The sequence below is a fragment of the Entelurus aequoreus genome, linkage group LG01 (assembly GCF_033978785.1).
Source record: "Entelurus aequoreus isolate RoL-2023_Sb linkage group LG01, RoL_Eaeq_v1.1, whole genome shotgun sequence".
Classification (NCBI taxonomy): Eukaryota; Metazoa; Chordata; class Actinopteri; order Syngnathiformes; family Syngnathidae; genus Entelurus; species Entelurus aequoreus.
In genome coordinates this window covers 67,292,321-67,364,409 of record NC_084731.1, presented here as the reverse complement: position 1 = coordinate 67,364,409, position 72,089 = coordinate 67,292,321, and the positions used below count along the sequence as shown (strand labels likewise).

At 40.2% G+C, this 72,089-nt stretch overlaps 3 protein-coding genes across 4 annotated transcripts in view; 1 reads left to right on the top strand and 2 right to left on the bottom strand.

The window, feature by feature from the left end:
* mapk14b (mitogen-activated protein kinase 14b) overlaps positions 1–10,117 on the bottom strand; it is a 53,263-nt gene extending 43,146 nt beyond the window's left edge. The window contains exons 1-2 of the mRNA XM_062056836.1: positions 9,785–10,117; positions 364–493 (exon numbers count right to left, since the gene is read on the bottom strand). Of these exons, the coding sequence (XP_061912820.1) occupies positions 364–493; positions 9,785–9,903 (249 nt within the window). The 5' untranslated portion in view covers positions 9,904–10,117. The remainder of the gene's footprint in view (positions 1–363; positions 494–9,784) is intronic.
* Positions 10,118–36,255: 26,138 nt separating this feature from the next.
* tmem167b (transmembrane protein 167B) lies at positions 36,256–50,799 on the bottom strand. Its single transcript, XM_062056992.1, has 3 exons — positions 50,622–50,799; positions 39,039–39,170; positions 36,256–36,929 (listed from the first exon to the last, which is right to left on the bottom strand). Exons 1-3 carry the CDS (start codon positions 50,629–50,631, stop codon positions 36,847–36,849), a joined length of 225 nt encoding a protein of 74 aa, XP_061912976.1. The 5' UTR covers positions 50,632–50,799; the 3' UTR covers positions 36,256–36,846.
* A 270-nt stretch (positions 50,800–51,069) lies between these two features.
* LOC133656042 (axonemal dynein light intermediate polypeptide 1-like) lies at positions 51,070–66,899 on the top strand. Of its 2 annotated transcripts, none has more exons than XM_062056822.1 (6): positions 51,070–51,323; positions 54,339–54,478; positions 54,539–54,708; positions 54,777–54,955; positions 65,997–66,161; positions 66,235–66,899. In XM_062056822.1, exons 1-6 carry the CDS (start codon positions 51,243–51,245, stop codon positions 66,268–66,270), a joined length of 771 nt encoding a protein of 256 aa, XP_061912806.1. In that variant the 5' UTR covers positions 51,070–51,242; the 3' UTR covers positions 66,271–66,899. The 2 variants fall into 2 exon arrangements, with proteins under 2 accessions (XP_061912806.1, XP_061912797.1); XM_062056813.1 differs by lacking the exons at positions 65,997–66,161; positions 66,235–66,899 and adding exons at positions 58,821–58,993; positions 59,418–60,821.
* Positions 66,900–72,089: the final 5,190 nt, after the last annotated feature.

The following is a 72,089-nucleotide window of genomic DNA, read 5'->3' as shown; positions in this document are numbered from 1 at the left end:
CGTCCTCCAGTTGTCCATAGCGTTTTTACTCGTATGGATATATGCTAACACGACTATGAGTGTCTGGGTTAGTATTATTGACTTACAACACATTTTTTTGTATTGTTTCAGTTTGGTAAATTCACCAAAACGTCACTGTGGAGTTATTGAGTCTGTTCATCTGATTGGAGAGCCAGCTTGCGCAGCTAGTGGTTCCATGACCATGACTTCTGTTTTGTTTAAACAGCCGTTTTACTGCCGTGTTACAAGCACGGTTTGTAAACAATTAAGGTATGTAAACAAACATTTACAGCATCTTTCTGTGTAAATAACTCCTTTCACAACGTGTTTTGTTGTAACACGAAAGTCATGACATTCACTTACATTCTCATGCTTCATGTGTTTCAGCAGCCGCAGCTCTCTGTAGGTCCTCTTGGCGTGGATGACAGACTGGAAGGGTCTGGACAACTTCTTCACTGCCACCTTCAGGCCCGTCTTCACGTCAAAGGCTGAACTGCACACAAAAGGTGTTCAAGGTGATTGTCTCCAACATTTCCTTTTTGAAAAAACCTTTTCTTACTTAGCTGTGGAATCAAACATCTACAAATGATAAAAGACAACAACCAATCCTTTGTAGTACACATTTTGGCAAGGTTTTTATTTCCACCAAGGTTTCATCACCATCTGTTTGTTCACAAGAACAAGTGCTTTGAACTGAGGAATAAAATAGACACTTTTGGAAGAGTGAACAGACAATCATCTCCACTCAAATACATGTCTTTAAAGAAAATCATATTACAAAATGCCCCAATTAAAAAATGTGTATAAAAGGCATATATTATGTTATACAAACCAAGCAAAGAGGACTGAATAAAATCTTCACAAAAACAAAAACTTGGCGAGTGCACTTTTGCTTTGTATATCGTTAAAAATCAACTACATCTCCCAGAATCCTTTGCGCAGCACAAGCCCCCAGTGTGGAGAAAGAGGAATCAAGAAATGAAGTATGTGCTTTTTGTAATATATCTTTTATAGAATATAATAAGTCAAAACAAATGTTAGCCCGGTGATGTCTAAACCTTCACGTCACCTTTCCAGCAAGCAGCCGAGCTACGCACATAACTTTCTGGATAAGAAAAGGGTCAAAAATACCAGCTGATTGACAATGGATGTGGCCAGGCTGGGGAATTAGACAAGAAGGAAATGGAAGTAAAATAAAGAAACACCAACCAGACGTGAATGTGACACAATCATCATTGATGTACAGTTTGTCCCCTGCCCGTGGACTTGCTTCGCTACGTAGCTTCCATTCCATTCGTCATCATTTTGAATGGAAAACCCTACTTCTTACCACTGGATGATCAAAAACCGTACTTATTCGGGGGAAACCCTAGTTGTATGGCAAAGAGACGGATAAAGATTTTAACACACATTGTTGGTCGGAAAAAATTTAAAATATTTTTATATATTTTTACAGAGATAAAAAAAGATTATAGAGGGAAAATCACACGCCTGTAACTGTTTCTTATTAAGTTGCAAGTGATAAAGAAAAAAAATGTCAAACTGCATGAATGATGGATGTTTGTAACTATCCAAATATGATGAGTCGGCGAGCTTGTTTCGGCGCCCCGTATAGTCCCTGTCCTGCAACTCAGGACCAGCGAGTACCAGCGTTCAACACATTTTCTTTGGATCCTACTTTTTTCATTTTGTAGTGACTTTACATCATTCACCCATGGAACTTTTGTTATTGTTGGAGCGTTCCAATCGGACAGCTTTTCCCGGGACACATATATAGATACTGCAGATAAGAAGTCTGATTGTCAATAAAACTATTTGCTCAATCTTTTGACACTCCTCCTCCGACTCCTGCAACAATATTTATTTTTCAAAAAGCGTAAGTGATATTTTGACACAAGCCTATAGTTTAGTCGCCTTAATATGTACAATAAATATCAGCGTAAAAATATTTCTAATTATGCACGATACAGTAAGTGATGTAGTAAGTGGCTTGGAATAAGCAAATCAAGCCTTTTGGCTGTAAACAACCTAATCTGACTGTAAACAAACATGGCGTCAATCATCTTTTGGCTGTAAACAACCTAATCTGGCCGTAAACAATTATATGACGACGACAGTTTTACATTTTAAGAATGCAATACAGTTCATTGCACCTGTCATATGTATGTGTATACACACATATATATATATATATATATATATATATATATATATATATATATATATATATATATATATATATATATATATATATATATTCTTAGTTGGGCCCTTTTGGATCGCTAAGAATTTTAGTGGGATTTTGTTTAACCTGTCATTGCTCAAAAAATTATAATAAATCCCCTTGTTCACTCCCAAGGGGTGAACAAGGGGATGGGTCAAATGCAGAGGCTAATTTCACCACACCTAGTGTGTGTGTGACTATCATTGGTACTTTAACAATATTTATGAATTACTGACCTATTTAAGGCTCTATTAGTTCACATCAAATATTCTATTTTGAAATATTTGTGTTGCATATTTTGTTTTTGCCATTAAAAACAAGAGTTTTCTTTAACCAAAAATGTGTCAAATATATAAAAAATTGTATTAAAACTTTATATCAACTTTATGTCACTGCTCCAAAAAACAATGAATCAAAAAGAATGTTTATGAATTATTGACCTATTTATGGCTTTTACTTCACATCAAATATTCCACTTTGAAATATTTTTGTTACATGTTTTGTGTTTTTGCCATTTAAATCAGGGTTTTCTTTAACCAAAAATGTGTAAAATATATTTAAAAAACTAATAAAATGTTAAATCAACTTTGTCACTGCTCAAAAAATAATAATGAATTAAAATCAATGTTTATGAATTATTGACCTATTTATGGCTCTTACGTCACATCAAATAATCCCCTTTGAAATATTTTTGTTGCATATTTTGTGTTTTTGCCATTAAAAAACAGGATTTTCTTTAACTAATAATTGTAAAATATAAAAAAAACAAATTAAAATGTTATATTAACTTTATCACTGCTCAAAAAAATAATGAATCAGAATGAATGTTTATGAATTATTGACCTATTTAAGGCTCTTACTTCAAATCAAATAATCCACTTGGAAATATTTTTGTTGTATATTTTGTGTTTTTGCAATGCTTAAAATATTAAAAAGAAAAAAATGTAAAACTCTATATCGACTGATAGATCTGAAGTTGATCTACAGACCCATGGTCTACGGACAGTTATGCAAATTAGACAATGACATCATCAACAATCAACTGTGCAAATAGCCAAATCATATGTTAGCTTTCTATTTACTGTAATGTTTGTGCCATCCAACTCAAATGAGTCTAACTTATCTCAGACACCATGGAAATTACTTTATTATTGATAATGGCAATTTCATCTACTTATGACAGGAACTAACACAGCTGGTAGAACAGCACACAAGATAATTAAACAAGAAGCAGAACAAGTTGTTCCGCACTAAATGAAAGACAATTACTGGCCTGCGTCACCTGGTTGCTTTTTTGCACCACGCCAACGTGATTAGGTTTGGTATCCACCGCAACTTCTTCATATAAAACTAGCAAGGCCAGGCAAAATGACAAAAGTCAGTGATTGATGATTTCATGGCAAATGTAGAGTGAGTTCTTCATGATACCGTTGACCTCCAATGTAAAGACAAAGTGAGTGTGTCTGCATGAAGCCAAATAAGTCAATTTGTTCTAATGTGTGGCAGCTTGAGACAAGAATGTGTTGAAAATGTCTTCCTTCACTCCTTATTTACACACTTTTATGCATTTGCACATGTAAAATATTGCAGTTTTAGAGATAAATATTGCAATGAGGATGTGTCTCCAAATCATGGAGCCCTAATAGGACCCCTTTAAAGGGGAGCTGCACTTTTTGGGGGAATTTTGCCTGCCGTTCACAATCGTTATGAAAGACATGACCACGGAAGAATTTTCTTCAAAACGCATTCCAAATATGAAATCAATTCAATAACAAGTCTGCTTACAGCAGAGCCAATAGGAGGTCCTCTATTTCGCCAATAAAAAAACATTCAAGAAGCACCAACAATACTCCATACACATTTGGTGACTTGAATATTAACAAGTATTAGTGATGTTGTTATTATAATGCAGACAAAATATTGATAGCGGCGCCCCGATCACAAGTTTGTGTCCCTATGTTTGCATCATGGAGTGGTTTTGCTGCTTCCTTCCAACTTTAAATCATGCATCTCACCTGGACACAAGAAGTCTGAGTAGGTATTCCGACAAGTTGGTACACTTTAATAGCCATTTAGGACCCGAATCTGGCCAGACGCTTGGTCCTAGAGTTGGGCGATTATATGATCGTGATGGTGATTCATTTGAGTTGGATCATGGTGATCAGCTGCTAGCATATTTCCTCCATTAAACATGGCGTAAAATGTCTGTTAGAAGTGACCTCAGCAGTAAACAGTAGAGAAGCAACAATGCACGGAACAATTCACCTTCATTGGCCGTGACCCTGTGTGTGTCTGTTTGTTTTTGTCAAAGTTTTGTGCGCGACCTCCTGTTCCACTGAGCCAAAATCAGGCTGGTCAAAATGTAATCAATCAACGTGATCAGCAGTGTGCCTCTTTCCCTTACACAGCTGGAAGGGCAGCCCAGAAGAACAAAATAAATAATTATGACTAACACTAGCATATAAGTTGAAACAATTTTAGTGACAGACTTTAGTTTCACTATCTGCTGCAGCTCATCAGTAATCCTGCCCTGAATGCAGACTTGCAGGCACTCACAGGAGTCTTTATTAGTCCCGACTGGGAGAATCAACACACCCACTAATTTAATCGGAATACAGCATATTTATATCTAAATACTTTTAATCAGACATATTAGAGCTGCAGCTATCAAATATTTTAGTAATCGAGTATTCTATCAAATATCCCGATCGATTAATCGAATAAACCATATTTTTACTTAATTAAGGTTTGATTATACATGTTAAGATGTGCCCTCAATTATTGCGTTTGGCCTAATTGTCTTTTATTTCCTAAACGCCTGTTTTCATTATTGAAGGCTGACACGCACAGCTGTAATGCGCCCGTGGTTGATTGTGCCAATTTGTGTGTGCTAATAAAAACAGGTGCGCTCACAGCCCTATGTGCTGTGTGGTGTGACCACATAAATGAAGTTCTAGTCTCTCGTGCGTTTTTGATGATTATTATACGGTGCCGCTTAAATGGTGGTTTCTCCACGCAAATCCGCTGAGCTGTTTTCAACCTGCCAACATTACATAAACAATATAAAAAGACAAACCACTTAAAAATGACAACAACAGTTTTACATTTTAAGAATGCAATGCAGTTCATTGCATTCTTTGCGTGCAAAATAGTAATCAATGTTCATTTTGCCATCATAACATGTTTGAGATGAAAACACACTTCTTTTTCCCCCGTAGAAGAAGAAGCGCTACTTCTTCTACGGTAAGCAGCCGCCAACTTCATTTTCCCCCGTAGAAGAAGTTCTTCTTCTATGGTAAGCAGCCGCCGAGTTCATTTTCCCCCGTAGAAGAGGAAGCGCTTCTAACCCAAAAATGGCTCCTATTAAGAGACACGCTTACGACGCAGAGTTTAAACTTAAAGGCCTACTGAAATTTAATGTTCTTATTTAAACGGGGATAGCAGATCCATTCTATGTGTCATACTTAAATCATTTCGCGATATTGCCATAACTTTTGCTGAGAGGATTTAGTAGAGAACATCGACGATAAAGTTTTGGTCGCTGATAAAAAAGTAAAAAAGTAGCATGACGTCACAGGTTGAACATTTGCACATTGTTTACACCAGCAGCAAGAGCGATTCGGACCGAGAAAGTGACGATTACCCCATTAATTTGAGGCAGGATGAAAGATTTGTGGATGAGGAACGTGAGAGTGAAGGATTAGAGCGCAGTGCAGGACGTATCTTTTTTCGCTCTGACCGTAACTTAGGTACAAGGGATCATTGGATTCCACACTCTCTGCTTTTTCTATTGTGGATCACGGATTTGTATTTTAAACCACCTCCGATACTACAGTATATCCTCTTGAAAATGAGAGTCGAGAACGCGAAATGGACATTCACAGTGACTTTTATCTCCACGACAATACATCGGCGAAACACTTTAGCTACGGAGCTAATGTGATTGCATCGTGCTTAACTGCATATAGAAACAGAAGAAATATGCCCCTGACTGGAAGGATAGACAGAAGATCAACAATACTACCAAACTCTGGACCTGTAACCACACGGTTAATGCTGTACCGCCTGGCGAAGCCTAGCAATGCTGTTCCTAACGACGCCATTGAAGCTAACTTAGCTACGGGACCTCGACAGAGCTATGCTAAAAACATTAGCTCTCCACCTACGCCAGCTCTCATCTGCTCATCACCACCCGTGCTCACCTGCGTTTAGCGATCGACGGCGCGACGAAGGACTTCACCACGATGATCGGTGCGGTTGGCGGCCCGAGACGGAGGAAGTCAAGGTGATGCACTACATGTTATACCTTGCTGTTGTTAAAAGATAAACAAAACACCACGTCACTGACTTTACCTCAGGGAAAATAATAAAATAGCTGTTTATTCATTTTGGGAGTGAACAGAGTTGTCAGAACGCTGGTTTGTAATCTATTATTAAAGTTCGACTGACCTATCTGACTGTTTTGTTGACATTCCCTTTAACGCAGCTCCATCTAATGGATGCATAGGTGCGCCTTATAATCCGGTGCGCCTTATAGTGCAGAAAATACGGTATATAAAATTAGTTAAAAATTAATATTCCCTGAGAAAGTTAAAATAAAACTATATTCTTAGTATCAAAAATAAAACAAGAACAGTTTTCATTATATCAAACATAAAAAGTGGATTAGGTAGTGCCTTTAATACTGCATTTGAAATGTGCAACTTCATATTCAGAACCAATATGGCTGACAGGAACTTGGCACACAAGTGCTACCACTGTGAACAAGGACTTGGAACTCTTACATTCTACAGAGACTATAGTGTGTGCAAGTGCAAGCTATCCAAGTAGCATGTGGTTGCATGACTTGAATAACTTTGCATGACTACTTTCGCGTGGTTACTAATGAAAGGCTAATTGAACACGACAGCTCGGATAGGGTTGTTAGTTTTCAACACCTTTTGACTGCATTTGATGACTTGGCGGGAGTGAAAGAACACATCCTGGTTATCATAATGAATAACATTTATTTTACTAACACAACTTTTGCGTTTACATTTGATAATAGATTACTTACCTCGCCCACGGACGTCCCTCAATCGGATGCTTTCTCGACAGGTGCTACGGCATGGAACTTGTGCTATTGTGGTATGCCAGCTCCACTTTGCAATGTTTGCATACGACTGCGTTTTCCTTCCATTTTAGTGTGAACACCTAAACAGTCCGTGCGAAACATGAGCTTTGACTACTGTTTATTAAACGAGGGAAAAATGTGGTAAAAAAAAACTTAAAGACTCCTCGAGGCAGCAAAGATTCCTCGAATATATTTTGTAATCAAATTACTCGAGGAATCGTTTCAGCTCTAAGACATATTGTTTATGTGTCTGCAAAGATCCAACTCCTTTGATATATAACATGTAGTAAAAGATTCTGCAGACAAATCCATTTTGAGTTTGTGGATAAAAAAACATTTAGTTCCTGAAATAATCATTGCAGCAAGCACTGGTGTATACAAGTCATGAAATAATACAAATAATGATAAATAAAACACTGGTGAGAAGTACTGGTGTATACAAGTCATTAAAGAATACAAATAATTAATAATAAAGCACTGATATATACAAGTCTTTAAAAAATACAAATATGTACGTCATGTATGATGAACACTCTTTTTTATTTATGTGGACAAAAAGTGCAGTTACGTCTTATGGCCATCAGGTGCCATATATATATATACACCGGTATATATTTTTTATCTCTTATGTCCATAAGGTGCTATCTTGCACAATTTCCACATTTATTTTTACTTCGTGATGTTATTTTGTTTCTGCCATATGATTTTGTTTTGAATGTTTTCATGTGCACATTCAAGTCTTACTGGTGTGTTTATGTACAGTAATCTTCTTGTTGAATGTGTTGTTTGTGTTGGTTGCAATAAAACTTCAGTAAGATTTCAATATAAGTGCTTCTTGAGCACACTTCAAAATGAATTTGGTGGCAATAACCGTGATAAGAAATGTTGATAGGTGACATGATAGCATAGGTGACATGATAGCGTGTCATGGCAGGATTTAGTGATGACTAAGGGGAGTGAGTCACGGGTGTACTACAAAGGGTGACATCATTCTAGAGTCCCCACTGTGCATGATGGGGCCTACTTATTGCAAACCACCTGACCTTCTGCTAGTGTGCACCCAGCTGGATCATGTACTGTATACATAAAGCATGCAGAGCTGGATCACGTATATATAAAGCATGCAGAGCACTGAAGTCAAGCAAAGGCACGTCATTAAAAAAGGCAGTCTGGCTGCATGACTGGGAAGGTAAACAGGTATAATAGTGGGGAGGTAAACAGGTATAATAGTGGGAAGGTAAACAGGTATTATACTGGGAAGGTAAACAGGTATTTTACTGGGAAGGTAAACAGGTATTATACTGGGAAGGTAAACAGGTATAATAGTGGGAAGGTAAACAGGTATAATAGTGGGAAGGTAAACAGGTATTATACTGGGAAGGTAAACAGGTATTATACTGGGAAGGTAAACAGGTATTAGACTGGGAAGGAAAACAGGAATTAGATTGGGAAGGTAAACAGGTATAATAGTGGGAAGGTAAACAGGTATTATAGTGGGAAGGTAAACAGGTATTATAGTGGGAAGGTAAACAGTTATTAGACTAGGAAGGTAAACAGGTATTAGACTGGGAAGGTAAACGGGTATTAGACTGGGAAGGTAAACGGGTATTAGACTGGGAAGGTAAACGGGTATTATACTGGGAAGGTAAACTGGTATTATACTGGGAAGGTAAACAGGTATAATAGTGGGAAGGTAAACAGGTATAATAGTGGGAAGGTAAACAGGTATTAGACTGGGAAGGTAAACAGGTATAATACTGGGAAGGTAAACAGGTATAATAGTGGAAAGGTAAACAGGTATAATAGTGGAAAGGTAAACAGGTATAATACTGGAAAGGTAAACAGGTATAATAGAGGGAAGGTAAACAGGTATTATACTGGGAAGGTAAATAGGTATAATAGTGGGAAGGTAAACAGGTATAATAGTGGGAAGGTAAACAGGTATTATACTGGGAAGGTAAACAGGTAATATACTGGGAAGGTAAACAGGGAATATAATGGGAAGGTAAACAGGTATTATACTGGGAAGGTAAACAGGTATAATAGTGGGAAGGTAAACCGGTATAGCTCGGTTGGTAGAGCGGCCGTGCCAGCAACTTGAGGGTTCCAGGTTCGATCCCCGCTTCCACCATCCTAGTCACTGCTGTTGTGTCCTTGGGCAAGACACTTTACCCACCTGCTCCCAGTGCCACCCACACTGGTTTAAATGTAACTTAGATATTGGGTTTCACTATGTAAAAGCGCTTTGAGTCACTAGAGAAAAGCACTATATAAATATAATTCACTTCACTATTATAGTGGGAAGGTAAACAGGTATTATACTGGGAAGGTAAACAGGTAAACAGGTATAGTAGTGGGAAGGTAAACAGGTATAATTCTATTCTATCTATTTCGAGTGGAAAGGTAAACAGGTATCATGGTGTGCTAAGTAGAGAAACAAAGCTTACCAGACGGAACCAAAGGCACCGATGCCGACAGCAGAAAGGTTCTGGTACCGCTCCGGGACCTCCCACAGAGTCTTGCTGAGCTCCTGGCCGTAGAAGGTTCCTCGTTCCTTTTGCGACATTGTCGCGGAGAGAAGGGGGGGCTCGCTCCTGGGCTAAGTCCACAAAAAGGAGGGCCGCGGTGAGAAAGTGTAAATAAAAGGTGGTCAAGGCGCAAGAAGACTTGTGTTGTCAAAGACGCGCCGGGTCGCCTTCCTTCCTTCCTCCTTTCCTTCCTTCCTTCCTTCCTGGGCTCTAATCGGCATGCGGAAACATGAGCGCGTGTTTGTCTCCGTCTCAGCGCGCTCCCGCGGCGGAGATCTCGCGAGACCTTGTTCAGCATGGCGAGTGAAGGGGGCGGGGATTGTCCCTGTCAATCATTAACCAAGCTTTTGACGCTTTGAAATGTATTTATGTTGCTTTTTTGGCTTTCTTTCGACACTTAAGCGCAACTGGAATGAATGTATGAACTCGTGGCGTGGCGAAGTTGGTAGAGTGGCCGTGCCAGCAATCGGAGGGTTGCTGGTTACTGGGGTTCAATCCCCACCTTCTACCATCCTAGTCACGTCCGTTGTGTCCTTGGGCAAGACACTTCACCCTTGCTCCTGATGGCTGCTGGTTAGCGCCTTGCATGGCAGCTCCCGCCATCAGTGTGTGAATGTGTGAATGTGGAAATACTGTCAAAGCGCTTTGAGTACCTTGAAGGTAGAAAAGCGCTATACAAGTATAACCCATTTATCATTTATTACTAAATATAAAAGTAGTGTAGTTGCACGAAGAAGTGTACAATTTACACTGAACAAAAACAAACACAGCATCTTTACTTTTTCCTGCCATTTCATGAGCATGAAGTGAAAAACATAACATAAAAAATAGGTGTGTTAAATAGGGTTTATACTTATCTTAAATGTTGTTCATAAATCCGTGTTTAATCTATGGGGACATTCGATTTGAACGATCTTTAAATCCAAACAGGACAAAAAAGCTTTTGATGGGCATGAAAACATTTTGAATCCTTTTTATTTTCAACTTTTTTTGCTCAAATTTCTCAATAAACTTAAGTCCTAAACAAAAATTATACATCATATTGTTTTTAATATTTAACCTTTTGAAGGCGTTTTTATTAGATACTGTTAAATGTTTAAATTGGTAAAAAAACAAAAAAAACAAACTACAAATAATAAATTATATTATAAACTATTTTGATTTATCTTTAAATCTAAACAGGACATAAAAGTCCTTAAGTTTTTGATCACAATCAATTTGCCAAAATGGTGGTACATGTTAGAGACACTTAATCCCCCAGCTGGCCTCAGAGAGGAAGTGGACATAGTAGCTGCTGCCCCCGCGACCTCACCTGGGATAAGCAGCAGCAGATGGGTGGATGGATGGATGGAATTTGCCAAACTAAACTGGAGTTACAATTGCAGTAGACCCATAATAAATTCATAAAAGAAGCAAACTTCATGAATGTTTTTTGTGACCAACAAGTATGTGCTCCAATCACTATCACAAAAAAGTAAGAGTTGTAGAAATGATTGGAAACTCAAGACAGCCATGACATTATGTTCTTTACAAGTGTATGTAAACTTTTGACCACCACTGTACATACTCATGCATATAATCATGTTTCATCAAACATATTAACATTGTTACCCTAGGGGAAACTGGGCAACACATGGCACACTGACAAAGCTTAACCTATCGAAACTATAACAATCTACAAGGTTAATATAGTTGGTTTCTCTTTCTTCCCCTCCATGTATATACTTTCTTTTGTATTTTACGTTATCCTTACATATATGTATTGTTGCATTTGAAACGATTGTATTGTTGATAATAGAAGTAATTATTGTTATTCATTATCAATAGTGATATTTCCATTCATCCATTTGTAGTGTAAAAATGTTCAATGTCATTTCTGTGTTATTTACTTCACTAACTGCTTCTTTGCTATCAGTTTTCATATCATATTTGTACATACATACTGTTGCGTTTGACCAGATGTTCCTCCAAGTGGGATGTAAAACGCTGGTCAGTCCCAAGTTCCTTAGATGACATATAAACTGAACTCAAATGTACCACCAAGCACAGGATAGGTATTTTGTAATTTATTTTCAAATATTTGAGAATAGAGACCAGCCTCGAACAACACATACAAATGCATAGCCCACGTTGATCTGCCCACCTCCCGTAAAACACTCTCCTCTTCAATATCTCCCCACCCCCGCCCTCACTTGTCTCACCTCAAACACATGCTCATTGTGCTCCTTATCTAGAGTCGGCCTGAAGGGAAGCAAGGAGGATTCCTTCTCTCTGCCTTCCACCCCAAGGCCATCCCAGTGCAAGCACTTTGTCATGAGATGATTAGAAAAGCAAAGAGTACAATATGGAACATTAGCTATATGTAATATGACTATTAAAATTAATAAGTAACACAAAGTATGGATATATGAAGATATATATATATATATATCCTTCAATTCCCCCTTCAAGATCTTTTAAAAAGATCTTTACCTCTAGTACAACACTTCTAAAGCACGCCCCACATTAAAGTAGGTGCTGTGTTTTTTTTTTAGCAAGCTAGCATAAAACAACAGCATAGTTACATGGAAGATAGATGGAGGGAGTCTACGTCAATGTCGTCATAGTCAGGGAAGGAAACCAACAATTCTCGAAAGTCTCCATTTTACTTGACCCCTTTCAAACGAGCCCAGAAACAGGGTGGGGTTGACCTTCTACAGCTCTAACAATGATGCGGGTGCATAGAGACTTAGCACAAGGGGCGATAAAGCAACCGCATGAGGCTATAATGGCCAAGAAAACTCCAATGGAGACCAGGACAGGCTTAATTAGGTCAGTCCACCTGCCAAATGTGCTTTGGAGCCAATCTTTGAAGGGGTCAGAGACCCCTGAAACTTCAGTAAGTTCCTTAGACAGGGCCTGGGGGCTAAGGCCCTCTGAACTGAGCCATCGGGAGCAGTGTTGTTAGGAATGAAGGTACAGCATTGGTCACCAAACATTGCACACACACCTTCCTTGGCTAGGATGCGGTCAAGGGTTATGCGGTTCTGGATGGCCATGAGGGAGGTCGGGGCAAGTTGTTCAGCAAGTCCCTCAACGGCGTCACGAGTCAGGTTGGTCAGTCTCAACAGATTGTAAAAAACATAGTTAATGCGTTCTACATTTTTAGTAGCAGTCACAGGGAAAATAGCACCAATAATAGGAAGGTTTTCGAAACCTGCACAGGATTCACACCACAATTTGTGTTGTGAGGGGACCCCTCTTGGTTGTCCAATTGCATCAAAGTAAACACCATCAGGGTTTCTCATCAGATCAAAGGAGCCCTTTACACTCCTCCGAGATAAAACATGGTGGCGTCGGCAAGAAGTTAGAGAGGCCGCTGAGACAGGAGTTACAAGGGGAGTTAATGTGGTACCCACTAGGGTGAGTGGGGTCACCAGTCTAACCATTGCACAAAGCCCTACGGATAACGTTGGGATTCTAATGTACAATCTGTGCTCCCCACAATACCAGAATAAGTCAGCTCGTGCCCAAGGGCCTATCATTGAGCCATCTATCAGTGTGGTGCACCAGGAAGGGTTAATGTCACCCAATTTGTTGGGGGACGAAGAGGGTCCTTTGAATTGAAAACACATGTAATTCAGCTTTTGGGCCACAAATGGAAGAAGTCGGGTGGAATTGTCAACAGGAGGGTACACACTAGCCAACAAATCGCACCCTAGCGGCGTCGGTTCAGAAAACAAGGAGATAAGACAGTTTGAGCTATTTGTGTCAGTCAACTTAGAAGGGGCGGGATAAGTGTGGGGAAAGGGACATCCAGCGGAACAAGCAACACAGTCACCCAGGTTTTGGCTCTTAGCCACGCTAGTCATCCACCTGAGCCATAAGTTGCCTGCACCCGCTCCTAAGGTCAAAGTTACCAGGCCTTCGGTGGTGATGTCATTAGCACGCACAGATGTGAGAGCCTTTGAAACACCACCGAGGTGGGGTGGTACTTTAGGTGCTACAGAGGGTGTAGAGGTAGTTAACGCCCTCTCAAGGACATTAATTTTAATCATTCCTTTAGAGTCTGTATCAGTCAGGTCAACCCCCAAAACAACATAAAAGGGACGATGGGCACCACTTACCAGAGTATGTTGTCTGCATCCGACACCAATGGTTCAGGGTTGAGTCGTTACAAATATAGAGGTTATTACCACGGTAATAGCTATTGTGTACCCCGTAATTAATCACACTGCACAGGTCAAAAAATAAGTCTTGCTATCCCCTTTGACCCAGTCTATTTAAAGTCCGCTGTATGTTCTAAGACACTTGTCAGTCACTTTCGTCGGGAAGGAAGACCTGAGACACAAAGACAGTAGAACACGCCCAAGCACCAGTCCGTCAGGGAATACTACTGGGTGTAACATCCTGCCTTTTGTCTATCAAAATCAGAGTAATTCAGGTAACGAAACGGGGATAAACATCAAACTTTTCACTTAATGTAACGACATAGATAGTTGTGCTGAAAACAAGCAAGAGAAATTGGATAACTTCGAGTATAAAGGCTGGTCTCAAATAAGGATATACAATATAGAAGTTGAAAAGAGTAATATAGGTAGAAAATCTCTCTCTCAGCGTCGTCTTCTGGGCTGTAGGATTATGTGTGTGTAATTAAAGCCTCGCTCTTCTATGACCTAGAGGGGGAGAGGTTACTAGCACAATCACCCCTTATGTGTGTTACCTCGTTAACACACACACTAAAAATGAGTCGTTTTCTGCTCCCGTTCTTCTTCAGAGGCCTCAGGCTCAAAAGGCACCGCTAGGGGGTCGAGTGGGGCAGATGTAGTGGCGATGTCAGCAATGACATCCGCTGGTAATCTGTCAGGTTCTTCAGCAGGAGTGTAGAGGGAGAGGTGGTACCAGGTGTCCCCTTTACCAGCTAGTCGAAGGGCGTGAGACGTCCGTTCCACGACCTTGAAGGGACCAGTCCACCTGGACTACGTCCACTTGCGTTTGATGACCTAGATCTTGACCCTCTCAGCGGGCGGAAGGGAATCTGGAGTGGCGGGCTGTCATCCTCGTATCTGTACAGAAGAACTGGCACACAAATTCTGCAATTTTTTGTGTAAAATACCATTTTGGTTTTACGCTGAGTCCTCCTTCCATGGCGGCTGCTGGTCCTGGGCTGACCTGTATGCAGCTCATAGGGTGAAAAACTCAAAGGGCGGTAAAACAGTTTTATTCACGGACCTTTGAATGATCATTAACGCTAATTGCAACATGTCAATCCAATTAAATTTGGTCTGTGCACAGATTTTAGCCAATTAGTTTTTAATGTTCTGGTCCATCCTTCCAACCTTACCTTGGGACTCAGGATGGTACCCCAAACCTGTGTTCTAATCCGAAAGCCTTTTCGACCAAGGCTAAGTGAGTATTTTTTAAATGGTTGCCGTTGTCTGACCTAATCTTTTTGGGGAAACCATGTCGGGGTACTAGGTCATTCACAAGTCATTTAATTACTGATATTGCATCCTCTTTTGAGGTTGTTGTTGCTTCCGGCCAACCACTGGGATCGTCAACACAAGTCAGTACGTACCTTTTCCCTTGTACCGTATTGATCATATCAATGAAATCAAAGACTATACCTGGTTTACCCTCACCTCCTCCATATTCTAAATTTGATCTACTAAACTACTATCGATGTATAAAATCGTTATTTTCAAATTAAAATTAGTTATGACTTCTTACCCACGGGAAAAATGTTAAAACTATGGAGTCTGTATCCACCCTCACTCACCCCCTTCTGTTTCTGAAAAAAGGACTGTGTTAGTCATACTATCACTTTCAGAAACATCTAAGAAAAAAAGTCAGCTAATAGTCAAGTAGCAGAGGACAGGTCATGTTTGAGGTCAATGATTGTCTCATTAGCCTCTATGGTCCACTGGGGGGTGTTGTTAGGGTAGGGGACCCCTTAGCAATATCACAAATAACTCAAACTCAACTAAACCCTAACTTTTATGTAACTTATTCAATATGGTGAAAGTAAGAACATATGCTCATATTTATATTGTCACAAATACAAGAAAAATACTACCCTTATGACGGATGCTTTAGCAATAGTATTTTGAAATTTTACCACACCTGGTGCCCCCAATAATTCATTAAGTCAAGCTCATGTTGTAGAAAGTCGAATGATGCGGACACGTTCGTTACTGAATACTTTCTATCAGACTTCTGCCATGGCAACTTTGTGTATGTAATGAGCAACTATAATTATTTTATATGCTTAAATGTGCAATGTGTCGTTTTAGCTCAGCTGTTGTGTAGCTGCTAGCTCCTCGTAGCCTACAGGTGTCTAAAGTGCAGCCCATAGTTATGTGTTTAACACAACTATGTGCTAAACCTAAACAATTGAAAATGTGGTATTTGGGTGTCGGTGTAATGTTTGGCAGCTACGCCGTGTCTTATCATTGCACCTAAGTTCTTTGGTTTTGTAGGCGAGACAGAGAGCAAGGGAACAATGTGGGACACTATTGTGTCCATCTTATACCATGCTAGCTGTTGCAAAGATAGGTCAACATGAGCAGCCACACCTTGAGTTCCAACATATATAAATAATCATAACATATGGCGAGTTGGGTGGCAGAACACACGGAAGCATCTCAGTCAGTCAGGGTTCTCACTGTTAGAGCAGTTGGATGTCAGCCATTCCTGTTGTTTCAGGCTGTGGTATGAGCTCATGGAGGAGCCTTGGTAGTGGTGTCGCAGCTTGGTGGTTGAGCCGTCAGGTAACACCAGGAAAGTTCCTTCTGTGCGATATTGAATGTCAGGGTACAGTCTGTAAAGGAGGTCATTACCAATCTGGCAGGGTGTGTGCAGGTCAATCACGAAGGGGTGCTTTAGTGTGTGTCCCGCAATCTGAACCGGAAGTGGTTTGGTGACAGGTAACCTTCTTGTGACCCCAGCGAAGCCTTCAACCTTTGAAGAGGAAGCACACAGTTTCTTTGGTACCTCTGCATTCAGAATCGAATGGGTGGCGCCAGTGTCAATCACGAACTGATAACATTGTCCGTTGACACTCATGTCCAGCAGGGGGCCAGTCTGTATCTCCTGCTGGGGCTCCTGCGGTGGGCGTCCTTTGCCACGCTTTTGTGTTCGTTTGTTGGCACTACGGAACATTTCCTGTTCGGAAATGTTCGGACAGTCACGACTCCAGTGACCAGGCTGGTCACAGCCGAAACAGTTTCCACCCCGGACTGGCTTTGAAGCACCGTGCTGTCCACCACCCGAGTCCAACCGTCTGGTCGCACGTCTGTTGAGGATTCTTTCCTCCACCGGTTGGAACTCAGAAGCAAGGTCACCCAGTGCTGAATATACCCTAGCTGATTTTTTGCTAATTAGTTCTTTTGACCTTTTATCTTCAGCGATCTGTAAATTAAGGAGTCGTTTCCTTGTTGCTCTGTCATTAGCCCTATTTTGCATGGGATGAATAAAATGTCCTGCCATATATTGTTTTTGGCACCGTGTATATCAGGGTTAACTTTGTCCAAAGTGTTTGGCCAAAGGTTCCCTCCCGGAGGTACAGGTGGGAAAGCAAGGTCAACAATGGCTTGCATGTATGCATCGGCAAGAGACTTATATTGTAGTATGCCCAAAGTGTTAATGTCATGTGTCAAAAATGTCTGCCGGAGAAAATGGTCAGACGTGTACAAGGGGTTAATTTTCGGAGGCAGGATTAATCTTAGAGGGGCCGTGTTAATACCTCCTTCTCTTGTCACTGGAGTAGGGGGCGGTGGCCTAGTCAAAGTCTGGGCGGGTCGTTTGAATTGTCTTGCGCATGCGCGGCAGACAAAAAACCAATCAGTCAATTCTGTCATTAATCATCGGTTCTTTTGCTGCATTTAGTTTTTCCACGTAATCCCCGTTTACTTTTATCATACGCCAAACTCTTAAATTACGCCAAACTCTTAAATTCTCTCCCTGAGTAAGTAACTTCCAGTTACTTTTTTTTTTTTTTAAATGTATTTTATTTTACCAGACGTTTGAGTTCACGACTTTTCGAGTATTATAAACTCCCTCTTAACCCTTTCAAGGAACGTTCTCCTTTATTTTTATTTTTTTCCTCTACCTGCTAGTTTCATTGTCGACAACCGTCCATTCAATTGATCATTACACAGTAATGATTAATCACATTTTCCCCAGCCGCCATCACATTCTTGTCTGTCTCACTCCTTGGCCATTGTGTCCATTTTTTTTTTCAGGGGCCTCGAATCCCTGAGGGCCTTTAACCCCCAAACCATACGGCGGCCTTTAACCGCATACTTTTATCATACAATACGCAGCTAGAGCCTCTAACTCTAACCCGTGCAATTTATCGTACAATACGCAGCTAGAGCCTCTAACTCTAACCCGTGCAATTTATCGTACAATACGCAGCTAGAGCCTCTAACTCTAACCCGTTACTCTTTTAGGCGGCGACCAACTACCCAGGGTGAGCCACACCCGACTATTTGCTTACTCGTCAGTGAAGCAGCCCGTCACGGTAATCTTGACACAATGACGTGAGTGGTATTCACAACTTTTATGCAATGGTGGCTACGGCAAAATGCAACCAATCTATCAAAATGCAATCAATCAATCAAAATGCAATCAATCTATCAAAATCACCACTCTGTGTCTGGGGTACAATTCTGTGTTTGACTTACAGACCTCAGGACAGACTCCTAATGCAGATTTTATCTAAAAAGAAAGGTTCTGCTTACCTTGAATTATGTTTTGGCCATGTGAGTCTGTCCAGAAGATTGCAAGAGAAGGTCCAATTGTCAGGGTGTCATCTCGGACGAAGCCCCCAAATTGTTGCGTTTGACCAGATGTTCCTCCAGGTGGGATGTAAAACGCTGGTCAGTCCCAAGTTCCTTAGATGACATATAAACTGAACTCAAATGTACCACCAAGCACAGGATAGGTATTGTAGTAGAATTTCTGACCTTTGACCTATATTGCATGTCTAATAACAATGTACGCTCATTTAATTTCTCTTCTATTCTGTGCCAGTGGGACAAAAGTGAATATTAAGTCGTGCCAACCTGTCTACAGAATGTGTTGACTGTCTAAAGGATTCGAGTTGTTATGGAACAGATAGGGATAACCAAAAGACATTGACGCATTAGATAACAAACAATGACGCACAAGAGACATATAACAAATGGCAGAAGACCGGAACTCGACAGTGATTTTGGCTTGCGTGTGTCTTGTTTACTCCGGAGTAACATGTGGTCTGTCTGCACGGCCAACTTAATTCAACCTGCTCTTCTGATAATGGGTAAATAAATTTGTTGTACTAAACTACTTTTGTTGCCTGTTTAAGCTTCGGACAATCCACAACACAAATTGGCGTCACGAACAGGATGGTTTAGAAGCTACAGGTCGACAGCCGCTCCCGCTCTCTCAGTCAGGCAGACGGTGTGCTGCACGCGCGCATAACAAGGTAAGCGTTTTGCTTAAAGTGTAAACCTTTTCTGCCTGGAGAGAGCCGGATCGATAAGACTAATTGCTGAATCTATTTTTGATAAAAGATAGGTTTAGTCAGGTTCTCCAAAAACAACCTGGAATGGGGTAAATTATGGTTGGATTGAGTTGTTTTATATGTGATCATTTGTGTGTTTGTTGAAAACTTGTGATTTCTTGTTTTTAACATAAGGGGATTGTTGATAGAATTTTGGTGGTTTGGAGTGTTTTTGAAGCGTAGACTATGTGAGACGAAACATTTCTTTTAACCTCTTCATCCTCTGTCGTTGCTGGCAGAGGATGCTTCTTGCAGCAAGTGCATCAGATTAGTCAGAGTTGGATACAGCTAAATTATAGGCAAGATTTGCTAACTGGTGTGACATTTGGCCCATATAAATTGATGACGTCTATGAAGGTGCGACATATCTGTTTATGTGGAAACTGCAGCGGTGGGAAAAGCCTCTTATAGGTGACCGCTCATTGACTCCGGTAAAGGAGATCAACTGAGCGTATAGCTGTCACGGCGAATTTGGAAATTTGCTGCAAATAGACAGGTATTGATCGGGCTGCATATGGTAGAGCTTTGGTGAAACTTGGTGAAACTGTATGGACTGACCAGACACGAGTCTGTAGGATTGCGGGGTGATTCCCCGTGGTCCTACTGGGCGTTAGGCCAGGTTTTTCCGTGTTGGTCAGGGATAACGCAGGTGCTGCTCCAATGAAACGGGTTAATCGCCGTTTTATGAGAAATGATGGAACCTGGTTTTTGTGATATGAGACGGCCGATTCCACAAAAGCACGCGTGCATTAGTTGTTTATATTGGTCCGGACCAGGGGGGCGTGGTTTGTGGGATAAAAATGTGTGTTTTTTAAATTTATATATATATTTATCTGCGTATTGTAATAACATTTGTGTAGCACCTGGTTTCTTATCTGTTTTAATTCCCCTCTGAAAAAATCACCTTTTTCCCCCCCTCTCTCGCAACCTCCCTTCACGCTTTTTCTCACAGCCCCGCTATCTGTAAAAGTTGGGAAATTGTCTAAAATGTGTGTGCGTGTGAGAAAGTAGACAAAGTTTATGTACAGAAAACATATGAGTGAATGATCTATCCATTTAATTATCTTATTCCGCTCTCGGAGGTTGGATCGCGGGGGCAGCAGCCTAAGCAGGGAAGCTCCCCCTCTTTGGCGCTGCGAGCGAATTCCAGTCATTTGAATTTGTATTAAACTATACTGGTGATTGTGACTGTGCGATATTACAGTTGTTTTACACACTGAGATTTTGAGTACGGGAAAAAAGGCTCTTGCTCGCTGGTAAATTCTCTGTGTGAGTGACTGTGTGACGCATATAAAGAAAAAAAAAAAAAAGAAAAAAAAAGGAGTCTCAGCTGGGAGACATTTTGAGATAAGAGTGTGTGCGTGTGACGAGGCTTTGTGAGTGACAGCTGTACGAGGCATTGGGCCGAAGAGGTGTGACACTGTTAGCATAGCATTGAGCTAGGATAGCATTAAGCTAGGTTTAAAGAATACAAAAATAAATAAATAAATAAAAAATATATAAATATATATAGTGGACAGCTGTACTCAAATCTGAAGAGAAGGCTGACAGGTTGGTTTTGATAATAGGAAAAATAAAATATACTGTATATGAATAAATAAACATTTAAATATCAATACATACATTTGGACTGGGACATTGAAGCATTGTTAAATTCATTAGTCATTAATTATGTGTGTAATATATTGTATTGAACAGCCTTGCTGCTTATCTGATCCATCCAGTTCCTGTGTGGAAGTTGAGACAAACACAGATTAGGACACAGTGTAACTTTGAATTAATAGTTATACAACAAATAAATTAATAATATTGAATTTAAATTTGATAAAGATAAATTGATCATACATTGACATTTTAATTTTTTTAGGAATAAACACAATAAAATAAAAGTTAAATTTATATTCTAAAAACATCTAAGGGCATCTGTGCAAACTGTGAAACAGAGTCTGAAGAAGTACAGATAAGCGTCGCCAACACTCAGCGCCATTGTCAAAACAAAACGTAGAGAAGCGTTAAACAAATTCTAATCAGAAGGAAGACAGACCAAAATATGAGAACTTAAGTAAACAGACAGCAAGTAAACCAGAAATAATAATGTAAATAACAAAGAAGGCAAATTTCTATGTGACATTGGTGCATGTAGAATTACATGTAGAGAATAAAACTAAATGGAAATAACTGTCTGCAAGATGAGCATGACGTCATGAATTGTGCTCGGGTTTAGTAATAGATAGATAAATAGACAGATAAAACGTTATTGATTCCTTCAGGAGAGTTCCCTCAGGAAGAAGAAGTAAAAAGTAAACAGTAACTAATAAGGGTATAAATGGAAACAAAATAGAAAAATATTACAAGGAGAATAAAAATAGAACAGTAAAATAAGAGAAACTAGGCATTAACGACCATGATATAAAAAAGTATTGCACTGTTATTGTTTTGCATTCCCTGTCATCCTAGCCCCCCCCAAAGAGGAGTTGTACAGTCTAATGATGTATGAGACAAAGAATTTTGTATAGGCTAAACCAGTAGTTCTCAAAGGAGGATATGGTGTTTCCGCCCGGACAAAAAAGGGGGGTACTTGAAGGTATGCCAAGGGGTACCTGAGATTTTAAATATTTTAAAATAGGGACAATTCAAAATCCTTTATAAATATAATTATAGAAGAATAATTCTTCAACAAAATAAATATTTAGAATTAAGTTCATGAGCCCAGATGGATCTCTATTGCAATATCCAAAGAAGGTTGATGATTGATTATATTTATAGAAATCTTTATTATAATGTAATCATTTGTTTAATTTTTAAAACGTTTTAGTTATTCTTATATTTTTGTGTCCAAATAAGTCAAGTAAGACCACAACAAATGAGCAATATGGTGCACTGTTATACAATTTAATAAATCAGAAAATGATGACATTATGCTGTATTTTTATTTTTATTTTACAGGGAAAAAAGGTTGAAAACCACTGCCCTAAATCATATCTAAAGCTAAAATTATTTTATAAGACTGATTATTTTGGATTATTGTGTTTGTATTGTGAGAGAAGGAGAGAAAGTGAGAGAGAGAGGAAGAGAGAGCAGGTGAAAAAACAGATTGAGGGTGAAGAGGATGGTTTGAGAAAATATGGGAAAAGGATGTTTATAACCTTACGTTATGTGAATGGTTTCTAGGAGAACAGAAAATAGAAACATTGGGTGAAGTGTAAGGAAGAGATGGATACAGGATGTTGTTTGTAAAGGAAAACGAAAGTGAAGAAAAGATGAGAAAGTGACAAATGAAGGTATTCGTAAATGGTATGCTGTTGATTGTGGTTAGCTGCAAGTTTGTTTATTTGTTTGTTTGTTTAGTTGTTTGAGTGAAATGGGAAGAAATCAATAGGAATAATTACATGCAAAATGGAATAAAACTATGAGTGCGATAGATAATGAATGAATAAATGAAATAGGTTTATTTTGGTCATATAATCAACCATCAACCAATTTGTGTGAGCAGTTTAACAGTAAATTAGACATATTAACAATCATACACATTTACACACAGAACAAAAAAGAAAAAGAATGACCGGAAAAAAAAAGAATAGGCGGAAGCCAAAGCTTATATTGGTCTATGATATACAATTACCGAACATTAAATTACCTGGAACATCAACGTTAAAAGATGAAAGTAATTGTTACTATATTTTATAATGTTGAGAAAACTTTACTTTTCAAGGGTCTCCAAAACCATAACAAAAAACTACATGTGTTCAGCTCATCACTGAGGATGGTACATCATTTAACTCCTACAACTGAAATACATTTGTGTTTTTATTTTATTTTACTTGACCTATTTCAAAAATCAATATCCCCCGTAAATGATAGTTTTCTCCTCATAATGTAAACAAGCTAAGAATACAAACTGGAAGGCTGTTGTTCTTTACTCGGAAACATAATTGCCATTGTTTTAAAATTAAATTATCTGAACATTTAACACATTATGACTTATAAAAAATACATTGGTATGATCATAACAATAATGCTTTGTGTAATATTGAAATGAGCCTTTTAAGTTTAAGTATTGGGTCTATATTTCTTCTATAAACATTTCCCCAAACTTCAAAACAATATTACATATGGAAAAATAAATGAATAATATAACATGTGCAGACATTTCTTATTCAGCATGTGTTTTACTTTATACCGAATAGCAATGGATTTGGATATTTTTCTTTAATATGTTCAATATGCGGCTTCCAACATATTAATGATCAATTACTATTCTCAAGAATGTAGTTCATATACTCTTGTCAATTTCCACTTGATTCAACTTTAATTTTTGTTTCACAATTTGACTTTGCACCCTGGACAGGTCGCCACCTCATCACAGGGCCAACACAGATAGATAGACAGACAACATTCACACACTAGGGCAAATTTAGTCTTATTAATTTCTACATATTGAGATCTATTACTTAAAATAACTACTTAACCACTGTTGTGAAACACCTTTCTAATTTATGGGAGTATTGGGATAGGATTGAGGAAGATGTCTGCTGTGGTGGTGGTTAGTTTGGAAATCAATTTAATAAAAGTAAGTTTAAGTCAGGTAACTTTAAAGTGCAGTCTGACATTTTAGTTTGGAGTAATTTATAGTTTTATTTAGACATTGCAGTACACCATACCATACGCCCGGGAATCGTTTTTGGTGATTTGGCTCCCAAAATTTTTTGTAGTCTTTGGTATGACTCGGCCGAACTTGCGACCTGCCGATCTCAGGGCGGACACTCTAACCACTAGGCCACTGAGATGAAGGAGGCAAACCAAATCTCAACAGCTTTCAGTTAGCTACAGATTTTGAGAGTATAATGCGAATAACTATAACTTTACAACTGTTTGCTGTGAATAGTGTTGAATAATAATTACAAATAACAGCCTACATTAATAATTAGAATAAGAGCCGATATGTAAAGTGTTAAAAAGAGGAGAAGTGTGATTAGGTCTGGCGCTTAGAGCATGGCCTTGTGTGTTTGTTGTGACTAGGTTGGATAACCAGTCGGAGACAGGCAAGGCAAGGCGGGGCAGCTTTGTTTGTGTGGCGTTTTTCCAGGAAAGGGCAGACTCAAAGTGCTTCACAGACAACAAAGTGAAATGAAAGAAAATAAAAGCAAAATTAAAATGCAGACAATAAAAATAAAAACAGTGCGGACGTTAGAAGTTAAAAGATTAAAAGATTTAGCTGAAAGATAAGGAGAAACGTGAATAAATACATTCTTTTGTTTTGGAGAATATCACGCACAGCGGGAGGTCAGAGTGCAAGCATGACAGCTTGCTCGCGCCTACTGATAGACAAATGATAGTTTAAATTAACTTATAGATAATCTTTAAGTGAATTAAAAGGGTACTTAAATACACACGATGAAGTAGTACGTATAATCTTTGAATTAAGGTTATTGATTAGCAATTAATGGGATAGTTAAGACTGTAATTTTAAAACGTGATATGCAAAATTGAACTAACCGAGAGGATATGAAAACGATGGGTGTACATGTTTTGAGTTCCAAATTCTGGAGGAAAAAAACCTCAACAAAACGTAAAACCATACAGACGGACTTGGGTGGTAGCCACGGTTGTGCTAGGTCAAGCGAGGGTGGAAAGGATGTGCAGCCGGGGGACTGCCAATCTGAACAAGACAAGCTCCAAAGTTGTAGCCAGAACATGCTCACAAAAAATACAGGTGTGACAGCAGGACGAACAGCAGGATACAAACAGACCCCTGCTGGACATAAGTGTCAACGGACAATGTTCAACACAATCTTTGAAGCATTCCTTTGTGGTCAACCTGCACACACCTTGTAATGACCTGCTTACGAACTGTGCCCTGACAATTCAATACCGCACAGAAGGAACTTCCTGATGTTGCCTGACAGCACGACATCAGCTGACAACTACTGGGGACGCCTCCCAGGAACGAGTGGAAGACGGGGACTGCTCCAACTGTCCTAGCACTGGCTGACTGAGGTGCGTCCGTGTGTCCTGCCACCCAAACCGCCAAAGTGTACGATCACCAATTAGACGACTCATAATAGGAGCCTTTTGACTCTTATATATGGTGGGACTCAAGGTATGGCCGCTCATGTGAACTATCCTTACAACAATTAGAATGGTATAAGATGGACAACTAATGACCCACATTGTTCCTTTGCTCTCTGTCCTGCCTACGAAACCAAAAATGTAGGTCAAATGATAAAACAGGGCGTAGCTGCCGCTGATTGAACCGATACGCAAATACCACATTTTCAATTATTTCAGTTGTCTGTTAAAAACATAGCTATTGGTTGCAATTTGGACATTTCTGCTGTAGGCTACAAAGAGCTAGCAGCTACACAACAGCTGAGCTAAAACAAAATTTAAGCATATCAAATAATTGTAGTTGCTTACTACTATACACAAAGTCGCAGAGAGACAGAAGTCTGTAGAATGTATTCAGTAACAAACGTGTCCGCATTATTAAACTTTCTACCACAGGAAATATACTGAACAAATACAGCAGTTACTGTCAGACTCTAATCCGGATTACCTTGTCTATCAGAGACATGGTTAAAACCCACAACACCTTTCGTTCTAATTAATGTCCCGGGGGACAAGATTACAGAAGAGACAGATCGAGTGACAAAGGGGGGAGGAATTATGATTTATGAAAGGGAAAACATTAAAAGTAGATCAATTTGAGTATGTTGAAATTAAAATCACATTTTCCTCAGAAATGTATTTCAAGGTAATTGTAGTATACCGACCGACCACAGCTAAAGACATTTTTCTTGATTCATTTTCAGACATCCTCAAACAGCATAGTATGAAAGAAGTAACGTCATGGGGGACATTAATCTGGACTGGTTAAATAAAACACGTAGAAAGAAACTCAAGGATATTATAAACGGCTTCTACATGATACAAATGATAAGCAGCCCTACTAGAATTACAATTGGATGACAAAAATCAAAGAGAACATCTGTAAATACACGAATACAAAACCAGAAAGAAGAGTGTAAAATAAAAATACCATTGGATTAATAAAACAATTTGGATTCTAATAAAGACATCGGGACTCAGCTCTCATAAGAGCAATTATAATAGGTTTAAATACAGATCGTATGATTTAAAAGTTTGGAGGAACAAAGTTACAATGTTTATGCGGAAGTCTAAGGCTGACTTTCACTTAGAATTAATCAAAGCTGCAAAAGGGAACATTAGAAAGTATGGAAAACCAGAAAAAAACTTACGGAAAGAGAGCAAACAAGAAACACTATAACAGGGTTACCCACATATGCGGTCCTCTCAAAGGTTTCTCATAGTCATTCACATTGACGTCCCACTTGGGTGAGTTTTCCTTGCCCGTATGTGGGCTCTGTACCGAGGATGTTGTTGTGGCTTGTACAGCCCTTTGAGACACTTGTGATTTAGGGCTATATAAATAAACATTGATTGATTGATTGATTGATAACATTAAATATCAATGGCGCTACTATCGCAGACAGTCTGGACATAAGTAATAATTTTAATGAACATTTCATCCAGTCTGTACAAACCCTGAATAAAAAGTCCCTCAAAATCAGTGCAAATAATTGTCATTTATTCATATGGACTAATTTTAGAATTAACAAATGAAACAAAGTTAAACAAAATCTTCGCTGCATTATCAGACTCACGATCTAGAGATATATATATATGGGTTGGACACTATCTTCCTAAAAACATATAAGGATTGTATTATTGCTCGTATAACAACAATTGATAAATAAATCAATAACGGAAAACACTTTCCCTACCACGTCGAGAAACTGCTACTATGATTAAATCAGGGGTCACCAACCTTTTTGAAACCAAGGGCTACTTCTTGGGTACTGATTAATGCGAAGGGCTACCAGTTTGATACACACTTAAATAAATTGCCAGAAGTAGCCAATTTGCTCAATTTACCTTTAACTCTGTTATTATTAATAATTAATGATATTTATCTTTGTGGAAACACTGATCATCTTAATGATTTCTCACAATAAATATATATAGAAACAGATAAATATCAATATGCAACACTTTATTTTTATATTTTCTCTAAGTGCACATTTTTCAAATTGAACATTTTCAAATGATCACTTCTAAGACAGTCTTGTGAAATCACAATATCCCATTTTAACTAGCTAGCCACTAACATTTTTTAACAAATCATGAATTACTTTGCACCATGATTGTACAAATAATAACTCATGTAAAATACAAAAGTAAACTCTCAAATTTTTAAATCATGTCACACTTTGAACTGGACACCAAATCTGTTATCTGTTTCTTTGTCAGATAGTGGGAAGCCTGGCATTGCATGCTGTTAACTAGTGTGTTGTACTCTGGTGTGTAACTTGACACTGCAACTCTGAGTGAGTCTTGCAGATGTGCATCAGTGAGGCGTGTTCTGTGTTTGTTCTTGGTGAAGTTCATGTCAGAAAAGGCTGATTCACAAAGATAAGATTTTTCCTCATTGTTTGCGGAACCTTCTTAATCTTTTGGACATATTTTCACAGCAATCTGGCCTTAAGCTTAATTATGATAAATGTAAAATGTTAAGGATCGGAAATCCAAAGGGAACGTCCTTTCGAATGGAATGCAAAGTGCCTGTTTTGTGGACAGATGGACCAGTTAACATACTTGGTGTTGTTGTCCCAGAAAATCTGGAAGATCTAGGCTCAGTAAATTATGATAATCGACTAAGAAAGCTGGACAAAATTATGCAATTATGGAAAGGGAAATCCCTAACCTTGTATGGTAAAATGTCTATTGCCAACTCGTTAATTATTCCTCAATTTATTTATTTGTTTTTGTCATTACCAGCTCCATCACAAAACTTTTTTAAGATTTATGAGCGGAGGGTCTTCGATTTTGTCTGGAACGGCAAACCAGAAAATATTATAAGAGGTTTTGTACAAAGAGTATGAATATGGGGGCCTGAAACTTCTCAACCTTGAAGCTATGTGTCTGTCTTTAAAAGCATCAATTGTTCCAAAGATGTATTTAAACATTGAGTGGTACACAAATGTCCTGTTGGACAAAAAACATGTACCGTATCAAAAGAAATTGTATCCTTTTTTACAAGTGATCCCCTCCCAGAGAGTCTGCTGGGAAACATGGCGGGGTTCATAAAGGAAACAATCCACTCATAGTGGTGTTTTCAATTTTATGTGCCAGAAAAAAAGAGACGATATTTTGCAGCAGTTAATATGGATGAACTCTAATATTGTAATAGATGGAAAGCCTTTCTTTTGGAAAAATATGTTTGAAAGAGGAATCATTTTTGTCAATGATATTATCAATGAGAATGGTAAAATTATGAAGTATGATGAATTTAGAGCTATGTATGGTGATGCTTGCTCAAGCTTTTCATTTTATCAACTAACTGGAGTAATTGGGAAAAGATAGAAACAAATAATTAATTATGGAACTACTAAATTATTAGTTTGTAAACCTCTAATAAGAAATTCTAGTTGGCAAAAAGTAACTAAAATAAATAGAAAAATATATAATTTTTATTTAATAAATAAATCTTTGAAGGCTGCCTCATACAACACAAATGGAAAATGGGAGGACTTTTTTGACAGCCCGTTGCCATGGGATGCCATATTCAAACTAATCTATAAAACCACTATCGATGTGCAAAATCATTATTTTCAAATTAAAATTATTTATAACTTCTTACCCACAGGGAAAATGTTAAAATTATGGAATATGACAGAGTCAGATGATTGCCGATTTTGTTGTCAGGAGCCTGAATCCACCCTGCATTTGTTTTGGTATTGTCATATTGTGTCTTTGTTTTGGGTGGAAGTTGAAAAAATGTGTTTAAAGGCCTACTGAAACCCACTACTACCGACCACGCAGTCTGATAGTTTATATATCAATGATGAAATCTTAACATTATAACACATGCCAATACGGCCGGGTTAACTTATAAAGTGACATTTTAAATTTGCCGCTAAACTTCCGGTTCGAAACGCCTCTGAGGATGACGTATGCGCGTGACGTGGCCCGGCGAACACGGGTATGCCTTCCACATTGAAGCCAATACGAAAAAGCTCTGTTTTCATTTCATAATTCCACAGTATTCTGGACATCTGTGTTCGTGAATCTGTTGCAATCATGTTCATTGCATTATGGAGAAGGAAGCTGAGCAAGCAAAGAAGAAAGTTGTCGGTGCGAAATGGACGTATTTTTCGAACGTAGTCAGCAACAACAGTACACAGCCGGCGCTTCTTTGTTTACATTCCCGAAAGATGCAGTCAAGATGGAAGAACTCGGATAACAGAGACTCTAACCAGGAGGACTTTTGACTTCGATACACAGACGCCTGTAGAGAACTGGGACAACACAGACTCTTACCAGGATTACTTTGATTTGGATGACAAAGACGCAGACGTGCTACTGTGAGTATGCAGCTTTGGCTTCTAAACATTTGATCGCTTGACCGTATGTGCGCAACTTTTTTTTGCGTATGTACGTAACTTTTTTAAAATATATAAGCTTTATGAACCTTGGGTTAGGTGAACGGTCTTTTGGGCTGAGTGATTGTGTGTGTTGATCAGGTGTTTGAATTGTATTGGCGTGTTCTATGGAGCTAGGAGCTAGCAGAGGAGCTAGGAGCTAGCGTAACAAACACGCAGGTGTTTTTATGCAGGATTAATTTGTGGCATATTAAATATAAGCCTGGTTGTGTTGTGGCTAATAGAGTATATATATGTCTTGTGTTTATTTACTGTTGTAGTCATTCCCAGCTGAATATCAGGTCACCCCCGGCTCTCACAGCATCTTCCCTATCTGAATAGCTTCAACTCCCCACTAGTCCTTCACTTGCACTTTACTCATCCACAAATCTTTCATCCTCGCTCAAATTAATGGGGAAATTGTCGCTTTCTCGGTCCGAATCTCTCTCACTTCATGCGGCCATCATTGTAAACAATAGGGAACTTTGCGTATATGTTCAACTGACTACGTCACGCTACTTCCGGTAGGGGCAAGCCTTTTTTTTATCAGATACCAAAAGTTGCAATCTTTATCGTCGTTCTATACTAAATCCTTTCAGCAAAAATATGGCAATATCGCGAAATGATCAAGTATGACACATAGAATAGATCTGCTATCCCCGTTTAAATAAAAAAAATTCATTTCAGTAGGCCTTTAAAGCAATGTCCAAACATAAACCAGTTTAAAAAGAAGTATAAGTACATGGTATTCCAGAGGTACAGAGATGAAGAAGGGCTTTGATATTGGGTTGTTTGTGTTACAGAAGAGTGTGGGGCTGCCCATTGAGGCAGTGGTGTTGTTGTGGTGGCATCATACCATTTCCATGATCACTAGTGGTAATGATGTGGCTATGTATGTGTGTGGTGTGCATATGTATGTACATACAACTATGATGTATGTACAGTATATACAAGTTCATTAAGTTTGTACATTGAGTGAATAGGTAGTTCTAGCTCAGAGTAATTTATGATTTAAAGAAAAGGGGTGGGATTAAATAAGTGTAAACTTCTTCTCACTCCTTTTCAAATATGTAAAAAAAAAGAAAGAAAAAAGAAAAAAAAAAGAAAAAGAAAGTCCAATGCTCATTTGTTTTTGTTTTTTATTCTCCATTGTTTTTCATTTTGTTATAATGGCTGTTAAGGCTATAGCACTGTATTGGATCAGGCTTGCTCTTGTTTTTATGCATATTTGAAATAAAAATATATCAATCAATCAATCAAAAACTAATTGTGTTCTGTGAGATGGTTTTACTGCAGGCTGGTAACAGCGATCGCTCTGAAGGAGGGTCATAGAAGGAATTTTTGCCTCGTATAAAAACATTGAGGTTTTTGCCTCTATCTGTGGTAGAGATTAGTGGTCTAAATCAGAAATTGTTTTGGTCCAGGGTCTTAAGACCCTGGAAGGCGGGTATGTAGTAGAATTTCTGACCTTTGACCTATATTGCATGTCTACTAAGAATGTACGCTCATTTAATTTCTCTTCTATTCTGGGCCAGTGGGACAAAAGTGAATATTAAGTCGTGCCAACCTGTCTACAGAATGTGTTGACTGTCTAAAGGATTCGAGTTGTTATGGAACAGATAGGGATAACCAAAAGACATTGACGCATTAGATAACAAACAATGACGCACAAGAGACATATAAAAAATGGCAGAAGACCGGAACTCGACAGTGATTTTGGCTTGTGTGTGTCTTGTTTACTCCGGAGTAACATGTGGTCTATCTGCACGGCCAACTTAATTCAACCTGCTCTTCTGATAATGGGTAAATAAATTTGTTGTACTGAACTACTTTTGTTGCCTGTTTAAGCTTCGGACAATCCACAACAGTATTTTGTAATTTATTTTCAAATATTTGAGAATAGAGACCAGCCTCGAACAACACATACAAATGCATAGCCCAAGTTGATCTGCCCACCTCCCGTAAAACACTCTCCTCTTCAATATCTCCCCACCCCCGCCCTCACTTGTCTCACCTCAAACACATGCTCATCGTGCTCCTTATCTAGAGTCGGCCTGAAGGGAAGCAAGGAGGATTCCTTCTCTCTGCCTTCCACCCCAAGGCCATCCCCAGTGCAAGCACTTTGTCATGAGATGATTAGAAAAGCAAAGAGTACAATATGGAACATTAGCTATATGTAATATGACTATTAAAATTAATAAGTAACACAAAATATGGATATATGAAGATATATATATATATCCTTCAATACATACATATTTTTTTTGCCTTTTGATTCAGGACCCTTTGGGACTGTGTGTCAAGGGGTGGCACTTTCCTGACTTCTGCTGTGCTTTTTTGTAAATGTCTGGATCTGCCTCCCGGGAGTCTTTTGGCCATGGAGACCAGCTGCTGGGTCTCTGCCACACCAGAGTCCGTTTGGAGAGACTGGAGGAGATGCAGATGAAGAGACAGGACTGCAGAGTTTGGAGAGACTGGAGGAGATGTGGATGAAGAGACAGGACTGCAGAGTTTGGAGAGACTGGAGGAGATGTGAATGAAGAGACAGGACTGCAGAGTTTGGAGAGACGAAATGTGGATGAAGAGACAGGACTGCAGAGTTTGGAGAGACTGGAGGAGATGTGGATGAAGAGACAGGACTGCAGAGTTTGGAGAGACTGGAGGAGATGTTGATGAAAAGACAGGACTGCGGAGTTTGGAGAGACTGGAGGAGATGTGGATGAAGAGACAGGACAGCGGAGTTTGGAGAGACTGGAGGAGATGTGGATGAAGAGACAGGACAGCAGAGTTTGGAGAGACTGGAGGAGATGTGGATGAAGAGACAGGACAGCAGAGTTTGGAGAGACTGAAGGAGATGTGGATGAAGAGACAGGACTGCAGAGTTTGGAGAGACTGGATGAGATGTGGATGAACAGACAGTACTGCAGAGTTTAGAGAGACTGGATGAGATGTGGATGAAGAGACAGGACAGCGGAGTTTGGAGAGACTGGATGAGATGTGGATGAAGAGACAGGACTGCAGAGTTTGGAGAGACTGGAGGAGATGTGGATGAAGAGACAGGGCTGCAGAGTTTGTAAAGACTGGAGGAGATGTGGATGGAGAGACTGGATGAGATGTGGATGAAGAGACAGGACAGCAGAGTTTGGAGAGACTGGAGGAGATGTGAATGAAGAAACAGGACAGCAGAGTTTGGAGAGACTGGGTGAGATGTGGATGAAGAGACAGGACAGCGGAGTTTGGAGAGACTGGAGGAGATGTGGATGAAGAGACAGGACAGCAGAGTTTGGAGAGACTGGAGGAGATGTGGATGAAGAGACAGGGCTGCAGTTTGTAAAGACTGGAGGAGATGTGGATGAGGAGACAGGACAGCAGAGTTTGGAGAGACTGGATGAGATGTGGTCTCGGTCTCCTTAGACGCATCCTCTCTCATCCATGCAGAGTGGAAACTGGCCGAGAGTTAGTGGGCGGCCGAGGGTGGAGTCGACTCTCTTGGTTGCTTTGCTGGGTCTGCTCCTGTTTCTGGCCATGCTCCCCCCACCCCAGCAGAAGGCGTGGAACACTGCAGAGGCCACCACAGTATATATATAGTTGTTTTTTTTTACTTTTGTACCTGTATGTAGAAGTGGCTGGTTGAATCAGCTCTGCTCTTTTAATGTCCTTTGTGTTCTTTGATGTTTCTTACACACATGTTTGTGTTCTATGGCTATGAGGTTTATTTTCCTTGGCCTCTGTCTGGTTTAGACTGAATTTCCCCCCCCCCCCCCCCCCAGGGTTTACCTGTTTATCACCTTTTTTGTAAGGGGCACCGGAAGTTGGAAGACCCGTCAGCGATCCTGTTCTGTCTCCCTGTAATGTTTGTCTGCTCTTGAATGGGATTGTGCTGAAAATCTTAATTTCCCCTCGGGGATTATCAAAGTGTTTATGATTCTGATATATTTGTACATATCCTATTTTGTTGTTGTTGTTGTCTTATCCCCGTCTTGTCCCCACAATATCAGTCTTCCTTTTTTTCTGTTTTTTATGCACTCCTGCTCTGGTTCGGCTGTGCCAAACATTAGTATAAATGCATTTAATAAAGTCTAAGGCAACAATCCAACACTTGTCTTTTCTAAAGAAAATGTATACAGCAGATATAGATCATCTACATCAGGGGTCTCAAACTCAATTTACTTGGGGGCCACTGGATGCAGAAACTGGGTGAGGCTGGGCCGCGAGAAAAAAATTATTTAAAAAAATCTAACATGCACTTTTTAATGAATTCACCTTCTGTGAATGGCTTTCCCGCCCTAGCAACCATCTCAGTCACCATGTAGCTAGCTTTGACTGCTGCATCGCTCTTTTCGCTTGCTTTCTTGAAGAAACCTTGTTGCCTCAGTAGACTGGTTTTAAAATTTACAACCCGGTTCACTCTCTCATCTCCCTGGTATTTTGCATACTCCTCAGCATGTCTAGTTGTATAATGATGTTTCAAATTGTATTCCTTGTGCACCACAACTTTCTCTGTGCAAATAAGACACGTCGGTGTGCCCCTGTGCTCAACAAAGAAATATTGCATTTCCCACTTTTCCTGGAATTGTCTTTGCTCATCAGTAACCTTTCTCTTCACTGCAGGCTTTGAAAAAGACATGTTTGGGGTTGTGGAATATATTTGTATTTAGCCAACGCACGGAGAATAATGTTATTTCCGCAACGTGTGTCGTTCCGCTTTTCCTCCCTACAGCAACACGGCGGTCGGCGGAAAGTACCGGGATCGCGAGCGCAAAAAAGTGACGGCGTCATATAAAAATATATGTAGTGTTCATCCTGTGAGGCAATGCAAATTAATAAATAAAAAAACAAATAACGGTTTGAATTGGTCCCGGTTATCAGGGACTTTATTACTGACGGACAGGTGTCGCGGTGTGACTGCAGCCAGGCATGTAAGAAAACCGTCATCTCCATGGCAACGTTTCTGTCGCTTTCACTAACGCAGGGGTATTTTGGACCAAAAATAACAAAAATCGTCTCTGTCTGAAGCCAACGGGAGGGGGGAGGGGGGGGGGATTGGTTGCTGTGGAGTTTACAGTTACGGTAGCATAATTAGCCCCGAACGGGAGAGAGAGAGACTGCCGAAACTCGGTACCCCTCCCGTAAATCTCCCAGGGCAACCATTCAACCAACTTTCACCCGTACAGCAATGTTGAGAGCGTACCGGCCCAGTCACATGTATGCAGCCTCTGCAGTTACTCGCAAGATACTGCAAGACATACTTGGTCAACAGCCATACAGGTCACACTGAGGGTGACCGTATAAACAACTTTATCATTGTTACAAATATGCGCCACACTGAATCCACACCAAACAAGAATGACAAACACATTTCGGGAGAACAGCCGCACCGTAACACAACATAAACACAACAGAACAAATACCCAGAATCCTTTGCAGACTCTTCCGGGCTATGGAGATTGGAGGGGGGGGGTGTATATTCTAGCCCGGAAGAGTTAGGGCTGCAAAGGATTCTGGGTATTTGTTCTGTTGTGTTTATGTTGTGTTCACGGTGTGGATGTTCTCCCGAAATGTGTTTGTCATTCTTGTTTGGTGTGGGGTCACAGTCTGGCGCATATTTGTAACAATGTTAAATTGTTTATACGGCCACCCTCAGTGTGACCTGTATGGCTGTTGACCAAGTATGTCTTGCAGTCACTTACGTGTGTCTGCAGAATCCGCATATACAGTATTATGTGACATGGCTGACACGCTGTTTGTATGGTGAGAAAGCTGACGCAACGACAGGTTGTAGAGGACACTAGAGGCAGTGCCATCACGGCACGCCCATAAAAATATTGTCTTGGAGAAATTGGGGAGAATGGTTGCCCCGGGAGATTTATGGGAGGGGCACTGAAATTCGGGAGTCTCCCGGGAAAACCTGGAGGGTTGGCAAGTATGCTCGCGGGCCGCACTAACATTAAACTTTCATATTAAGGTGGGGGCCGCAAAATAACGTCTTGCGGGCCGCAATTGGGCCGCGTTTCTGAAACCCCTGATCTACATCAACTATATGATTTGCCTGAGTGGTTGGACAGGACCAAAAAATAAATACATAATAAAAAATGTGTGACCATGGTTGTTGACTTTTTGTGCTTGTTGATTTTTTTTTTTCTTCGCCATGACTCGGGAAGGTTGTTTGGATTGGTTCATATTAGTAAATGCTGTGCTCACTTCAAACTTACTCATGTTGTCCCCAGGACAAATGGACAAGTATCAGACCACCAGATATCAGACACCTTTACCTTATACGGTCAATGTCTCCATTATCAGCACCAGTGAGTTGAGAAAAACATCACACTTGTTATGGGACAGTGATAATCCTTTGCAAATAATTGTGTTTAAATCATATTTTTTTATTGGCCCGTTGCAAACATTTCTGATTGTTGAGAAATAATGCTACTGATGTGTGTAAGTGTCAAACACATGATCTAGGCACTTTGAAAATGACTTGAAATAAAACATGTCTTGCTAGCATTTTACTTGAAATTGCATCGCACCCGTCCTACGTCTTGAATGGGCCGTGATGTGCTCCACACTTGCACTCCGTAATCCCAGTGTCACTTTACCCACTGACTTCCACAAGTCCTGTGCAAGCTACTTCCAATGCAACATCATATATTAGGACTTTTAGAAGAAATAAACAGTACTGATTATTCTTCTTTTGAGGAAAAAAGAATTTGCCATCTAAATGACAACATTTTAGTGCCATATAAATAGGTATGTGAATGAAGATGAAACAGAATGACATCACCTCTTTCCTGGGTCATAAAACTGGGGGCAGGATTCAAGATGACATCATTAGTGCAGAGTGTCACCAGGAGGGGGCAGAAGTGGCTCGTCTTTAAGTGAGTCCATGAGACAAAGAGTCCTCATGACCCCTCCCCCACTGAGTCCAATCATTGGCATGGATCTGATGTGATGGATCATTTGAGGAAGATCAAGTAGAAGGCTATGAGCAGACAGGAAAGTGCTACAGCAATATGGAGCCGTGTCCCGATGACTGCCGCTACAAAGAAGAAGAGAAACATGATGTACCATAAAACTGATATGGATATACTACTCATATCTCATTTCATGCTTTTAATCTCTTTTTTTGGCAAAATTCCTACATACAACTTTACTTCTAAACAAAAATATTATTTATCATATTTTTTTTAATATTCACTCTTTTGAAGGCTTTTTGATCAGATAATGTTACATGTTCAAACTAGTAAAATAACTACAAAAAAAGATATATTATATTCAAATTTAATTATTGGTAGTATGGGTTTTATGGACACAACTGACTCCAATTACATTAAAACTTCATAATATCAATGATCTTAAATCCAAACAGGAGATACAACAACTCTTAAGATTTTAATGAGCATAAAAATTTAGGTTTTTTTTTTTAAACTTGTTTCTTACTTAGTTTATCATTTTAATCGCTTTTTGATCAGACAATGTTAGTGAATTAACTACAAATAAAATATATAACATTCGATTTTCCAAACAGGACATAAAAGTCCTTAAAATTTTTGATGGGCATCAACATATTTTTATATAAAAATATCATGTGCATTTTTTTCTTAATTTACCCTTTTAAATGCCTTTTGATCAGACATTAGACTTAGACTTCCTTTTTATTTTTTAAAGTTTACTCCACACCGGCATGTCTACATACAACAACCTAAACGAGGCTACAGCGCATGCTCTACACTACTGTGGCATGCTGGGTAATGGAGTTCTTATGTTACCTGGCTCATAACATCACTATATATCTGCCCGAGGCCATCTAGAAGGCCTTACTGACAACAACGCGTGATCCGATTGGCTATCGCAACTGTCTGTCACTGTATGTCCTCGTTCACTTACAGTGCACTGTATGTGTTCACTTACAGTGCACTGTATGTGTCACTGTATGTCCTCGTTCACTTACAGTGCACTGTATGTGTTCACTTACAGTGCACTGTATGTGTCACTGTATGTCTTCGTTCACTTACAGTGCACTGTATGTGTCACTGTATGTCCTCGTTCACTTACAGTGCACTGTATGTGTCACTGTATGTCCTCGTTCACTTACAGTGCACTGTATGTGTCACTGTATGTCCTCGTTCACTTACAGTGCACTGTATGTGTTCACTTACAGTGCACTGTATGTGTCACTGTATGTCTTTGTTCACTTACAGTGCACTGTATGTGTCACTGTATGTCCTCGTTCACTTACAGTGCACTGTATGTGTTCACTTACAGTGCACTGTATATGTTCACTTACAGTGCACTGTATGTGTCACTGTATGTCCTCGTTCACTTACAGTGCACGGACGCCCGCATTGCTGAATCTGAAGGCTTCTGGCAGATTTGGTACAGCATGGCAACATAAGCTAGCTGAATTCTGATTGGATACAAACCAAAAGTAAAAACAACAGCGCTGGAAGGAGCATAATATGCCATGAGGAAAATAGGAATACTTTGACATATTCAGGGAAAGTAAATTAAAAATAACTTTTATCTTTAATTATGATGATGATTTCTGGTTATGTTAGGCCCTGCTGGCACACCACTGCACCCCTGCATTTGTGTCAGATAATGCACAACTTCTCCCAGAAAATTGTTGAAATGGCAAATGCTTTGGTGTTCTCATGTTTATTTATTTTGTTTGCATTGGAACAACATGTATTATTTATATTTTATTTTTACATTTATGTTATCAAATGTTTTATACTATTTTTTTAAAATGGTGTTAATTTTGAGTTATTCTCCAGTGTGGACGCCTCAAAGGTGCCGTTTTTCCTCAAATCCTCAGTGCCAACTTTTGTTATTGTCAACAGTGGTGTGTGGGTGTTTTCTTTTCTTCTTTTTTTGTGTACACAACTTTGTGTTTGCCACATGCCTGTGTATGAAAAGTGCTATATAAATAAAGTTTGATTTGATTTAACACACACACACACACACACACACACACACACACACACACACACACACACACACACACACACACACACACACACACACACACACACACACACACACACACACACACATTGCAGAATATAACCTGACAATATATGAATAAGATGATCTGTGCTATATATATTTAGTAAACATTTTGCATGTGAGATGGAGGCATGCCTACCTTTGTAGAAAACTCCCCAGATCCCTTTCTTCTCTGACAGCAGCCAGCCGTTGAGGCGAGGAACCTTTTTAAAGTATGCACATGTGCAGACCAAGAGCAGCCCAAACACCAGGACCCCATCGAAGGAGTAGACTAGGGACAAGGAGCAGAAGACTTTCTTAACATATCCTCAAGTTTGTTAGATCCTGGTGTAATATTGTCACCAACACCAGGAAAGTTACAATGAACATCAGAGTACCGTAGTCGTGTCCATGTTAGATCCTGGTGTAATATTGTCACCAACACCAGGAAAGTTACAATGAACATCAGAAGAGTCGTGTCCATGTTAGATCCTGGTGTAATATTGTCACCAACACCAGGAAAGTTACAATGAACATCAGAGTAGTCGTGTCCATGTTAGATCCTAGTGTAATATTGTCACCAACACCAGGAAAGTTACAATGAACATCAGAGTAGTCGTGTCCATGTTAGATCCTGGTGTAATATTGTCACCAACACCAGGAAAGTTAGAATGAACATCATAGTCGTGTCCATGTTAGATCCTGGTGTAATATTGTCACCAACACCAGGAATGTTACAATGAACAGAGTAGTCGTGTCCATGTTAGATCCTGGAGTAATATTGTCACCAACACCAGGAAAGTTACAATTAATCAATGAACATCAGAGTAGTCGTGTCCATGTTAGATCCTGGTGTAATATTGTCACCAACACCAGGAAAGTTAGAATGAACATCATAGTCGTGTCCATGTTAGATCCTGGTGTAATATTGTCACCAACACCAGGAATGTTACAATGAACAGAGTAGTCGTGTCCATGTTAGATCCTGGTGTAATATTTTCACCAACACCAGGAAAGTTACAATTAACCAATGAACATCAGAGTAGTCGTGTCCATGTTATATCCTGGAGTAATATTGTCACCAACACCAGGAAAGTTACAATTAATCAATGAACATCAGAGTAGTCGTGTCCATGTTAGATCCTGGTGTAATATTGTCACCAACACCAGGAAAGTTAGAATGAACATCAGAGTAGTCGTGTCCATGTTAGATCCTGGTGTAATATTGTCACCAACACCAGGAAAGTTACAATTAATCAATGAACATCAGAGTAGTCGTGTCCATGTTAGATACTGGTGTAATATTGTCACCAACACCAGGAAAGTTACAATTAATCAATGAACATCAGAGTAGTCGTGTCCATGTTAGATACTGGTGTAATATTGTCACCAACAACAGGAAAGTTCCAATTAATCAATGAACATCAGAGTAGTTGTGTCCATGTTAGATCCTGGTGTAATATTATCACCAACACCAGGAAAGTTACAATTAACATCAGAGTAGTCGTGTCCATGTTAGATCCTGGTGTAATATTGTCACCAACACCAGGAAAGTTCCAATTAATCAATGAACATCGGAGTAGTCGTGTCCATGTTAAATCCTGGTGTAATATTGTCACCAACACCAGGAAAGTTACAATTAATCAATGAACATCAGAGTAGTCGTGTCCATGTTAGATCCTGGTGTAATATTGTCACCAAAACCAGGAAAGTTCCAATTATTCAATGAACATCAGAGTAGTCGTGTCCATGTTAGATCCTGGTGTAATATTGTCACCAACACCAGGAAATTTACAATTAATCAATGAACATCAGAGCAGTCATGTCCATGTTAGATCCTGGTGTAATATTGTCACCAACACCAGGAAAGTTGCAATTAATCAATGCACATCAGTCGTGTCCATGTTAGATCCTGGTGTAATATTGTCACCAACACCAGGAAAGTTCCAATTAATCAATGAACATCAGAGTAGTCGTGTCCATGTTAGATCCTGGTGTAATATGGTCACAAACACCAGGAAAATTACAATTAATCAATGAACATCAGAGCAGTCGTGCCCATGTTAGATCCTGGTGTAATATTCTCACCAACACCTGGAAAGTTCCAATTATTCAATGAACATCAGAGTAGTCGTGTCCATGTTAGATCCTGGTGTAATATTGTCACCAACACCAAGAAAGTTCCAATTAATCAATGAACATCGGAGTAGTCGTGTCCATGTTAGATCCTGGTGTAATATTGTCACCAACACCAGGAAAGTTACAATTAATCAATGAACATCAGAGCAGTCTTGTCCATGTTAGATCCTGGTGTAATATTGTCACCAACACCAGGAAAGTTACAACTAATCAATGAACATCAGAGCAGTCGTGTCCATGTTAGATCCCGGTGTAATATTGTCACCAACACCAGGAAAGTTCCAATTAATCAATGAACATCAGAGTAGTTGTGTCCATGTTAGATCCTGGTGTAATATTGTCACCAACACCAGGAAAGTTACAATTAATCAATGAACATCAGAGCAGCCGTGTCCATGTTATATCCTGGTGTAATATTGTCACCAACACCAGGAAGGTTACAATTAATCAATGAACATCAGAGCAGTCGTGTCCATGTTAGATCCTGGTGTAATATGGTCACAAACACCAGGAAAGTTCCAATTAATCAATGAACATCAGAGTAGTCGTGTCCATGTTAGATCCTGGTGTAATATTGTCACCAACACCAAGAAAGTTCCAATTAATCAATGAACATCGGAGTAGTCGTGTCCATGTTAGATCCTGGTGTAATATTGTCACCAACACCAGGAATGTTACAGTTAATCAATGAACATCAGAGCAGTCGTGTCCGTGATAGATCCCGGTGTAATATTGTCACCAACACCAGGAAAGTTCCAATTAATCAATGAACATCAGAGCAGTCGTGTCCATGTTAGATCCTGGTGTAATATTGTCACCAACACCAGGAAAGTTACAATTAATCAATGAACATCAGAGCAGTCGTGTCCATGTTAAATCCTGGTGTAATACGGTCACTAACACCAGGAAAGTTACAATGAACATCAGAGTAGACGTGTCCATGTTAGATCCTGGTGTAATATTGTCACCAACACCAGGAAAGTTCCAATTAATCAATGAACATCAGAGTAGTCGTGTCCATGTTAGATCCTGGTGTAATATTGTCACCAAAACCAGGAATGTTCCAATTATTCAATGAACATCAGAGTAGTCGTGTCCATGTTAGATCCTGGTGTAATATTGTCACCAACACCAGGAAATTTACAATCAATCAATGAACATCAGAGCAGTCATGTCCATGTTAGATCCTGGTGTAATATTGTCACCAACACCAGGAAAGTTACAATTAATCAATGAACATCAGAGTAGTCGTGTCCATGTTAGATCCTGGTGTAATATTGTCACCAACAACAGGAAAGTTCCAATTAATCAATGAACATCAGAGTAGTTGTGTCCATGTTAGATCCTGGTGTAATATTGTCACCAACACCAGGAAAGTTACAATTAACATCAGAGTAGTCGTGTCAATGTTAGATCCTGGTGTAATATTGTCACCAACACCAGGAAAGTTCCAATTAATCAATGAACATCGGAGTAGTCGTGTCCATGTTAAATCCTGGTGTAATATTGTCACCAACACCAGAAAAGTTACAATTAATCAATGAACATCAGAGCAGTCGTGTCCATGTTAGATCCTGGTGTAACATTGTCACCAACACCAGAAAAGTTACAATTAATCAATGAACATCAGAGCAGTCGTGTCCATGTTAGATCCTGGTGTAATATTGTCACCAACACCAGGAAAGTTCCAAATTAATCAATGAACATCAGAGTAGTCGTGTCCATGTTAAATCCTGGTGTAATATTGTCACCAACACCAAGAAAGTTCCAAATTAATCAATGAACATCCGAGTAGTCGTGTCCATGTTAGATACTGGTGTAATATTGTCACCCACACCAGGAAAGTTACAATGAACATCAGAGTAGTCATGTCCATGTTAGATCCTGGTGTAATATTGTCACCAACACCAGGAAAGTTCCAATTAATCAATGAACATCAGAGTAGTCGTGTCCATGTTAGATCCTGGTGTAATATTGTCACCAAAACCAGGAATGTTCCAATTATTCAATGAACATCAGAGTAGTCGTGTCCATGTTAGATCCTGGTGTAATATTGTCACCAACACCAGGAAATTTACAATCAATCAATGAACATCAGAGCAGCCGTGTCCATGTTAGATCCTGGTGTAATATTGTCACCAACACCAGGAAGGTTACAATGAATCAATGAACATCAGAGCAGTCGTGTCCATGTTAGATCCTGGTTTAATATTGTCACCAACACCAGGAAAGTTACAATTAATCAATGAACATCAGAGTAGTCGTGTCCATGTTAGATCCTGGTGTAATATTGTCACCAACACCAGGAAAGTTACAATTAATCAATGAACATCAGAGCAGCCGTGTCCATGTTAGATCCTGGTGTAATATTGTCACCAACACCAGGAAGGTTACAATGAATCAATGAACATCAGAGCAGTCGTGTCCATGTTAGATCCTGGTTTAATATTGTCACCAACACCAGGAAAGTTACAATTAATCAATGAACATCAGAGTAGTCGTGTCCATGTTAGATCCTGGTGTAATATGGTCACAAACACCAGGAAAGTTACAATTAATCAATGAACATCAGAGCAGTCGTGTCCATGTTAAATCCTGGTGTAATATTGTCACCAACACCAAGAAAGTTCCAAATTAATCAATGAACATCCGAGTAGTCGTGTCCATGTTAGATACTGGTGTAATATTGTCACCCACACCAGGAAAGTTACAATGAACATCAGAGTAGTCATGTCCATGTTAGATCCTGGTGTAATATTGTCACCAACACCAGGAAAGTTCCAATTAATCAATGAACATCAGAGTAGTCGTGTCCATGTTAGATCCTGGTGTAATATTGTCACCAAAACCAGGAATGTTCCAATTATTCAATGAACATCAGAGTAGTCGTGTCCATGTTAGATCCTGGTGTAATATTGTCACCAACACCAGGAAAGTTACAATTAATCAATGAACATCAGAGCAGCCGTGTCCATGTTAGATCCTGGTGTAATATTGTCACCAACACCAGGAAGGTTACAATGAATCAATGAACATCAGAGCAGTCGTGTCCATGTTAGATCCTGGTTTAATATTGTCACCAACACCAGGAAAGTTACAATTAATCAATGAACATCAGAGTAGTCGTGTCCATGTTAGATCCTGGTGTAATATGGTCACAAACACCAGGAAAGTTACAATTAATCAATGAACATCAGAGCAGTCGTGCCCATGTTAGATCCTGGTGTAATATTGTCACCAACACCAGGAAAGTTCCAATTAATCAATGAACATCAGAGTAGTCGTGTCCATGTTAGATCCTGGTGTAATATGGTCACAAACACCAGGAAAGTTACAATTAATCAATGAACATCAGAGCAGTCGTGCCCATGTTAGATCCTGGTGTAATATTGTCACCAACACCTGGAAAGTTCCCATTAATCAATGAACATCAGAGTAGTCATGTCCATGGTAGATCCTGGTGTAATATTGTCACCAACACCAAGAAAGTTCCAATTAATCATTGAACATCGGAGTAGTCGTGTCCATGTTAGATCCTGGTGTAATATTGTCACCAACACCAGGAAAGTTACAATTAATCAATGAACATCAGAGCAGTTGTGTCCATGTTAGATCCCGGTGTAATATTTTCACCGACACCAGGAAAGTTCCAATTAATCAATGAACATCAGAGCAGTCGTGTCCATGTTAGATCCTGGTGTAATATTGTCACCAACACCAGGAAAGTTACAACTAATCAATGAACATCAGAGCAGTCGTGTCCATGTTAGATCCTGGTGTAATATTGTCACCAACGCCAGGAAAGTTCCAATTAATCAATGAACATCAGAGTAGTTGTGTCCATGTTAGATCCTGGTGTAATATTGTCACCAACACCAGGAAAGTTACAATTAATCAATGAACATCAGAGCAGCCGTGTCCATGTTAGATCCTGGTGTAATATTGTCACCAACACCAGGAAGGTTACAATTAATCAATGAACATCAGAGCAGTCGTGTCCATGTTAGATCCTGGTGTAATATGGTCACAAACACCAGGAAAGTTCCAATTAATCAATGAACATCAGAGTAGTCGTGTCCATGTTAGATCCTGGTGTAATATTGTCACCAACACCAAGAAAGTTCCAATTAATCAATGAACATCGGAGTAGTCGTGTCCATGTTAGATCCTGGTGTAATATTGTCACCAACACCAGGAATGTTACAGTTAATCAATGAACATCAGAGCAGTCGTGTCCGTGATAGATCCCGGTGTAATATTGTCACCAACACCAGGAAAGTTCCAATTAATCAATGAACATCAGAGCAGTCGTGTCCATGTTAGATCCTGGTGTAATATTGTCACCAACACCAGGAAAGTTACAATTAATCAATGAACATCAGAGCAGTCGTGTCCATGTTAAATCCTGGTGTAATACGGTCACTAACACCAGGAAAGTTACAATGAACATCAGAGTAGACGTGTCCATGTTAGATCCTGGTGTAATATTGTCACCAACACCAGGAAAGTTACAATGAATATCAGAGTAGTCGTGTCCATGTTAGATCCTGGTGTAATATTGTCACCAACACCAGGAAAGTTACAATTAATCAATAAACATCAGAGCAGCCGTGTCCATGTTAGATCCTGGTGTAATATTGTCACCAGCTCTGGCTTTTGCATGTTGTAGTAGCCCGGGCGTTGCTAGCATGCTGTGTGTTGTGCCTTAGTGTGCATTGTTTACACAACGTGCGGTGCGTACCTCGGTTCAGAGGTCACGGTTCGGTTAATTTTCGGTACAGTAAGAAAACAACAAAATATACATTTTTTGGCTATTTATTTACCAAATGTGTAAACAATGGCTTTATCCTTTTAACATTGGGAACACTATAATAATTCTGCCCACGTTAATAAACATTAAACTGCCTCAAGTTGTTGCTCAGATTAAATAAAAAGACAAAACTTTTCTTCTACATATAAAAAGTGCAACATCAAACAGTTTCAAGACAACTCATCATGCTTAATTTATTACAGCATTTAGGAAGCCTGTAGTTGATTTTTATTATGTAAATGTTATATTTTTATCAATATGTGGTAGCAGGGACCCTGCCATTCAAAACTAGGCTGCTCCTAGTGATTAATGTAACTATAGCTGAAAAAAATAGTACAATAGCAATAGGAGACTACACACACACACACACACAAACACACGCACACACACACAGACTGACAGACACACACACAGACACGCACGCACACGCACCGCAAAATGAGCTAACGTTACGCTAAAAGCTAATTAGTCTTCACCTCAAGCCAGGACTGCGAGCGAGCTGAGTTGCAGTTTAAAGGCCTACTGAAATGAATTTTTTTTATTTAAACGGGGATAGCAGATCCATTCTATGTGTCATACTTGATCATTTTATGATATTGCCATATTTTTGCTGAAAGGATTTAGTAGAGAACATCGACGATAAAGTTCGCAACTTTTGGTCGCTGATAAAAAAAAGCCTTGCCTGTACCGGAAGTATCGTGACGTCGCAGGTTGAAGGGCTTCTCACATTTCCCCATTGTTTCCACCAACAGCTAGAGCGATTCGGACCGAGAAAGCGACTATTACCCCATTAATTTGAGCGAGGATGAAAGATTTGTGGATGAGGAACGTGAGAGTGAAGTACTAGAGTGCAGTGCAGGACGTATCTTTTTTCGCTCTGACTGTAACTTAGGTACAAGGGCTCATTGGATTCCACACTTTCTCCTTTTTCTATTGTGGATCACGGATTTGTATTTTAAACCACCTCGGATGCTATATCCTCTTGAAAATGAGAGTCGAGAACGCGTAATGGACATTCACAGTGACTTTTATCTCCACGACAATACATCGGTGAAGCACTTTAGCTACGGAGCTAACGTGATAGCATCGTGCTTAAATGCAGATAGAAACAAAAGAAATAAGCCCCTGACTGGAAGGATAGACAGAAGATCAACAATACTACTATCAGGAGACACCGAACCAAACACTGGACCTGTAACTACACGGTTAATGCTGTGCCGTCTGTCGAAGCCTAGCAATGCTGTTGCTAACGACGCCATTAAAGCTAACTTAGCTACGGGACCTCGTCAGAGCTATGATAAAAACATTAGCGCTCCACCTACGCCAGCCCTCATCAACACCCGTGCTCACCTGCGTTCCAGCGATCGACGGTGCGACGAAGGACTTCACCCGATCATCCATGCGGTCTGCGGCTAGCGTCGGATATCAACTATCAACTATCCTGGTTGTGTTGCTGCAGCCAGCCGCTATTACACCGATCCCACCTACAGCTTTCTTCTTTGCAGTCTCCATTGTTCATTAAACAAATTGCAAAAGATTCACCTACACAGATGTCCAAAATATTGTGGGATTTTGCGATGAAAACAGAGCTGTTTGTATTGTGCTACAATGTGTCTGAATACTTCCGTTTCAACCATTGACGTCACGCGCAAACGTCATCATACATAGACGTTTTCAACCGAAAGTTCCCCGGGAAATTTAAAATTGCACTTTATAAGTTAACCCGGCCGTATTGGCATGTGTTGCAATGTTAAGATTTCATCATTGATATATAAACTATCAGACTGCGTGGTCGGTAGTAGTGGGTTTCAGTAAGCCTTTAAGTTTATAGAAGGTCAACGGCCTCATAGTGATGGTACTAGTAGTTGACTGGGAGGTGTTTATTTTAATTTGGGGAGAGTACGCTGCCTGATGCTCACCTGCTAAACACCTATCTACTCGACGCTGAAGCACTGACTACATGCGCTCTGAATACGCACTGCTGATTGGCTGTTACCGCTTTGAATACGCACTTCTGATTGGCTGTTACCGCTTTTTGTCTAACCAATCAGATGGTTGTGTGGGTGGGACAATGCTGGGTGCTGAGACAGAGGCAGAAGAAGCAAAGCAGCTTGTTAAGACTTTAGCTTAGAAACTCGTTTGGTACACCCTCCGTACCAAACCGAAACCCCCGTACCGAAACGGTTCAATACAAAACACGTACCGTTACACCCCTACTGTTAACCCTTCCTCACTAATAACAAGTTAACAATTGTTTAATGACACAAGTGGATACTTTTGTCTCTCACCAGCGTACCGTATTTTTCGGACTAGAAGTCGCTCCGGTGTATACGTCGCACCGGCCGAAAATGCACAATAAAGAAGGAAAAAAACATATACACGTCGCACTGGAGTTTAAGTCGCATTTTTGGGGGAAATTTATTTGATAAAATCCAACACCAAGAATAGACATTTGAAAGGCAATTTAAAATAAATAAAGAATAGTGAACAACAGGCTGAATAAGTGTACGTTATATGACTCATAAATTGCCTCTGATATGTGCCGTTTCCTTTCTTTCTGCTGCTCGATCGCCGTTTTCTGCTGCATATTTCACTACGTCCAGCTTGTAATCTGCAGTATATGATTTCCTTTTCGGTGCCATTTTAGTTCAACCCTTCTCAGTTTCTATAAGTTACCGCTAATGTTGAAATAATCCATTTTAATAGCTACGGATGTAGCAGCAGTTAGTATCCCATGACCCACAATGCACTTCTGCCATGACGCACAATGCACTTCTGCCATGACCCTCCCCCGCCGAATTCTTATTGGTTAACGTGTGTGACGATTGCTGATGTGTGTGTGACGATTGCGGACATTTGCTTCGTCTCTTACGCGAATGAGATAAATAATATTATTTGATATTTTATGGTAATCTCCGAAGCAGAGCCTCCAGGTTCTGTAACAGCTTCTTCCCTCAGGCTGTAAGACTCTTGAACGCATCATAATTATCCCCTCAACTCCCCCCAAAATGGATTAACTCGCTGGAATAAAAAAGACAATATAACATACATACATAAAAAGTGCAATATAGTGAAAAAGTGCAATATATTTATCTCTACAGTAACCTATTTATTTATTTATATATGCACCTTATTGCTTTTTTATCCTGCACTACCATGAGCTTATGTAACGAAATGTCGTTCTTATCTGTACTGTAAAGTTCAAATTTGAATGACAATAAAAAGGAAGTCTAAGTCTAATGTGTTCTAGGGCTGCAACTAACGATGAATTTGATAATCGATTAATCTGTCGATTATTACTTCGATTAATTGATTAATAATCGGATAAAAGAGACAAACTACATTTCTATCCTATCCGGTATTTTATTGAAAAAAAACAGCATACTGGCACCATACTTATTTTGATTATTGTTTCTCAGCTGTTTGTAAATGTTGCAGTTTATAAATAAAGGTTTAGTAAAAAAAAAAAAATAAAAAAAAAAAAAATTATTATTATTATTTTTTTTTTTTTAAACTCTGCGCATGCGCATAGCATAGATCCAACGAATCGATGACTAAATTAATCGGCAACTATTTTAATAATCGATTTTAATCAATTAGTTGTTGCAGCCCTAATGTGTTCATAATTTCACACATATACTCGCTCCGGAGTATATGTCGCACCCCTGGCCAAACTATGAAAAAAACTGCGACTTATAATCTGAAAAATACGGTACAGTGATTACTTTTACAATGTTAGGATTGGGTTATGAAGCTGGCCAGGATCTTCAGCTCTCATTGGATCGATCGGTTTGCAGCAGAGTGTGAAGCGACTGGGATGAGAATCGGCACCTCCAAATCTGAGTCCATGGTTCTCGCCCGGAAAAGGGTGGAGTGCCATCTCCGGGTTGGGGAGGAGACCCTACCCCATGTAGAGGAGTTCAAGTACCTGCAAGTCTTGTTCACCAGTGAGGGAAGAGTGGATCGTGAGATCGACAGGCGAATCGGTGCGGCGTCTTCAGTAATGCGGACGCTGTATCGATCCGTTGTGGTGAAGAAGGTGATCTTTGGGTTATGACCGAAAGGACAAGATCACGGGTACAAGCGGCCGAAATGAGTTTCCTCCGCCGGGTGGCAGGGCTCTCCCTTAGAGATAGGGTGAGAAGCTCTGTCATCTGGGGGGAGCTCAAAGTAAAGCCGCTGCTCCTTCACATTGAGAGGAGTCAGATGAGGTGGTTCGGACATCTGGTCAGGATGCAACCGAACGCCTCCCTAGGGAGGTGTTTAGTGCACGTCCGACCGGTAGGAGGCCACGGGGAAGACCCAGGACACCTTGGGAAGACTATGTCTCCCGGCTGGCCTGGGAAAGCCTTGGGATCCCCCGGGAAGAGCTGGACGAAGTGACTGGGGAGAGGAAAGTCTGGGCTTCCCTGCTTAGGCTGCTGCCCCCGCGACCCCACCTCGGATAAGCGGAAGATGGATGGATTGGGTTATGAGTTGTTCCTCCAATCCAATAAAACATATATCTGCATGGGAGTGTTATTGCTTTGTTTAGGCCTACACACATGACAACAACAGTGTTGTTTAATATAAATTTTATTTTGAATAGTCACTGCAATCTAGTCCGCTGCTACGCACTTTAGCCCCAGCAGAAAGTAGTTTTTTCAATCATTTGCTTTGGTGTGCTCTTTGATGCTAAATGACTTTAGCAGTTTGCCTCTCAGCTTTAAAGCGACACGTCTACAGCTCACTTAGCGTTAGCTTCCATCGGCTAACTTCAATGTGTTCGCTCGTGTAGCAATGAACAACACTTACCATTGGTCATATTGCCACTTGCTTTTGTTGTCGTCGTTACGTAACTGTCAAGGTGCGTCAATCAGAAGGTCGTATGGTGACTTTTAGAATATATATAAGAGAATCATCACTGGCCTCACACTTCCGCTTGGGAAAGACTTCTTCTTCTACGGCTTGCGTTTAGTTGTAAAGGACTTATTCTTCTACGGCTTGCGTTTAGTTCGCGTTCACCGCGCTCGGCTGCCACCTGCTGTAATGATGGAGCAACAGCACTCCGTGTTGCTCGATCAGTTCCCAGCTCATGGTTCGTTATGATCATCCAGGAAAACTTAGAAAAGTGTATTATTGCATTCTAATGACTTAATACAATACTAACACACAGACTTAAATGTACTTGTGTATGAAAATACCCACATCGTCACGTCAGTTAAAAAAAAAACGTTTCATCAATGTCAACCGATGACGTCACGTGTTGTTGACGTGTTGTGACTTTGCAGAGGGACAATGTTGCTCATTCTAATATCTAAACCCTTGCAATGCACTTTGTAGCGGCCATGTGCACGGGTGACGCCCAAAGAAGCCAGCTGTCAGGGTAAAAATGACAAGTTCGATTGGGCTTTGGAGATAATTGTGTGAAGCACCATGAACGTCCCTGAAGAGACGCTCCTCAAATATGACTGCCCGGTTGTCGTTCCCAGAACCGCAGATAAAAAAACAGCAAAGGTAAGTTGTATTTATTATTGTAAATATATCATATCTATAAAGTCTATTACCACAGGGGGGCCAGATCTTCATGAATTGTGTGCTTTCTTACCAAATGTATTGTTTGTTTCCAATTGAACTGAAAACATGTACGTAACGTACACATTTGCATATGTTTTAAACATTTAAAAATGATCTGCTCACGCAGCAAATGTTATGTTATTATTAGAGGTGGGAATCCATTCTGATTCTTGGGGTGAAGTTTCCATTTAGAATCGATTCTCGCTTCAAACGGATTCTCGCAATGTATGTGGTATAGTAACCTTCAACCCAATCCCGATTCTTTAATGTAACCATTCTAAATTTATTTTAAAAATAAAAATGGATTCATTTCTAAAATAATAGAAAAATAATATATATTTGTCATCTGTCCTGCGCAGCCAATCCTATAGTTGATGTAGATGATTTATATCTGCTTTAGAAAAGAGAAGTGTGGGATACTTCTCCAGTTGCTTTATTTCTGTTTGACTTCATTAAATGTTTGGCTATCATTTTGGTCAACAAAACCAGTTTTTTTAAGTAATATAGAATTGTATTACAGCTGTTTCTCTATTTCATGGAGGAATGTAGTTCATCATAGAACTAGCATCCAATGTTATTAAAAAAAATTGATTTTAAATCGAGAATTGTTTTGAATTGAGAATCAATTCTGAATCAAATCGTTACCCCCAAGAATCGAATCGTGTGCCCTTATAATAACTTTAAATTAGCAGTAGATTAGAAAAACAAGTTGACTTTTTTCGTGAATGTGCGGTAGAAAATGCATGGAATGTGAATGTTGTCTGTTGGCCCTGTGAGTGGGTGGTGACTTGTCCAGGGTGCTCCCCGCCTTCCTTGTCCAAGGTGTTCCTCGCCTTCCGTGTCCAGGGTGTACCCCTCCTACCTTGTCCAGGGTGTTCCCCTCCTTCCTTGTCCAGGGTGCTCTCCGCCTTCCTTGTCCAGGGTGTACCCCACCTTCCTTGTCCAGGGTGCTCCCCGCCTTCCTTATCCAGGGTGTTCCCCGCCTTCCTTGTTCAGGGTGCTCCCCGCCTTCCTTGTCCAGGTCGTTCCCCGCCTCACCTCCGCCTTCCTTGTCCAGGGTGTTCCCCGCCTTCCTTGTCCAGGGTGCTCCCCGCCTTCCTTGTCCAGGGTGTTCCCCGCCTCACCCCCGCCTTCTTTGTCCAGGGTGCTCCCCGCCTTCCTTGTCCAGGGTGTTCCCCGTCTTCCTTGTCCAGGGTGCTCCCCTCCTTCCTTGTCTAGGGTGCTCCCTGCCTTCCTTGTCCAGGGTGTACCCCGCCTTCCTTGTCCAGGGTGTATCCCGCCTTCCTTGTCAAGGGTGTACCCCGCCTTCCGCCCCAATGCAGCTGAGATAGGCTCCAGCACCCCCCACAACTCCGTAAGGGACAAGCGGTAGAAAATGGATGGATGGATGGATGGATGGATCATCATAATAATGTACAATCTGAGTCATCATAATAATGTACTGTCTAAGTCATCATAATAATGTACAGTCTGAGTCATCATAATAATGTACTGTCTGAGTCATCATAATAATGTACAGTCTGAGTAATCATAATAATGTACAGTCTGGGTCAGTATAATAATGTACTGTCTGAGTCATCATAATGATGTACTGTCTGAGTCATCATAATGCTTCTAGAGCAGTGCTGTCAAACTCATTTTAGCTCAGGGGCCGAATGGAGGAAAATCGATTCCAACTTGGGCCAGACTGGTAAAATCATAGCTTAATAACTTCAAATGTTTTCTTTCTTGTACTATAGCCAAAAATAGAACAAGCACATTCTGAAAATGTACGTGTTAAAAATAATCCTCTTGGCAAAACACTTCAAGTTATTTGAAAATTCTGAGGAAAAAATTTGTGCAGCTTAATAAGCGATGAAGAACACAATTAACTTAGACTTTGTACTTACAGAGCCATTCACTTGAAGCACTTCTTGTTTAGCGTTCTCATGTTGGAGGCAACTGAGTGTTTTCTCAATCCGCCGTATTGGTGACATCCACAACTGCCACAACACACTCATTTATCATCATTCAAATTCTACAAATTGTAATACAAACAATACAATGATCAAAATGACACCATAGCCGAAATCTAGGTAACATAACTACAAACTTAACCAATGTGAACATACTAGATTCAAACATACAATAAAATAGAACAAACAACAAATGTAGAAACACACATTTTTACAATGGAATTCAGGGTCCGCTGCATGAAACTCTAACTACAAAGATGATGGTCATGTATTTGTATCTCACCGTTTTGTTATTTTATCCGTTGAGTGGATCATTAACAATGAAAGAAGGTATTGTGGGTCGATACTGCATCAGTCTGCCGCCATCTGCTGCCAGCCACAACAGGAGCAGCCGAGTGCTTGCACCTGTGCTAATTGTAGTAGCGGCAGCCAATCCGGAATCAGCTGACTTGTCATCTTTAAACAGTGTCATGTGTGACGTGGGTTACACTAGGATTGATATTGCGACATCCAGTGGGCACATTTAGAACAGCAGTTTTGTACTTAGCAAACTCATCTTGCGGGCCGGATTAAGCCTGTTGGTGGGCCCCACGATTGACACCCCTGGTCTAGACACTAGTTTTTAACATAACTTTGATATTTATAAAGGCAGAGTTTGTAGTACGACTCTCTCTATTGTAGAAGCCAGTGATTCCACCCGTGCTGCAGTCCTCCATGTACGAATGTTGTTTGTAAAGACGAGATTGAACGATTTAGGTCCCAGTGCTGATCCCTGGGGTGCGCCGCAAGACATATTTAGATCTGTAGACGTGTGTTTGTCTGGTTTTTGAATGAACACGTGTGACATATACGTCCTGTTCTGTCATTCAAACAGCGTCGTTAGCAAGTATGTACATATGGGCGCCATCCATGGTGGTTAAGACCTTAGCATCTCTCTTGGCTAATGGTACAAAGCCTGCAGGAAAAAAGGGAATTAAATATCAAATTCTTATGACGACAGAGACCAAAAACCCCCTTGAAGTCCAAAACTCCGCAGCCTACGGGCAGCTCTGTGGCACGTCCTTGCAAGTCCATCACAGCCACCCTTGAAGACGTCAAGCAGAAGAATGAAGACATTCTCACTCTCATGTTTGCGCCCAGGTAAAGAACATAGCTCCATAATGTCGCCAAATGTTTCTGACTATGTGCTTTTGTCGCAAGGAGATGGATGGAGGGAAACCAAGAGTGGTTTCAGAAAGTCTCCAGTGCACCGTCCACTAGAGTGGACGTGGTGAACCTGGAGGAAGAACTGGACAGGAAGCTGGTCCAGCTGCATTCGATGGAGACGGGCATCTGCCCTGTGAGAAGACACTTGTACACCCAGTGCTTTGGTAGGCGCTCTCATTCCTCCTTCAGACGCCGCAGACCTTACCTTACCTTACCCCTTTGTCTACTTAAGACGAGCTGATCAGACAAGTGGTCCTCATCGGCGCCGAGAGGGGTCTCTTGTTGCTGCGGGTAAGAGATGAGATCCAAATGACCATTGCTGCCTACCAGAAGTTCTACGAGAGCAGTATGGTGTTTGGGATGAGGAAAGCTCTACACGATGAGCAGGACAAGGCGGCCTTAGAGGAGAAGGTAAGACTCAATGGAAGCTGAAAGAAAACTGGAAGGAACCATACCATACCATCAGAGGTGGGTTGAGTACCCAAACATCCCTATGAAGGTTCTCATTCACCCAAGTCGTTGTCAACTCAGGGCGTTCAATCTTTGGCAACTGGACAGTTTGGTTTGTCTCGGAAGACGTTTCACCTCTCATCTGAGTAGACTTCATCACTTAATGATCATAGATTTAGATGGTTACATCTAGTCTTAGACTTAGATTGTTACATCTAGTCTTAGACTTAGATTGGTCACATCTAGCCTTAGACTCAGATTGGTCACATCTAGTCTTAGACTTAGATTGTTACATCTGGTCTTAGACTTAGATTGGTTAGATCTAGTCTTAGACTTAAATGGTCATATCTAGTCTTAGCCTTAAATTGGTCACATCTAGTCTTAGATTTAGATTGTTACATCTAGTCTTAGACTTAGATTGGTCTCATCTAGTCTTAGACTTAGATGATCAGATCTAGTCCTAGACTTAGATGGTCACATCTAGTCATAGACTTAGATTGGTCACATCTAGTCTTAGACTTACATTGGTCACATCTAGTCTTAGACTTAGATGGTCAGATCTAGTCTTAGACATAGATGGTCAGATCTAGTCTTAGACTTAGATGGTCAGATCTAGTCTAAGACTTAGATTGGTCACATCTAGTCTTAGACTCACATCTAGATTGGTCAGATCTAGTGTTAGACTTAGATAGTCAGATCTACTCTTAAGCTTAGATTGGTCAGATCTAGTCTAAAACTTAGATTGGTCAGATCTAGTCTTAGATTAAGATGGTCAGATCTAGTCTTAGCCTTAAATTGGTCACATCTAGACTTAGACGGTCAAAATAGTCTTAGACATAGATGGCCAGATCTAGCCTTGGACTTAGATGGTCATATCTAGTCTTAGACTTAGCTTGGTCACATCTAGTCTTAGACTTAGATGGTCAGATCTAGTACAACGGTTGGTGCCAAAATCCCAAATATTTATACTCCAAAAAACAGGAGGGTGTGCCTGGGCAAGGATGGTTTCGCCCGATCGTAGTGAGAAAAAAAACCCCCAACAACAATGGAATGAAAGGAGCAATGCTAACTCCTTTGTAAGTCCATGAGCATGAACTGATGACGTCTACTTGCATGAACTGACGACGTCTACTCGCATGAACTGATGACGTCTACTCGCATGAACTGATGACGTCTAATCGCATGAACTGCTGACGTCTACTCGCATGAACTGATGACGTCTACTCGCATGAACTGATGATGTCTAATCACATTTAATCGCATGAACTGCTGACGTCTACTCGCATGAACTGATGACATCTACTCGCATGAACTGATTACCTCTAATCGCATGAACTGATGTCTACTCGCATGAACTGATGACGTCTACTCGCATGAACTGATGACGTCTAATCGCACGAACTGATGACGTCTACTCGCATGAACTGTTGATGTCTAATCGCATGAACTGATGACGTCTACTCGCATGAACTGATGACGTCTACTCACATGAACTGATGACGTCTACTCGCATGAACTGATGACGTCTACTCGCATGAACTGATGACGTCTAATCGCATGAACTGATGACGTCTAATCGCATGAACTGATGAAGTCTACTCGCATGAACTGATGACGTCTACTCGCATGAACTGATGACGTCTAATCGCATGAACTGATGACGTCTAATCGCATGAACTGATGACGTCTACTCGCATGAACTGATGACGTCTAATCGCATGAACTGCTGACGTCTACTCGCATGAACTGCTGACGTCTACTCGCATGAACTGATGACGTCTAATCGTATGAACTGATGACGTCTACTCGCATGAACTGATGACGTCTACTCGCATGAACTGATGACGTCTAATCGCATGAACTGATGACGTCTACTTGCATGAACTGATGATGTCTAATCTCTTGAACTGATGACGTCTACTCGCATGAGCGGCGAAAGGTCTTCCAAAACAAACCAAGCAGTCCAGGTGCCAACGCCCTGAAAAGTACCCAAACATTGTACTCAAGTAAGAGTCCCATCACTTTAGAATAATGTGACTCGAGCCCAGGTAAAAAGTACTCATCAAAATAATGACTTGAGTAAGTAATTATTCTGTGAAAAAACTACTCAAGTAATTTATGAGTAACTTCTGATTGATTTAGTAGTTATTTTGAACAAGTCTTGGACTACAATTGTAGTTAGTGTGTGTGTGTGTATGTGTGTGTGTGTGTGCGTGTGTGTGTGTGGTGTGTGTGCGTGGGTATGTGTGTGTATGTGCGTGTGCGCTTGTGCGTGCGTGTGCATGTTTGTGTGTGTGTGCGTGTGCATGTTTGTGTGTGTGTGCGTGTGCATGTTTGTGTGTGTGTGTGTGAGTGTTTGCGTGTGTGTGCGTGCGTGTGCAGTAGAAATGTTCACTTTTCAGGAATTCTACTTCCAACTAGAGAAAACATGTTGAAGTCAATTGTACAAAATTGTGCAAAACATCAAATTCATGTGGAATTGACTTCAACATGTTTTCTCTGGTTGGAAGTAGAATTCCTGTAAGTTGAAAAGTGATCATTTCTACTGACACACATGATGATTGATATAAATGTTCTTTTCATGAGTTTCAAAGTAATCATTGAAGATTTATTTTGTCACCTTGTCTGACGTCACTTTTTACACTCAGTACGTTTCTCTGCACTAAATGAGTCTGACTTGTCAAATACTTCAGTTTCTTATATTTTCACAGTGAAGTTGTAGTTTTTTATCTGTAATGTGAGCGATGGCCACATGCTATGAGGGGCCGTTAGGGACATTATTCAGAATTACCTCTTACATACACTACTGAAATGCTCTCACATAAACAACTGAAATCTTTTTCTTTTATACACACTACTGAAACACTCTTATAAACACTACTGAAATGCTCTTACATACACTACTGAAATGCTCTCACATAAACAACTGAAATCTTTTTCTCTCACACACCCTACTGAAACACTCTTATAAACACTACTGAAATGCTCTTACATATACTACTGAAACACTCGTATAAACACTACTGAAACACTCTTATAAACACTACTGAAATACTCTTACATACACTACTGAAACACTCTTATAAACACTACTGAAATACTCTTACATACACTACTGAAACACTCTTACATACACTAATGAAACACTCTTATAAACACTACTGAAATACTCTTACATACACTACTGAAACACTCTTACATACACTACTGAAAAACTCTTATAAACACTACTGAAATACTCTTACATACACTACTGAAACACTCTTATAAACACTACTGAAACACTTATAAACACTACTGATACATTCTTACATACACTACTGAAACACTCTTATAAACACTACTGAAACATTCTTACATACACTACTGAAACACTCTTATAAACACTACTGAAACATTCTTACATACACTACTGAAATGTTTTTGTCTCACGCACACACACACACCTGGAATTATTTTTCACTAGTATGTATAAACGGGTTTCACCTGTGTGTGTGTGTGTGCTTTTTACACGTGTGTGTAAGGGACAACAATTTCAGTAGTATGTGTGCAAAGATTTCAGTTATGTGTATGAGCGCATCTTACCATTGTGTATGGGAGCATTTTACCACTATGTGTAAGAGCATCTTACTAGCGTGTGTGAGCGATGTTGCATTCCGGTTCCGGTATAATCCCCGCCCCTTTTCAGACAAGTTTATTTTTATTTTTTTTAAAGCCAAGTTGTGGACAAAATGTCTGCCGACAAGTAGCTTAACCGAGGCGGGAGCTCCACTTCATAATTTGAGGGCTTCAGCGGAGAATATAACAACACTTTCAATGCAACAAGGGTCGGACTGCCGCCATGGGTCTCCCCCGCAGGACGCGGCACCTGAGCGGCCACACAGCGGTGCCTTTCTCCTCCCGACAGCCAAGCAGCCTGGAGCAAATGTTCCATTGCGAGTTTGCACCGCACACATGCAACGTTTCAGTTCATGGACATCGGGGAAAAAGGAGGAAAAGGTAATTAGACATTATTTATTTCTAAATGATTTGTTGAATCACACGAAATGTAAGACAACATGGCATTGTAGTGAGCTACAATGGTAACATGTCAAAATGTGAGTCACGTCGTGTTACGTCAGTAGCTAATCATATACTAATGATAATGGATTGCATTTATTTAGCGCTTATCATCGACTAGATAAGGGGTGCCCAAACTACAGCCCGCGGGCCGGTTACAGCCCTCCAAAGTCCAACATCCGGCCCGCTGGAAAAACTTTTTTTTTAATATTATTATTTTCAATCTGTCTTTTCTAATCTAATCCATTTTTTGGTGTTCCCTAGCCGCTCAGGCAAATCATATTGTCTACAAATGCATTTCCCTGTATGACGTATATTGTCTTAGCTGTTTTCATGTGATCTGATTGTTACATTCTTATTTCAGAGTCACCACACAGCTGCATGACCATTTCAACAAGGACGGAATAAACAACCTCTGGATTCATGGAACTTCTCTGCACACAAATATATTAAATAAATAAATAAATGATAAATGGGTTATACTTGTATAGCGCTTTTCTACCTTCAAGGTACTCAAAGCGCTTTGACAGTATTTCCACATTCACCCATTCACACACACACATTCACACACTGATGGCAGGAGCTGCCCTGCAAGGCGCTAACCAGCACCCATCAGGAGCAAGGGTGAAGTGTCTTGCCCAAGGACACAACGGACGTGACTAGGATGGTAGAAGGTGGGGATTGAACCCCAGTAACCAGCAACACTCCGATTGCTGACACGGCCACTCTATGAATATTCAATACATTTCTCATAAACATATTAAATATCTTTTTCTTTTTTTTTCTCAAAAAAGGTTCCCTATGCCTTATTATTTATATACTTTTCAATGCTTCCTGTAGTCAGACAATAGATATTGTTTGTCTAAAATTATAGTTTAAGTTAATGTGTTAATATTTACACCTAGCCCCTAACCTAAATACAATAATCATAAGACAAAAAAATTGTGTATCACAAGCGTTTGGGACAAGTTTGGGGAGATTTTGACAAAGTGTGTGTGGTGGTGGGGGCTGGATGACATTGCTAGTCAGAACATAAAATAACTTAAAAACATCAACCGTAGAAACATAAATGTTCACAGCACAAACGTATTGCGGTGTTATTCTGATATTTGCAATAATAAAGTGGGCAACTTCATACAGGTCTGTATAACAGGTTCCTTATTTATTTTTTACAAAATGTTTAAACAAAATGTTAATTTGCAGAATACACTGCACAAGTGAAGAAAACATTTTAACAAACCTTATTATTCCCATGTTGTCCACTGAATAAAGTGCAGAATTGAAGTGAAAATGTCTATTCTATAGTTGCCATCATTTTCAAGTGGGTTCACTTGTTGAAAAATGTTCATTGTTGTCTCATTAATGTTTACATCTATGTCTGGAATTACACACCGACAAGTATTGAAAGGATATGAATAATGAGACATAAGGAACCTTTCTGAGCCAAAAAAGGTTGTTTTCAACACACTGTTGAAAATAATATTCACAATGTTTCTATGTGAAATTTATTGAATATTCCAATTAGTTCAAATCCCAGCCGAGTCATACCAAAGACTATAAAAATGGGACCCATAACCTCCCTGCTTGGCACTCAGCAACAAAGGGTTGGAGTTGGGGGTTAAATCACCAAAATGATTCCCGGGCGCGGCGCCGCTGCTGCCCACTGCTCCCCAAGGGGATGGGACAAATGCAGAGGACAAATTTCACCACATCTAGTGTGTGTGTGACAATCATTGGTACTTTAATTAATTTAATTAATTAATATATTTGTGTGGGGGAGACCCATGGCGGCAGTCCGACCCTTGTTGCATTGAAAGTGTTATTATATTCTCCGCTGAAGCCCTCAAATTATGAAGTGGAGCTCCCGCCTCGGTTAAGCTACTTGTCGGCAGACATTTTGTCCACAACTTGGCTTTAAAAAAAATAAAAATAAACTTGTCTGAAAAGGGGCGGGGATTATACCGGAACCGGAATGCAACATCGCTCACACACACTAGTAAGATGCTCTTACACATAGTGGTAAAATGCTCGTACACATAGTGGTAAAATGCTCGTATACACAATGGTAAGATGTAGGGATGGGCGATACCACACTTTTAGGATTCGATACGATACCGATACTTTTTCTTGCATTTTCATCGATACCGATACCATTAATTTCTTATTGGCAATTTTTGTCAGTCAAAAATATTATTACTATTATTATTTAAGACAAATCACAAGACAAATACAGACCATTTATACCACATGTATTATGGTCAATATATAATAAAAGTAAAATTAAAATAAATAACATAAATATGAAAAATAAATTAAATATTATATATAATAATAATTATATATAATAATAATTAGATATTAGGGCTTTCCAATTAACTGTCAAATCCGAATTGCAAGAAGCTGCAGTTATTTTTTAAAGTTTGTGATATAATTAGCAATTAATGAAATACCGGTAGGCTAATGTTTTCGAAATGTAAGAAATCATGTTACAGATTAAAACCAAAATCACATTCAATCATATATTTCAAGATTTTCTTGGAAAAAAATAAAACTGTAATGCAAAGATGAAGAATCTCCAAATTGTATCTCTTTCTTATCTTGTTTTAAATACTCAAGCAATTTTCAACTAACAGTAAATTCCCCTGTGTGGAAATTATTTGAATTTAGGATAATCATTTAAACAAAAATATTCAGTAAACATTACTAAAAAAAACAAAAACAATGCCTGTTTTAAGTCAACAATTGGACAACACTGGATATGCCTGGCTGCATCGCTGTCGGCTGGCTGTGTGTGTGTGTGTGTTGCACGTTGACGACGCTCATTCACTGTCTCTAGCTGTGACGTGACTGGGCCAGCTCTATACTCTGCCAGGTACAGGGGTGTCCCAGCACATAGTAAGTTAAGTAAGTCATCAAAAACATCTGAAAGTGATGCTTGCACCCCCCACACGCCGTTTTTTGGTTTATATCGATACTTTTTTCAGAAAAGTGATGCCAAATGAGTAGCGTGTGAGTATCGATATATCGATACCACAGGATCGATACGCACATCCCTAGTACCCGGTAACTGAAATCTTTGCACACATACTACTGAAATTATTGTCCCTTACACACACGTGTAAAAAGCACACACACACACACAGGTGAAACCCGTTTATACATACTAGTGAAAAATAATTCCAGGTGTGTGTGTGTGCGTGAGACAAAAACATTTCAGTAGTGTATGTAAGAATGTTTCAATAGTGTTTATAAGAGTGTTTCAGTATTGTTTATAAGAGTGTTTCAGTCGTTTATGTAAGAGTATTTCAGTAGTGTTTATAAGAGTGTTTCAGTAGTGTATGTAAGAGTGTTTCAGTAGTGTATGTAAGAGTATTTCAGTAGTGTTTATAAGAGTGTTTCAGTAGTGTATGTAAGAGTGTTTCAGTAGTGTATGTAAGAGTATTTCAGTAGTGTTTATAAGAGTGTTTCAGTAGTGTTTATAAGAGTGTTTCAGTAGTGTATGTAAGAGTATTTCAGTAGTGTTTATAAGAGTGTTTCAGTAGTGTTTATACGAGTGTTTCAGTAGGGTGTGTGAGAGAAAAAGATTTCAGTTGTTTATGTGAGAGCATTTCAGTAGTGTATGTAAGAGCATTTCAGTAGTGTTTATAAGAGTGTTTCAGTGGTGTGTATAAAAGAAAAAGATTTCAGTTGTTTATGTGAGAGCATTTCAGTAGTGTATGTAAGAGGTAATTCTGAATAATGTCCCTAACGGCCCCTCAGAGTAAAGAGTGTCATATATTTGTCATCTTGTTATGGCTGTTAAGTAGAGGAGACACGGACATGAGTATATTGTTCAACTAAATGGAAGCAAAGCCACCACAATCCCTTGGGAATCCAAATATATATTCATATATTCCATATAGACCATGAGTGTCAAACTCTGGCCCGCGGGCCAAAATTGGCCCACCGTGTAATTTCACTTGGGCCTTGAGGCGATATCAAATTAACACTAGAGCTGGCCCGCCGATTATTTACAGCGGCGGTGCCGCAGTAACACCGCATTCACAGCTAATTCTCATACTTTCCAACCCTCCTGGGAGACTCCCAAATTTCAGTGCCCCTCCCGAAAATCGTCAAGTCCGCTTTTCATCCAGTCCAACAAGTGCTGGCCCAGTCACAGAAATAAAGTGTGCGTGTGTGTGGGGGGGTGTATTTTGTAGCGTCCCGGAAGAGTTAGTGCTGCAAAGGGTTCTGAGTATTTGTTCTGTTGTGTTTATGTTGTGTTACGGTGCGGATGTTCTCCCGAAATGTGTTTGTCAGTCTTGTTTGGTGTGGATTCACAGTGTGGCGTATATTTTTAACAGTGTTAAAGTTGTTGATACGCCACCCTCAGTGTAACCTGTATCGCTGTTGATCAAGTATGCGTTGCATTCACATGTGTGCGCGTACAGAGGCCGCACATATCTTGTGACTGGGCCGGCACGTTGTTAGAATGGATGAAAAGCGGACATGACGACAGCTCGTAGAGGACGTTAAAGGCAGAGCCTTTAAGGCACGCCCCCAAGACTGTAGTCCGGGTGGACTACGAGATATAATGACTGATGAACACCTTTGTTCGATAATGAAGGTTGCCTCAGCTCAAAGTCTGAGCCCCGACATAAATGAACTAGCATCCAAGAAAAGATGGCAGGTATCTGGCTTGGGCACATCAGATTAGATCAGTGTGTTGCAAACTGAGCAGTTTAAAGTCCTGAATGGTTGGTTTATTCATTGTTATTTTATTTTAAAATTTATTAGCCTGTGGAAAAAGTTAATGTTGATATTTACCTCAGAAGGCTGAAAATAGAAAAGAGGCATTCAATTTTTTTAAAAATTGTATTTGATATGCCATTGATATTTTTTTATTATTATTATTATTATTTGAAACTCGATTTTGCATGTCACTATAAAGTTATATAAGCTTTGCTTGTTCAATATTCAATGCAAAACTTGTTTGGGTCCCTATTAAAAGGTTAATTTGTTCAACCTTGGCCCGTGGCTTTGTTCAGTTTTAAATTTTGGCCCACTCTGTATTTGAGTTTGACACCCCTGATATAGACTATTATTTGCACTTTATTGACAAGTGATGCACCCAAAATTTGGTCGTCTTATATAGAAAGCGAAACCGGATGTTGTGATGAAATATCCATGTTCGCGTCTTTAAGGCGCACACGAGTGACGTAGATGAAAAAAAAAGCCAATCAAGTGGCAAAGCCAAAAGATCAGATTTGAAGCACATTGGAGTGTTTCGACTGGCAGAAAGATGTCACTTGAGGGTAAAACAAATCCGATTTGGTGTGCAGTTTAAACGGTCTGGCACTGATCATCACTAGACATTGCATATCGCCAATAGCACCGCCTTGTGGTGGAAAATGATAACTTGGCTCCACACGCTGCAATCTTCCTGAATGTTTTGATGGTGGTATTGGGAATGACGTGAACCCCGAGTTGCACGAAGCTGCTTTAATTGTGTTTGCTTGCTTCTTAATTGTGCACTATTTCTTGGTTTTGGTCATTCAATCCCTTTTTACCTGCCATCTCAGCATCCTGGGGTTCCAGACCAACACTACCAAGCTGGAACATCACACTACCAAGTTATTTTCATTGGTGAGGGAAAATTCCAAATATTGATTATAGTCACTAGCAAAGCAAGGGTATGTGGCAGGCATATTCAATGAAGAGGGCACAGATTCAAGAGCCCTGCAGGCTCTCAGGGGCCAGACATCAAAATGTTTCCTCCGCAGGTTCGATCCTTTGAGACTGCGTTTACTTATTTACTCCGTAAACACATCAGCTTTCACACTGCTCCGTCAATAAATTCATTATTCTGCCCTCGCTACTCATTTCCAGCGTGTGCAGCTGGACAGATAGTTAACAGCATGAAGAAGCAGAATACGTTTTGTTGATGATTGACATTCCTTCTTTGGAATTATTAGTCTTCCTCAGTTTTATTTCCTTGTACGTCTTCCTTTATTTGAGGTTTGTAAGACTAAACATATAAACAAAGTATAACGCATATTGTGTATTTGACACAATCTCCATTGTTACATAAATAAAAAAGAAGGTTTAGTGTTAATACACGCAGTAACATTAACCTTAACGCAATTAAACCTAACGTGTAGTTTTATTGCCCTCTGCTGGCCAAATTTAGCGCTGCATGTATTTAACCAGTTTTGATCGCTTAAAGTTAAACAAAAACAACACGACCACGAATACAAAAGACGTCACAGCTATTTCGATCAATTAATCAATCAAAGTTTACTTATATTATTATTATTATTATTATTATTATATTATATAGCCCTAAATCACGAGTGTCTCAAAGGGCTGCACAAGCCACTCATACTTTGTAGTCCAGTTGCTGTTAAAAGTCAGATTTTTGCGATTTATTTTGACTTTTTTCATGGTCGATAGCGCCATCTTCTACTCACCCACTGCTGCTTCATTGTGACACATATGCCTCTCTGTTGCCCCCTGCCGGGTGGCGGGTGTGCTGCAGTTCATTGTGACACATATGCTTTGTTGTTGCTCCCTGCCGGGTGGCGGGTGTACTGCTGTCATGATCACCCGCCAGTTGACAAATCCTGGAATATGGGATGTTTGCAATGAAAACAATAAAAAGAAAAGTATAGTGAATATTTTATAAGAATTCCCACTAATACTGCAATATTGCTGTGATTTTCATCCACATCTTATAACTGCTACCATGATTGTTTCTTTGATAACAAAAAAAAGAACTCTTTTAAAAAATGGATAATAACAAGCCGGTCGTTTGAACGGCTCCTGAAGATCCGAGTCCCCTCAAAGAGCCACAAACCACGCCTCCTGCGTGAGCCTCACTCCCCCAGACGTCCTACAACCAAATGACCCCTGGGGGCCTGACCTTGAGTGTGACTTTGACAGTGGATTGTCTGCTCTGCTGTAGATTTGCGATTTGGAGAACTTAAAAGAGGAACTGGTGGCGCGACTGAAGCAGCAAAAAGGTAAACGTGTGGAAGAGGCAAAAACGGCGGTGGAAAAAAAGCGAGTGCAGGAAAGTGTGCACACGGAGCAGATTCAGCTGCTGAGGAAAACCAACCAGCAGCTCAAGGTGAGGCCTCAGGGCCACAGCAAATATGCTGTTTGGGCTCTATGTCACTCATCCTCGGTCCTTTCACTTGTAGGTGCAGCTGGAAGGGGCCCTCACAGCAAAGAAGTAACAACATCTTCTTTAAAAGTCTGGGATTGCCGTCACCGTCAAATTCAAACCAATGGGCTTCAACAGATGAAGTTAGAGAGAGGACAGACTTTTGTGACGTTTATTATTTGACACTGTAAAGCAACATTTACCTCATTCCTTCTTCTCATTGGCATTTATCTTGTGTAAAGTGACCTGCACAATGATTTATAGTGACCTGCACAATGATTTATCTTGTGTAATGTGACCTGCACAATGATTTAAAGTGACCTGCACAATGATTTAATGTGACCTGCACAATGATTTAATGTGACCTGCACAATGATTTATCTTGTGTAAAGTGACCTGCACAATGATTTAATGTGACCTGCACAATGATTTATCTTGTGTAATGTGACCTGCACAATTATTTAATGTGACCTATAGAATGATTGCACTTAATGCAAACTTGATTCAGTCAATACATTTTCAGCACTAGGCCTATAATATTCTTAGGTAATACGATCTCCGAGCGGTCCCTGAAGTATACACGAATATGATTGGCCCAAGGAACGAAGAACTTCCTGTTTTAGCGTTGCCTGAAATGTGATGTGTTATTCCCAGGAGTCGTGAATAAAAGTACAGTTAGCAGCACGTCGTGAGTTGGCTCAACTTATTTCCACAATACGGAACAAGACATGGTGTCAGAATAAAAGGAAAGAAGAACTACGCAACAAGATGGACGTCGCCGGAGTTCCGTCACCTCGTATGGATTGGGATGTGAGTAACCTGCCCCAAGCATGGCGGAAATTTAAGCTCCACGTAGAGTTGATGTTTTCTGGTCCTTTTAAGAAAAAAGGAGAGGACGAAAAGTGCAGCTACCTTCTCATTTGGGTCGGCGAAAGAGGACGGGACATACAGTATATAACACATGGACACTTACAGACGATGAACGAAAGGTACTGAATACGTACTATGAGCGCTATGAAGCGTACGTCATGCCGAAGTCAAACATAATATTTGCTCGTTATAAATTTCACGAAAAAGTCCAAGGAGCTAACAAGCCATTTGAACAGTTTTTGACAGATTTGAGACTGCTTGTGAAGGACTGTAATTATGCGAACAAGGAGGAGATAGTGAGAGACTGTCGTGTTTGGGATCCAGTCACCTAAAGTAATAGAAAAGCTACTGAGTGTCTGTTCCGATTTGACGTTGGATAAAGCTATAGATATAGTCAGGTCTCATGACATGGCACAAGCACAGCTCAAAACTATAGCTAGCGGCAACAGCGTCCATGCTATCAGTCGCCATTATCCAAGAAAGACAGCTTGGAAAACGCGCCATGACAAGGCAACAGAGAACACCTACTGACCTGATGGGGACAGAGAGCGTCATAAAAGTTGTGGCTACTGCGGAAACAAGCCTCATGGAGCAAAAGACAGCTGTCCAGCCAAAGGTAAACAGTGCAAGATATGCAGCAAATGGAACCATTTTGCAAAAGTATGCCGCCCAAAGCAGAGCACAGGAGTGCACACTGTACCGGTAAGTGAAATTGACTCACTCAGCAAGACAGACAATGAAGACTTGTTTATTGATGCAGTTACACAAGGCAGCGGTAAAAAAAGAGAAACTGAACAGGCATATGCAGATGTGTTGGTTGAACCAAGTAAAACTACTGTCACCTTCAAGCTAGACACTGGAGCCTCAGCTAATGTCATTCCCACTAATGTTTTCCAAAGGCTTGGGATACAGGACACACTACAACCAACAACACGCCCTCTCTATTGATATGGGGGTGAGAGGCTATCCGCTAGAGGAAAATGCAACATTAAATGCCAGTACAAAAGCATCCATCTGACATTAAAGGTCCACATCTTTGACACACAAGCTCCTCCAGTGTTAGGATTTAAAAGCCTGTTTGGACTTTGGACTCATTAAACTTATACTGTTCGTGCACAGCACAACTGAGACATCGATTATGGATGAGTTTGCTGATGTGTTCACAGGAATAGTACTGTTTCCTGGAAAGTGCACAATTCACATTAAACCCGAAGCAGTACCTGTAGTTCACCCACCTAGGCGCGTCCCTCTGGCCATTCGTGACGGCCTCAAAGAGGAATTACAAAACATGGAAAAACAAGTCACTGAACCAACTGAATGGGTTAATTCAATGGTAGCAACAGAAAAACCACGGACAGGAAAACTAAGAATATGTCTGGATCCAAGGGACCTAAATAAAGTAATCAAACGCCCGCACTACCCCTTACCTACCCTTGAGGACACCACATCCAAATTGGCAGGAGCCTGTTTCTTCAGTGTAATGGATGCGAGGTCAGGCTACTGGGCCATCAAGCTCTCAGATGAGTCCTCAAAGCTGACAACCTTCAACACTGTTTTCGGACGATACAGATTCCTCCGCTTACCTTTTGGACTGATTTCGGCTCAAGATGAGTTTCAGCGTAAAGTTGACGAGACTCATGAGGGTTTGCAGGGTGTCACAGCAATAGTCGATGATATCCTCATTTATGGCAAGACTAAAGAAGAACATGATACCAACCTCCGTGCAATGTTGCAGCGCTCCAGGGAGCGAGGAGTTAAGCTCAACCCAGATAAGAGTACAATCTGTGCTACTGATGTCAGCTACTTTGGGCACCGAATCACCAAGGATGGAATCAAGCCTGATCCAGCCAAGATTGCAGCTGTAAGGGACATGGAGCCACCAAGAGACAAAGGTGAGCTGGAAACAATCCTTGGCATGATTAACTATTTGTCCAAATTTGCCCCTGGACTGTCTGATGTCAATGCACCCATGCGTCACCTGTTAAAAGATTTGAGTGAATTCAGATGGGAGGCACAGCAGGAGGAAGCATTCGGAAAAATTAAAGAGCTCCTCACTCAGGAACCAGGTCCAGTGTTAAGATATTTTGACCCGAGCAAAGAACTCAGACTCCAAGTTGACGCATCAAAATATGGATTATGGGCAGTACTATTACAAGAAGGAAAGCCCATAGGCTATGCACCTAAGTCACTAACCGATTGTGAAGTCAATTATGCACAAATTGAGAAGGAGTTATTTGCTATTCTGTTTGGGTGCAAGCGTTTCCACCAGTACATATATGGTCGCCACATCACCGTGGAAAGTGACCATAAGCCACTTGAATCCATTTTGCGAAAACCACTTGCAGCAGCACCTCCAAGGTTACAAACATGTTTGAAAAGAGAAACTGGAAATTGTGATGTATCATGTTGTATGCTTGCATGTTTGAAATAAACTCAAACTCAACTCAACTCAACTCAACAAAGAATGATGCTTCAGCTACAGAGGTATAACTTCACCATCACTCACAGACCAGGCAAAGACATTCCTGTCGCAGACACTCTCCAGAAAGTCACTGCCTGACCAGGACACCAGCCTCAGTGAAGGTATGGACATGCAGGTGCACACCTTTTATAGCAACCTACCTGTCAGTGACACCAGCCTTGAAGACATCAAGGTAGAGACTGGAAAGGATAATCAACTCATCTTGCTGAAAAAGACAATTAAGTCAGGATGGCCCGAGGAGAAGAAACTATGCCCTCAGAACATAGCGGAATATTGGAACTACCGGGACGAGCTCTCGCAGATGAATAACATCCTGTTCAAGGGGGAAAAAATTATCATACCCAACTCACTGCGCACAGAGATGTTATCTCGTATCCATGCAGGTCACATGGGTATGGAAAAGTGCAAACAAAGAGTGTGTGACATCATTGTGTTGTCTGTCTAATTATAAATAATGCAGACGAGGCGTGTTGGCTGAGTTCTCAACATTTACTCATAAAGCGTGCTCATAACCACATTCTTAGCTGCCGGCATGGCGACATACAACAACACCTTTCAGGGCTACCGCACATGCTCGTCACTCCCGTTGCATGCTGGGTAGTGTAGTTCTTATGTTCCCTGGCACATAACATCACATATTTCCCCCTATACAGAAATAATGTTTAACTCTATAAAGTGTTGTTGGTTTTTTTAGATTTAACTTTTTATTTTTTAGCATTGTAACCACAATTGCAAATAACTTTTCTCCTCATAGAATTTTCTTTCAATAAAGATATAAAGTGCAAAAATGTCAAAGCATCATAACAAACAGTTATGTCAACACTTTTTTAAAAATTTTTTTTACAAATCTCAAAACCTCATCAGAGTCCTTAACAACTCTCAATTAGCCTCTTAGGTGGCTGAACATGTCTCTTAGGTCTAGACAGTCTCTCAACAGCAGGTGACGCGGACACTGCTGTCAGTCCTTGGTCAGCAAAGTCAGGCTCTGTGTCAGCAAGTTCTGCAGGTCCAGCTGAGTTCTGTTGAGCCTTTTCCTGAGCTGCAATATGGCCTTCAGTCAGCTGTAGTTGAAGATCCGTGCGGTTCCTTCTCAGAGTCGGTCCATTTTCCATCTGGATTCTATACGCTTCCGTCAGTCTACCCCAGGGCAGCTGTGGCTACGAAAGTAGCTTACCACCACCAGGTGTGAATGAATGATGGGTTTTTAACATGTAAAGCGACTTTGGGTACTTAAAAAAGCGCTATATAAATCCCAGGTATTATTATTATTATTATTCGAGTGTGGAGCAACTTCCTCTTCCACCTGTCCTTTTTGTCTCCAAGTGCCTGTAGAAATGTCTCTGAGACGCACGACGTCTCCTGGCCTCAGCATAGGCAGGTGTTTTGTCATGCAGCTGATTTTGCTTCGCTTTTTGTACTTCCTAAGCGTGTCTGACTTTGTGTGCGCCTTTGGGTGTCAGCAAATCCTCGTTGACTGGTAGGTTGGAGCGAATGCGCCTACCCATCAGCATCTGGGCTGGTGACAGTCCATTTTGTAGAGGTGCACTCTGGTAGATCAGTAAACTTTTCTGAAAGTCATCTTTGTCCTGTGATTTTTTTAACAAGTTTTTTTTACTGTTTTTACAGAGCATTCTGCCAAGCCGTTGGACTTTGGATAAGTTGGACTTGATGTGGAGTGTTGAAACCCCCATTCCTTGGCAAAGGCAGCAAACTGACAGCTAGAAAACTGGGGACCATTGTCGGAAAACAGTTCGCATGGAACACCATGTCTGGCGAAAACAGTCTTTAAATAACTGACAACTGCTTTACTCGGTGTTGACTGCAACGCTCCAATTTCCGGATAGTTTGAAAAGTAGTCTGTGACTACCACGTAGCTCCTTCCATCAAAGTCAAATAGATCAATTCCTACTTTGTAGTAAGGTCTGTGGGGCACTGGATGAGTCATCAGTGGCTCCGCTTGTTGTTTTGGCCTTTAAGTTCGGCAAACTCCACATGACGCTTTTGTTTGGCTAATATCGTGATTGATCCTTGGCCAGTACATTACTTCTCTAGCCCTCCGTTTACACTTGACTTCACCGAGGTGGCCTTCGTGTATCTTTTCGAGCATCTGCTTGCACAGTGAGTACGGAATAACAAATTTGCTCCCTTTTAGTACTATGTCATCCACCACTGTAAGCTCAGCTCTACAATTCCAATAGTCTTGTATTTTCAAGGGGCAATCCTTTTTGTTGTCAGCCATCCATTCTGTACTGCGCTCTTGAGTTCTTCCATAGTTTCATCTGCAATAGTCTCTCTCCGTATTTGTTCTGTTCTGTCTGCAGTCACCGGCAAAGATGTCACTACCATATCTACATATGCCTGTATCTCTGCTATATTCACTGTCTGCAAGTTCTCTCTTATCCACTGCTCTAGACAATGTGTCAGCTGTGTACATACACTACCGTTCAAAAGTTTGGGGTCACCCAAACAATTTTGTGGAATAGCCTTCATTTCTAAGAACAAGAATAGACTGTCGAGTTTCAGATGAAAGTTCTCTTTTT

What these genes read in the sequence shown, in the direction of transcription:
- tmem167b (XM_062056992.1), bottom strand. An exon ending in CTGGGGAGTTTTCTACAAAG is followed by an intron (nt 36,930 to 39,038) that starts GTAGGCATGCCT and finishes TCTTCTTTGTAG; the next exon opens with CGGCAGTCATCGGGACACGG.
- LOC133656042 (XM_062056813.1), top strand. Translation starts at nt 51,243, where the DNA reads ATGAACGTCCCTGAAGAGACGCTCCTCAAATATGACTGCCCGGTTGTC. An exon ending in CAGATAAAAAAACAGCAAAG is followed by an intron (nt 51,324 to 54,338) that starts GTAAGTTGTATT and finishes TTATGACGACAG; the next exon opens with AGACCAAAAACCCCCTTGAA. An exon ending in CTTGTACACCCAGTGCTTTG is followed by an intron (nt 54,709 to 54,776) that starts GTAGGCGCTCTC and finishes TGTCTACTTAAG; the next exon opens with ACGAGCTGATCAGACAAGTG.